Source organism: Sciurus vulgaris (genome assembly GCF_902686455.1).
Source record: "Sciurus vulgaris genome assembly, chromosome: 1".
Classification (NCBI taxonomy): Eukaryota; Metazoa; Chordata; class Mammalia; order Rodentia; family Sciuridae; genus Sciurus; species Sciurus vulgaris.
The window spans coordinates 117,924,620-117,995,506 of record NC_136461.1 but is presented as its reverse complement, the minus strand read 5'-3'; the positions used below and the strand labels follow the sequence as shown (position 1 = coordinate 117,995,506).

Below are 70,887 nucleotides of genomic sequence, written 5' to 3'. Positions count from 1 at the left end.
CTCCAAAGAACAAAGACAGCAGCAAACTCATTGTCCTGGAGAAGCCCCGGGTTACTGGGAAAGAAGCAGAAATCCCATAAGAGCAGGGTGTGAGGGCTACTCTGCAGGAAACGTTCATCTTCATAGGGAGAGGGTCCACGCAAAACCTAAATAAAAGAGGAGGGAGTCCTGGAAGAGGAGACAAGGGAGCTGCAGGTGGAAGGCAAAGCCACAGACCACCAGGAGGTGAGAGGGTTGCAGGGAAGGGAAGGGATGTAGCTGGGAGCCCTGAGGCCAGGCCTCTGCCCCTGATGGAGACTCTAGCAAATGCAGACTGGAGGAGGCTGAGCCCACCACTGAACCTGAGCATCCTGAGAGAGGGGTGAGGCTGGCCAGGACAATGACCTTGAAATTGATAAAGAGAAAAAGGGCAAATATGAGCTCCTTTTTGCTTAAAAAAAATTGCAAGACTATCTGATAGGGAGGACAAAGAGGAAGTCACTGAGCCCATGGCCACCTGGGATGTCACAGGTCCATCTTCATACAACTCCAGGGAGTCACACAAGGTTGGAGTCTCAGCACAGGGGAGGGAAAGAAGCAGGAATGTTGAGGGGACAACTGTCTCCCTCCACAGCCCCTCCATGTGTGGGATTCAGCATCCAGAGGGCTGATGGGACTGGGGAGGGATGAGGGACCTCATCCCAGGTGCTAAGGGGATGGGGTTTGCAGCAAGGCCTGATGGAAGCAGCAGCGTCCACCTGGAGCAGACACACAGCTAGGAGGAGGGTGTGCAAGAGGGAGGAGAGGCCAGGCCCCAGGGCACAGAATCACAGCCAAGCAGACTGGAGTGAAGGCCAGCGGACGCAAGATGGGATGGAAGCCCAGATCACAGGCCAGGTCAGTATGATGAGAACAGAAAAGCCACGACGAATCCTCCCTTCCCGAGCACTCTGGTTCAGGCCAGGCTGGAGGGGTCTGTGACCTGCACAGGAAACAGACCCCTGAGGCTGAGGCTTCCCACAGGTGCTTCAGGGGGTGGGTGACAAATACACTTATGCAGGCTGTGGGGACGATTCGGCCCCTGCATGCCTTTGGGTGGGAGGATGTGAAGTGAGACAAATGTCCTCTAGAGACCAAGCTCCCGAGAAGGACACAGCCCCTCAGATGGGCAGGGAATCCCTCCAGCAGGGCATCACTGCAGATGGAGGGCCCGAGGCTCTGGCTTGACTCTTCTGAAAAGATTCCGTGCTCCAGTCCATGCTCAGAGGCTCTTGTCCGCTTGGAACATTTGCTGCTCTGTATTCCAGCCACCTGGCTCACAGAGGCCCCAATTTCTGCTCAGCCTGAGACTTACAGAAGAGGCTCCTCCCACCAGCCCAGCCTAATCCTTCAGGACCTGCTCTGACCCCTGTCCCAACATGCCCAGACCAAGAAACGAGTCCAGGCTTATTATTGGACAGGGGCTGCTGGCCAATGTGCCATGGGTTTCTCTCAAACCTGAGGCCACAGACTCACCCAAAACTCAGTGAGCATGCTCCACCGTCTCCCAGGCCTCCCTAGGGCCCAAAAGCAGAACTGGACCCAGAAGGCCCTGGAGCTCATTCTAGGTTCCCTGGACATACCCCCATTGACATGAGGGTCCGGTCCTCCCACAGTCCACTGTGTGTCCAGTAAATCACACAAGCCCAGCCCTGCCTGTCTGTGGGGTGATAAGAGGACTTAGTCACAATCCTCTTCTCTTCTTGCCAAAATCTTCTGGTAAGTTTTCCTACTACAGCCTGCTCCCAATCTCATATGAATGTTTAGAACATATTGTGACCTGGGTCACAATGATTACCATCCCAAAAGACCCACCTTCCAAAATGGTGCAAAACAGTGGAACTGAGGACTGGGGACACAAAGGTGATTTTTGAAGGGACAGAGCATAGAAGAGGGGGATTAAGTCACCCAGGCTGTTTCTCCAGGCACCCCCTGTCCACCTCTCCCTTGCCCCTACCAGGCTGCTTCCCAGCCCCTCCCCCAGCACCACCTGGCCCTGGACCTCTCACCTGGGCTCCACTTTCCAGATTACGTTCTCTCACCCCAACTTCTCTGAAAAAACGCCCACAAAAATCTGAGTGTTTAATACAGATTGAGATACACCTAATGAACGCGCATTGTCTTTGCAGTGAGGACTCCTTGAAGGCTGGGGGGGCGGTAGAGGGGCTCAGCCTGGGACAGCTTTTCAGTGTTCTTGGAAGAAAACTCCAAGGAGCCCTCGCAGGAGCAGGGCCAGCCGGGTGGACAGGAGAGAGGATAAAACTCGGAGCCTGCACTCTGTCCTCGGTGGCCCAGGACATGGAGAATCCCTCGTCCATGCTGGTGGCAAGAAGCACTGGAGCGGGAAGGGCAGCTGGTCAGCGCTGGGAAGGGAGCGCGGAGAGTCCTGCTCCAGGAGTGGAGCTGGGTCCACATCCACAGGGAGGGGAAGAATGAAACCTGACCGGTGCCCACCTGGGGCTGCGCCCAGTGCCAGGGGCTTATGCTGGGCGTCTTATGTGATCCCTGTGACTCAGCCACTCTAGCCCCAACTACCTCAGCCGCAGGGAAGCACCTGTGCCCGGCACCCTTGGGAAAGGCTGCTGTGATGTCGAATGAAAGAACCAGAGACAGGGGCTGGGACTGGGGCTAGGGCTCCGTGGAAGAGCCTAGCACGTGTGAGGCTCTGGGTTGGATTCTCAGCACCACATCTAAATAACATAAAGGTCCATCAACAACTAAAAAAAAAAAAAAAAAAAAAAAAAAAAAGCCAGAGACAGGAACACAAATCTGGGACTAGGGCTGCAGCTCAGTGGTAGAACACTTGCCCACTTAAGGCCCTGGGTTCAATGCCCAGCACCACAAAAAATAATAAAATAAAACACACACAAATCTGTGATCACACGTGTGAATCCCAGACTCAGAAAAACCTAAGCCTTTGTGCTCACGGATGCATGCTGAGGGGTCAAACTGGAAAAAACGAGGAAATGTTATCTCCATGGGGTGGGGAGGCTCTTATTTGCTAGGGACACACAGAGTCCTAGGGAGATGGAAGTATTCTGTTTTGTGACACTGTGGTGATTTTGGATGGCTGGGTTTGCTTTATAATAATTCATGAAGCTGGAGTGGGGATGTAGCTCAGTGGTAGTGTACTGGCCTAATGTGCATAAGTCTCTGGGTTTGATCCCCAGCACCAACACAAAAAAATTTATTAATCTATACATCCATTTTTATGTACTTTACCATGTGCTCTTTTTCACAATAAAAAAAAGTCCTGCAAAAATACTGTAGATAATTTTTGAATGTGTTTCCAAGATTTTTATTTTTGTCCTTAAAATTTATTCATAGATTTAAGCATATAATATTTTTACAGTTCTTGATACACATTATAAGCACTGTTTAATTTGCATTTCAATAACTACTAGTAAGTTAGAATAGTTCCCCAAATGTTTGTTAGCTGGTTGTAGTTTCTATTTTGTTTATTATCTAGACATATCGAATATCCACTGGGGAAACCCAGTCATGTAAATAGGGTGCCTCCTCAGTGTTTTCAGGGAGCAGAAAGAGCCATGGAAAAGAAGATTTTTAAAGATACTGAGGAGGGCTGGGTGTAGTAAATGACCAGGGAGGCTGAGGCAGGAGGATGGCAAGCTGGAGGTCAGCCTCAGCAACTTAGTAATGCTCTAAGCAACTTAGTGAGACCCTATCTGTAAATAAAATATAAAAAGGGCTGGGGTGTGGCTCGGCAGTTAAGTGCCCCTGGGTTCAATCCTCAGTACCAAAAAGCAAACAAAACAAAAACCAAAAAACCCACAAAACAAAATCCAAACAAACCCAAGGAGGGCCAAGGGTAAGAGAAGGAAGCAGCCAGGCGCCCCTTTAGGAAATTGCGATTTGACCAGCTAGCGTCCCTTCCCTCTCTGCAGCCCCAGAGCTGTGCCAGTCTTCTCTGCCGGCCTCCATTCACTGGCCTGCGTGTGCTGCAGCAGCAGGAAGGGCCGGCCCTGGAGAGGCAGAGTGAGCCGACCTCAGCCTGCTGCGGGGAGCTGGTCCCGGCTGCTGCAGACACAGGGTGGGTATAGGAAGCACAGTGATGGTGCACACAGGGCACACAGGCTGGGCTGGGGAAGGGGCACTTCATCTGGAGCAAGAGGGAGGTTTGGAGAAGCGGGGGGAGGCGGGGAGCTGAAGGAAACGTGAGCAGACGGGAATTGCACGGGACGGATGAAACACCAGGCAGGTCTGACACTAGCCCTCAGGGACTGGAGGGGACCACAGAGGTCTTGAACAACCAGGAGGTAAGCCTTATCTTCAAAGTCGGCGTTTCCCAGATCTATGCTGATTCAGAACACTAATTTAGCAGGACCTCAGTGCAGCTCTTGGGTAAAAAGGGAGAAGGGGCATGGAGTCTCATGGTCATGGGTTGTGAAATACCAGAGCGCAGAATTCAAGCTGGTGTTCCTGCTGGCTGAGGGACTCTGAATAGTTCAGAGGGAATCTGGTCTGAAGCATTTCCCAGATGTAACCAACCTTTCCCCTGTCCTCCTTTTTTCAAGATGTCTCAGAATTGATATTCCTTGAATCATGCCAAGAGTTTCTGATGTAGGTTCTGATTAGGTGTTTGAGAATACAGTGAGTGACAAAAGCTAAGCCACGACTGCTTTATGTGCCCTCAACTTCCTCGCATCTGCCCACCTATGATAGGTCATCTGAAGAAATGCCTCTCTCAATGAAGCCCTATGTCAGTCACAAAGGCTCAGCCACATCTCCACAGTAAATATGAGCTACTAGGGTGAACCTGTTTGACCCCAGTCCAGACTCTGATCAATCATCCCTAAATAGTTAATGAACTCCTACTAGATGCCAGCCACTATTCCAGGTGCCTGGGACACACCCACAAAGGAAGCCCCTGCCCTCTTCATTCTATCAGATGGAGAAAGGCACATCAGAGTCATCATAGCAAAGAAGGAATGGTATGGCATATTAAAGGTGACAAGGGAAGGGAGCGGGAGGAGAAAATCAGCACCCAGGGCAAAGTGGGCTCCAGTTTTACAAGAGGCTCCATCAAGAATGAAACCTCACAGAAAAGAGAGAAGGAGGTGAGCGATGTCTAGGGAATGGCTTTTCAGGCAAAGGTACCAGCCCAGGTGGTGGCCCTCAGTTGGGATATGCCATGTGTGTTCCAGGAACACAGGCCAGTGTGGCTGGAGCAGATGTGAGCACAGAAAGAGGGAAGGAAATTCAGAGATCAGAGAGGAAATGGGAGCCAGAGCATCTCCATCCTGATCTAGAAGCTCAGATGTCAGAGCCAGGAGAAGCTTTGGAGAGAGTGCCCACCACCTGCTAGACAGACAAGCAAACTAGGTGGGCAGGATAGGGGCACTTCACCAAGGGATGCTAGAATAAAGCTTGCATCCTGGACAGTCCTTCTCGACTGTCACTTATGCTAGAGAGGACCTTTTAGGACTCAGGGTAGGACTGTGCTCTTTTTCCTCCTCAGGACTCCACTCCCATGTCCATTACTATCACCTCCACCACTACCTCCACAAACGCTATTACCTCCGCCACTTTCACCTCCTTCTCCTTCTCCTCCTCCACCACCGTCACCACCATGGAGTGTCCAAGAGAGGTGGGCAGCATGACCGTAACAGCAGGGCCAAGGACCAGTTCCTATGACTGCTGCTGCACTACAATCCACCAGGGGGCGATGGTGGCCCACGCACCTTCTTCCATCCCAGATGCTTCATGCTTCTGGCACTGGAGAGGTCCCCTTCACCGGGTCTCTCATCCTAACCCCAGCTAACTCAGGTTCTCCATCTCACCCATACTCACTCCCTTTACCTCGGATTCTCTTTCCCTCCCCCATGGATTAGTAGGGACAGGAGAGCCAAGTGCCCAAGAAAAACCCTGAAAAAAGGGTCCCCAGACTGTTTTAAGGGACAGGGGAGGAAGAGTGAGGGGAAACGATAGCCTGGCCAGGTGGGGCTGGTGTAGAATGTGCACAGTCACCAGTGTTGTCTGCCCTGTCCTCCCCAGGGCTGACTTTTGCTCTTTCTCTGTTGTGTTTACTACTGAGGGTCCCCAGGGGCTCATTTGGAGCCAGGGAACTGGGCAACTCGGGTAAGGGCAGAGGAGAGACTCAAAAGAGAGAGAGGAGCTGGTGTTCACTGGAAGAACTTTATCTCCCAGAAAAGGAGCCTTGGAAAAGGAGTCTGTTCTTCCCCAGCCTTTTCACAGGGTTTATCCCTTGCAACAGCAACAAAACCCCGGGAAGGGGAAGCTGAGGCACCAGGGGAAAGTACCAGCCTCTGGGTGCCCTCCTTCCTGTCTGATATCTCAGAATGTGACCTTGTGTGGACTGTGCCCACAAGCTGCTCTCCTCTAGGGTCACAGTTGGGGATCCTGTGAGGCAGGGAGGGCTGGGCCGCTGCAGTCCCCTTATCAGCCCCCAGGACACAGACACTATGTGCCCAACCCACACCCTCCTAGCACACAAGCTCAGGAGGGCAGAGACAGTTCAGGAGCTCAGGGACAGCAAAAGCCAGGCTGGTGATGCAGGCAGGGGTAGCAGCCTAGTATCTGTCACCCCCACTGCCCTCTAGCCCCCACACTTCTCCCCTTATTCCCCTGAACTTGACCTTGCTCTCCAGGCTCAGAGATTCAAACCCCCAAATCCTGATGAATCAAGGGCAGCGGGAGTCCCCAACTGACCAGGAAAACAGGCTCCTCCTCTGAACTTTGGTCTTACTTTAGCAGCTGGACAGCGGCCAAGAATAAGGTTTCCCCTCTCCAAGTCAGACTTCCTGCTGGCTGAAGACTGGGGAAATCCCAGAAGCTGAACTGCCCCTGCCCCCAGGGACTTGAGGCAGCCCAGGCCAAGGCAGGGAATGCAGCTGTGCCCTCCTGAAGTCAGTGGGGACTAAGGATGGAGGGCAGAGCTAAGGGGCTTTCAGAGGAAGGGCTGAACCTGTGGTATCCTGGGAGGAGTCACTGAGAGGTGTGGGAGGGTCTGAGAGGATCCCAGGGGACAGGGCAGGGAGGTCCAAGAGGAAGACAGAAAGGTGGTCTTGTTCATCCCTTCACTTCTTTCTGAATGTCAGGGTTTCAGCACTGTCAATCAGCTCAGGGGAGCCATGTTGAGGTGGGAGTGGAGGGAGGGAGGTGGGCAGAAGACAGGAGGGGTGCTGAGGTGTCTGGCAGGAGCAGAGTGGGGGCCCTGCCTACCCAGGAAGAGTCGTGATGGGGCTGAGGCCAGGGAGGAGACAGGTGGCCAGGCCCGCTCTCCTCTCACTCAGGGAGGGGGTGGTCCTCTCCTCCCCACTGCCTGCTGGGGAATGGAGGAATGAGGAGGGGAGTGGGGGGCGTCCACGTGGCAGAAAGCAAAGCCCCCGCAGGCAGAGAGGAAGGCAGCTGAGCTACTGAACCGTGCTGGGCATTAGAATGGTTATTCTTGTCCTCGTTGCCCTAGAGATCTCATTCTGGTCCCTCACAACAGCTGTGATCGGCTCTTCCTCCCGCGCTCCCCACTCCCGCAGATTATTGCTGGGTGCCCAGAATCCTGGGCAAGGACAACAAGCCTGGTCTTCCTGCAGTGCACAGCCCCTGCCCCATTCTCTTCCCTTCTTTGCAGATAACTGCTCCCTCCTGACCAAAGCTAGGTGTTGACATGGCCCTCCTCCTCCTCCTCCAAGAAACTCCCCAGCCTGACCCCTCCCCAGGTCACCACTCCAGGTCTCCTCATCCTCTCCTCCATCTCTCATGGCCTGTGCAAATATTCTAAGCACTGTGGTTTCTGGGTGTGTCCCAGGGCTCTCCCATTAGGAGCTAGACCAGGGCAGGGACCTCAATGTCAGGTCACAGTCAGTTCATTGGGAAAGGGAGAGGACTGAGGGGTGGACACTGCCAGATGAATTTTCTTTCTATCTTTTTTTTTTTTTTTTTTTTTTGTGCCAAGGGTTCTTAACCACTGAGCCACATCCCCAGTCCTTTTTATTTTGAGACAGGGTCTCACTGAGTTGCTTAGGACCTCACTTAGTTGCTGAGGCTGGTTTTGAACCAGTGATCCTCCCTGGTCGCTGAGATTACAGGTGTACACCAATGTGTCCAGCCAGATGGATTTTCATGGTGCAGATTTTTGTTTTGTTTTGTTTTCCAGTGCAGGGGAGTGAACCCAGAACCCTGTGCATGACTCTAACAGTGAGTTATATCCCGGGCCCTGTTCACAGCATGGAATTCTAATTAAATGGCCCCATCTGCATTGAAGCCTGTCTGAACCTGATCTTCACATCCTCCCTTCCCCCACTGTCTTCTCAAACCCCAGCCTCTCCCAACTTCCTGTTCTCTGCCCACCCACCCATCATTCTCCTGGGCACCCAGACTTGAGATCTCAGAGACATCTGTGATACCCCAGATACAGGCTCACAGCAAGCCCTCCTTAGTCGTCTCTGACCCCATTATGTTACAAGTCACCGAACATTCCCGAGCACCTTCTAGGGGCTACCCGATGTCAGGTGCTGGTTAACACAGGATGAGTAAGTCACCAGTCTTGCCCTGAGGGAGCCACCACAGCATAAGTCAGACTGTAATAAGTATTGTACTGGAAGCACAGAGGACTTTGCAAACCAGAGGGATAGACTTCTGCTTGGGGGCTGAGAAAAGCCGGCTGGGCTGTTTCCTTCATGGAAGGAATGAAACTCTGGCTCTTGGTTACCTGCTGGATGGCTTCAGACAAGTTCCTCAACCCATGAGCCTTTGTTTCCTCAACAAGAAGACAAGAATGATAAAAACCCTTGCAGGGTTTGGGAAGATTAGCTGTAACAATAGCTAACATTTATTAGCTCTTATTATGTACCAAGCCCTGTCCTAAGTGCTTTATATGTACTATATAATTTAATCCTTGCAAACCCCCTACAAGGGAGGTGACATCCTCATCCCAATTTCAGATGAAGAAACTGAGGCTTGGGGAGGTTAAGCATATTGTCCAAGCTGGCCCAATGAATAAGGTTTGAAGCCAGGATTTGACGCAAGACTGTCTTTCATAACTTGATCCTACTCACTCAGGCAACTTTATCTTCAAAATAATGTAACAACAGCAAACTTTTTTTTTTTTAGCACTATCTGCCAGACCCTCTATGTTAATATTACTTTACTTGCATTTAAGCCTTAGAACAACTCTGAATGATAGTTACTACTATATTAGCTTGAAATGGAAGCTCTGAAAGGTTCAGTCAAGCCCAAGGTCAGGCAGCTAGTTCCCCGCAGAGCCAGACTTAAATCTGATTCTGTCTGACACCAGAGTTCTCTCTTCTGCCTCCCACGGCTTTCTGGTCACCTCCCAGGCTCACACAATACCATGCTTGTTCTCCCTCCTTGCTTTGTTAAAATCCCCAACCACCCTGCTCACCACCTCTGAATTACCCCCTCCCCTTTCCCAATTCCTACCCACCATTCACTGCTCCACTAAAGCACCACTTCTTGCAAAGCCCTGTGTGCTAACTCCAATCAACCCTGGCTGCTTCTACTGACAGCACCTAGCAAGTAACATTGATAACATCTATTTTGACACTTGATCATATTTAATTGGCAAAAAAAAAAAAAAAAAATCATGTATGATTTGGGGCTTTGTCTTCTAATGATTTAATATTCAGAAATATTTTATTCCCCCATCCAGGGTGCAAAATTCCTCAAGGGTAAGAATCTTGACTTTCCCTTTGCTTATTCTGCCCCCTCCCCCCATCATTTAGCAGATTGCTAGCACACAGACACCTAACCCCTTTGAAATTCTCTCCAGCACATCATTAATTGAATAGAGATGTAAAGAGCTTTGGTGAGCCAGGAAGTCCCAGGTTATTAATGCTTATTCATATCTTATCACATGGATGCATATCTGTACAATATGTTACTCTGAATACAGTATAAACTTCATCTGAAGGCAGCTCTTGCCTGGGCTTCTGGGAGCTGGATCTTCAGGGACAGATCAGACAAGACCAGCTTTACTGTCCCTTCCACACTGACAGTGTCAACTCCGTGGCTTTACCCTTACCCCTTCTCATCCTCTCTCAATGAGAATGCTGAGGGATCTACTGACAGGGAGGAGAGGGTCAGGCATGGCACCCAGGGGCTGCTGGCAGGACTTAAGCCTAGTGTGCCTGAACTTCCTATGTGTCTGCGGTGGCCCACACAATCAGGCCCAGTTCTTGGGCCAGCAAACCATATATTTGTGCACTCAGACCTCACACTTGGCTGTCACCATATGGAAACTCTCAACAGTTTCTGAGCAAAGGACCCATGTTTTCATTTTGCACTGGGCTCCCCAAATTATGTAGCTGGTCCTGCATATAATCCTTTCCACAATTCCAAATCCCCTACAGAAGAGGGTGAAAAGGTAGCCTGGTATCCAATAGTCTGGGCTCCTTCCTGGCTGTACCATTGGTGAGTGATAAGGACTCATGGAGCAAGTTATCAAATCTCTCGTAACACACTCCCAGCTGTCTCACAGTTTCGCAGTTCTCTCATCTCTAAAGTACAGACTCTGTCTTAGTGTTCCCAGTGGGGATCAAAAGAGAAAACATATGTAAAGAGTATCCCCACAACCTGGTGCAGTCACAAGTGCCTGAATCCCAGTGGCTCCAGAGGCTGAGGCAGGAGGATCATGAATTTAAAGCCAGTCTCAGCAAATTAACAAGGCCCTAAGCAACTCAGCGAGACCCTGTCTCTACATAAAATATAAACAAGGGCTGAGGATGTGGCTCAGTGGTTGAGTGCCCCTGAGTTCAACCCCAGTACCAAAAAAAAAAAAGTTTCATGCAGTGTTTGGCACATTGTAAGCACTCAACAAATACTGGTTATTGTGATTATTGCTGAGGCAGGACATACAGATGAGTTATAAATGTAGATGGAACTGGGAGATGCCAGAGACCAGAGGACAAGTACGTCCACAGGAAGGGGAAAGTCCAGAGATTCAGAGAGGGAAACACCCTAAGAGTGCTGTCTCCCTCCATTATTAATTACCCTGTCTTTCGCTCCACCGTCCTAACCACACCTCCCCTGCCTCTTCAGGGAGAGACTGTGCTCTATCTCAGGCAAGTTTCTTATCATGTCTTAAACATGAACATTGCTTGTCTCTGCTTCTGAAACTTTTCACAAAACATTTCCTCCTAGAATGTTTGCTTTCACTTCTCTTTCCTGGCTCATGCCTATCACCTCCCCTAACTAGGAGGCCTTTTTGACCAGAGCCTTCTCTATTCCACCTCTCCTTGATTCTGAAGCAGCCTTATATTGTAAATGCTCGAAATTTGCTTAGTCATGGCTTCCTGACTTCCCCCACCCACTTAGAGGAAGCAGATGCCGTATCCCTATCTTGAATGTAAATGCCTGAGGTCAGACACCTGACCCTTTTGAAATTCTCCCCAGTACATCAAAATACCTCTTTCTCAGCTGTGAGCCTTTGCAAACCCACTTCTCTGAGCTCATTTCCATCTTTGTGAAAGAACATGCCAGCCCCTTCTCACCCTGTTGGAGTGATGGCTAGTAACCACTCAGAAAAGGTGGCCAAACCTTCAGAAATTAGGGTTCAAGAGAATTACAAGATAATTATTACTGAAATGTGCTCCATGGGTGAAGGAAACAACTTTGTCTTAGAAAAAGAGCCAGGAAAGTTCGCATCTGAATTCCAGGCCCCTACTGACATGGTAGGTGATCTGAGCAAGGAACTTCTCCATGACTTGGTTTCCTTGATTTGGGTTCTGAGCACTGGAGATAGTGTCAGTGCATCCCAGGTTGGGTATATGACTGCCCCACTAAGCTACATTGGGCAGAGCTTATTATTTTTCTACATATGATTAAGGAACATGGAGCTGGCTCTAAACAAAACTGTCAAGTTTTGGAAAATACTTTGCAGTCCTCTTTCCAGGTCTTTCAACCCAGGTCCCTTCCACCCTCTTCCAATATTCAGCAGAAGAGAGTAGGATCTCCCTTCCCAAATATTTCCCTACATTTTTTTTCATATACACATAAATTAATTTGAATACAGAGTCTACTCTGGCAGGAATTAGGTGAGTTTTGGTCAATGAATTGCCTTTCCCAGGTCAGTTGAACTTTGGGCCTTTAATCAGTAGCAATGAAGCAACTGACTATATTCCTTATTCTAATAACTATGTCTGAGAGGGCTTTGTTTTTTGTTTTTTGTTTTTTGGGTTTTTTTGGGGGGGTGGTGTTTGCTTAGGATTTTGTTTTGGTACCAGAGATTGAACCCAGGGGACACTTAACCACTGAGTCACATCCCTAGCCCTTTTTTATATATTATTTAGAGACAGGGTCTCATTGAGTTGCTTAGGACCTCACTAAGTTGCTGAGGCTGGTTTCGAACTCCAGATCCTCCTCCTCAGCCTCGAGTTGCTGGGATTACAGGTGTGCACCACAGAGCCTGACCTGAGAGTATTTTGTTAGAGATTATGAGGAGCTTTGTCCCTGAAGCTCTCTTGTGCCTATCCAAAATTATTGTAATTAAACCTTATTTTGTCCTTATTTTGTTCTGTTACCTATTGCTTTATGAGGCACCCCAAAATGTTGCTGCCTAAAACAAGAGAGTTTGTTATAAATCACGATTCTGTAAGTCAAGAATTGGGATTAGAAGAGCAATGTAGCTCAGTGGCAGAGCTCTGGCCTAGTATATGCAAGGTTCTGGGTTTAATCCCCAGCACTGAAGAAAAAAAAAGGAAGAGGAGGCAAAGAAGAAGAAGGGGGAAGGAGAGGGAAAGAAGGAGAGGACGAGCAGAAGAGAAAAAAGCTAGGAGATTTGATTGGGCTCAGTTAGATGATTCTACTGCTCCACACAGCAGTGACTAGAGCTTTGGCTGTTGGCTCAGCTGGCTGGACAGCCCGAGATGACTTTATTCACAAAGGTTTGCACCTTGCCTGAATCAGCAGAAAGCCTGAACTCAGCTTTGTACCTTTCCCTTCCCATGCAGTCTCAGGGTCTTTGCATGTGCTTTGCCTAGTAGGGAAACTGGATTTCTTAGATGTCAGCTCAGGGTTATAAGAAAGCAAGGTGGAAGCTGCAAAACCTCTTAAATCTGGGTCCAGGCCTCATGGCGTCCCTTCTGCTGGACTCTCTTGGTCAAAGCAACCAAAGGCTAGCCAAATTCAAATTGAGAAGGAGATCCCACATCTGAAGGGAACCATATCAAAGAATTCATGCCTTCATTGATCCATCACACAGGGTAACCTGATGGGGACTCAAAAGGAGATATGTTTGAGACAGGAAGAGGAATCCCTCAAATGAAGAAATCTAGAAAGAGCTTCTCAATATGAAGACTGAAGTTTCAGACTTAGCTGAGCTTCCTGAAGGTATTAAACACCTCATCCCCCCAGATCTCCCTACTCTATACCCTAAACCTAGGTCAGCTTGGTTAGATCACAGGAGTTGCTTTCACTGGATAATTCAAAATACAACCTGTGGTCTTGAACCCACTCTACCCAATACCTAACCCTCTTCTAGCATTCTCTATTACCCTTCTAACAATTCCTGTCTTCTCTGGTCCTGAGGGACTCAGACCCTTCTCCCTTTAACCTTATTATCTTCCAGGACTGGCTTCTCTAACAACATGGTCACCTTCCATTTAATGGTCACTTAATCACTTACTTTGTACAAGTGTCTGTGCTAAGTGCCTTATATGCATTACTACATTGACCCTTTACAAGGAAATATTCTTATCTTACAGATGAGGAAACAGAGGCTCAGGGGAATCAAACAACACACCCAAGCTCAAGTGGTCCAACTCAAAGGCCCTACGCCCTATGCTATACAACACACAGAATTTTCTACTACTTAAATGGGTTACTCTTAATCTTATGCCTGGGTCTAGGATCCCATAGTCTGTGTAGGGAACGGGAAGTCCCTCAACATGCTGTCAAGGGCCCCTTTAGAGGGTAGGCAAGAGGAGGAGGAAATTCAGGGACCATAAATCCTTAGAAGGGAATGCAAGAAATCTCCTCTGTTGAAAAGTTACAGGCAAGGTTTCTGTCTCATTTATGTCACAGGGTTGACAGTGAGGATCAATCAGCATATGATATCACTGAAGACTGGTTACAGAGAGATAAAAAACAGAACTAAGCAGGAAGCATGAACACGGAACAGCTTGTATGACAGCATAATAGCACCGTAGTGACACCTCATTTAACTGGAAGTTAGGCTCTAGCAACCTCAATTCTGTGGAATGCAGCACTAAATCTGGAAGTGAAAATGGCCTTTAAACACCAAAAATAGCTGACACGAATTGAACCAAAGCCAGGTCCTTTGGCTTCCACAAGGAGCCTTAATGGGTTACACTGGACAAAATATTTAAGAGTTTTGACCTCTGGCTTCCCAGTCCATGGCCCTCAAAGAGCAGGTCAGGTGTAGGTGTAAGTCCTCCAAGAGAGGGAAGCACTTGGGGACAGAAGGACAGCCAAAAACCTAGCAGCAAGAATAATATGACTCAAAAGTACGCAGGTAATGTGTTGTATGCCACTTGACTTTAAAAAAAGGATTATAATGCTTTATTGTCTGGTACCTAATGCTTTACCAAACCCTCACAAGCACATTACATCATTACACCTCCACAGGAAGCCTGGGAAATGGGCAGCCAAGGAGAAAACAAATACTCAGAGAGGCTTCGTGACTTTTCCATGACCATACAGATTAGTGAGTGATGGAGCTGGGAATAAACCTGACCTTTGCCATCCAACACAGGACACTTTCCTGCATACCATGACTTGGCCCTTTCCTCTATAACATGACATCTCCCTATCTCATAATGGTGACCATGAGTCATCAAGAAAAGGTTAGTTTGTGTATAGTAAACTCTGTTGAAGAAAACAGGGAAGTAGGTAGTATTTTAATTTTTTTTTTTCATGAAAAATGTAAAAATAGACAAAGTTTGGTTTCAGGATAAAGTTCAGCTTTCTGGTATAAGCTAATTTATAAATTACAAACATTTTCTTTTTATGCCTAATTGCAACATGGGACAGTAATGCTGATGTACAGCACCATCCAAGTGTACCTCTTGAATTTTCTGGCATCCGTCATTCCTCTCCATCTTTATTACCTTAATTCTGTTCTTTCCTCTCCCTCTCTCCCCCCCTCCTCCTAAATGCTCATAAAATTCCTAATTGGGATTTCTACCTCGTTTTGACCCCATAAATTTATCCTCCACTCACATTATTCTAACCAAGTCAACAAGTAAAAAGTCACAGTTCCTTTGCAGCAATCAAGTCCTTACTCTAGCTCAGCATGGTGGTACATGTCTGTAATCCCAGCAACCAGGGAGGCTAAGACAGGAGGATCACAATTTGGAGGCCAGCCTCAGCAACTTAGTGAGTGTAGGATTGGATGCTGGCCAAAAAGGGATCAGACCAAAAGCAACTAAACAAAGCTTTATTGGGATCAGCTCTTGAGCAAGATTCACTGGTCCACCAAGGTTAAGGGCCAGGGAAGTCGCATTTTTGTAGTCCAGAATAGGTGGGGGAAGGCTTGAGGGTTTAGTGTCCTCCTGGAGTTGACTGGAGATCCTGCAGGGACTTGTGCCCTCTGGGATTGGCTGGGGACTCCATTGATTGCCAGGTGGTTGTAAGACGCCACTAGGTTTTCTCTGTTGGCATCTAATTGGTTGTTCTTTGCCCTGCCCCCATCCAGCCACCTCAGGCCTCTAACAGTGAGACCTTGTCTCAAAAAAATAAAAGGGCTGGGGATATGGCTCAGTGGTTAAGCAGCTCTGGGTTCAATACCTGTCACCATTAAAAAAAAAAAAAAAAAAAAAAAGAACCTCACTCCACCATCCAGCTCCTGCCACCCCCACCCCGTACTCTCTTGTGTCTCGACACTTCAGGCTCCATGCTTGGATTCCTACAATGCCAAAGCCTTTTAACTACTAAGTTTCTCCCACATATCTGAAGCGCCTGCTCTTATTATTCTCTCTGCCTGAAACACCCTTTGTTCAGTCCTTTGATTAATTTCTGCACCTCTTTAAAGACCCAAGCTTAGTTGTCATCTTGTCACCTCTTCTTGGTGCCTCTGTGGTCTCACAATGCCTCTGTCCTTGCATGTATCAATTAAGATGTCTGTGGTTGTAACAGAACTCCCACACCTAAAGCAGCTGAAACAATAAGGGTTTATTGTCCCTTCACAAGAAGTCTAGAGGTAGATGGTTCCAGGGTTGGCTTAGTGATGTCAGGGTTCTAAATTAGCCTTGCCAGGATTTTCTTGGCCCTTCTGCAAGATGGCTGTAGCAGCTCCAAACTCACATGACAACATTCAAAACCAGGGAAAGTAGACTAAAGATAGTCTAAGCTTGCTAAGTACTGAAGACTGGGTGACTTAAGCAATAGGAAGTTTATTTTCTCACAATTCTGGAGGTTAGAAGTTCAATATCGAGGTGTTTGCAGTGTTGGTTCTGAGGCATCTCTCTTTGACTTACAAATGAACCATCCTCTCCCTATGTCTGCCCTATGTCTCCCTATGTCTTCACATCTTCTTTCCTCTGCATGTGCTGTATCTAAATGTCCTTTTCTTCTTCTTTTGTTGTTTTGTGTGTGTGGTACTGCGAATTGAACCCAGGGGTACTCTACCACTAAACTACATCCCCACCCTTCTTATTTTTTTTATTTTGAGACTTGCTAAGTTGCTTAGGACCTTGCTAAATAGCCTCAGTCATTGGCTGGCCTCCAACTTGCAGTCCTCCTGCCTCAGTCTCCAAAGTCACTGGGATTATAGGCATGTGCCACCATGCTGGGGTAAATAGCCTCTTTTTATGAAAACACCAATCATATTGGATTAGGGACTACCCTTAAGACTTCATTTTAACCTAATTACCTCTTTAGACATCCTATCTCCAAATAGTCACATTCTGAAGTCCTTGGAGTTAGGACTTGAACATATGAATTTGGGGGGTATACAATTCTAATCATAGCAGGAGATTGTGGTATAGGAATCCACTCTGGGAATCACTCTTTACAGGTGAAAATCATTCTTGGAATCCTTCCAGTAGACTTACAGACTGGGATTTGCTAATCTGCCCCTATCCTGGTTTTAAGGGAGGTTGGGAAAACATTTTCACTTTTATAATGGAAAGAGAGTTCTGGAAACCAGAAAAAGGGGGTGAGAATAACTACTGTGTAGGTTACCAAACCATATATCAGACCTGCTGCCACACTGTATCACAGTTATCTGTTTATGTATACCTCTCCTGGTAATTTTTTGAAGCAAATATCAGTGTGTCAATAATCTGTGTACCCCTAGTACCTGATTGATACTAGGTGTTCAATCACTATCTATGGAAGGAATAGACTAATAGAATTTAATGAACTAGATGAACCTGTTGGTGTTACAGTTGATTACAACATTTAAACTTTGTTCATGTTTGGCTTGCACTGCCTATGGTTCACACCTGTAAATAATTGTAGGGGATATTGCTAATGGAACTGTTATTACAATCAAAGGAGACCAAGCTCTATGAGTTTTGTCTCCCCCAAGTCTGGCAGAATGCATATAGTAGGTGCTACTTGAATTTCTGTGGAATGAATAATGGAATAATGAATCATTAAAATGTCAAAAATACATATGTTGAAAAATGTTTATACAGCTCCAAGGAATTATTATGTTTTCTAGTTTTTTGCTTCCAAAACTGAGCATGTATTCTGTTCTGCTAGTACCTGCAAAGATGGTATATCAGCAAGTATATTACCGGGTCATTTCTATTCTGATAAATAGCGATCCTAGCCAGGTGCAGTAGCACATGTCCATAATCCCAGCTACTCAGGAGTCTGAGGTAGGAAGATCACAGCCTGGGAAACTTAGAGAGACCCTATCTCAAAATAAAAATTAAAATAATGAGTTCAATTGTAGAATGCCCCTGGGCTCAATACCCTGTACAAAAAAAAAAAAAAAAAAAAAAAAAAATTCAGATGAATTTTTTCATTTTCATTTTCAGATCCATAATGCTCTGTTATGCTAAGAGCAATTTCAACCAAGAAGTAAAGATAAACTAATAAGATTGAGCTATTTGGGGGCTGGGGAGATCACTCAGTCAGTAGAGTGCTTGCCTTGTAAGCACAAGGCCCTGGGTTCTATCCCCAGCACCCCAAAGAAAAAAAAGATTGAGCTATTTGAAGTGGTATCTGATTTTGGTTCTGTGGAGATGCAGGATGCATGTCACAATCCACACAAAGTACTGCTGGATTCTAGCACTTTTACATACAAAAACCCCACACATCTGACCCTCTATGTTCTACAGAATAGGGAAGAACCAAGAGCCTAAATAATGAGCAGCAATGGTTGTGGCTGTAAGTGACGATTTAGTGGTGATTCCCTGAATTCAGGCCACTCTCCCCGTGATTTCCATCAAATTCCTACCTCTTCCTCTGCATCAAGGTGAGAGGACCCAGGTAAGTGAGGTACAAAATACATGAAGTAAATGAGGAACAGTGGAAGCACAAAATCAAAGTTGCCACAAGTAACTGGGTTCCCAGAGGCGTGTATTTTGGCACCATGAGACAAACTGTAACTGAGAGTTAAGTCTCCTCTCGCCCTATTTCAGACCCAAGGGACTTCTGCCTCCCTCACATGGTTCAAGTAATGAGGTTCAATTAAAATGTTCAGGTTCAATTAGTGTTTCAGGCTTCAGGGGCAGTTTCAGGGCAAAATATTTTCTACGAGAAACTTAAGAGAAACCAGCACTGTTCTGAACCAGATTGGCATGCAGGGGCAGGAGAGGACTTGGTCTGCAACCAACATCTGCATAATAGAGAAGCTGGACAAGATGGCACTTGTGTGTGTTTGTGCATCTGCAGCGCCTGCTCTCTGTGCCTCGGGTGCTTTCCTAACAGCCAGGAGAAAGAGTTGCATACTAGGCTGTTTTCCTTGCAAGTCCTGATTTTTTTCTTCTTTCTTTAAAATATTGGCAGCCCAGATTTTTACTTTAAAATCAAAACCTGTAACTATAATGATGGTGATTTTTTTTAATTGTGCCAATGAACCTGGTTTTAACACATTATTGCAAGCATATCAGCCAAGCCCATTACAATAATCTATTGTTGAGAGAAATATTCTGGGCAACACAAGTACCTAGAAGTTCTACCTTCTGAATTGATGCCAAAGTACAAAAGATTCCTAGTTCCTTATGATGTCCAACTAACTGTACATAACCCCCTCCCCCTGCTGCCAACATAATGACTAGGTTTGCTTTGATATTCTCTGCTTTCTACAGTGACTTTAACTCTTTGGCAGAGTCTCATACACTAAGTACTTTGCTATTTGCAATCCCATTACCTGCAGTGCTACTAACTGGCATTCCACAGATCAAAGGTAGAGTGACTGATGAGACACTGCAGGATCCTGCAGTGATGTCTGAGCCATGTAGTAAATATGTGATGGTATTTAGAATAGTTTAACATTTAACAATGTATTCTGTAGAAGTTGTTTCCATGTTTGCCCCAAGTAGAGTCTGTCAATCAATAAATTAAACAATAATACATTCTAATAAATAAAGATGATGCCAATAATTTGGAATAAAAGACTAAAATCAAAGAAAATAAAATTGACAGGAATGAATGTAACTGACATAAAGTCTGGCACTTAGGTTTAAAAAGTACTTAACAGAAGAGATCTGGGTTAACAGCCCCTATAAGAAAGTCACAGGGATTTTGACTATCAACTCAGCCTCTGAAACTGTCCATCTTATCTAGAGCCATCTTTGAAGAAAAGGTAGCACTTTCCTGTAATCCCAGTGACTGGGGAGGTTAAAGCAAAAGGATTGCAAGTTCAAGGCCAGCCTGGGCAACTCAGCAAGACCCTATCTCAAAATAAAAAATAAAATAAAAAGGGCTGGGGATATAGTTCAGTGGTAATGCATCTCTGGGTTCAATTCCTACTAAAAAAAGAAAAGAAAAGGAAAGGAAAGGGAAAAGAAAAAGAAAGAAACAAATAGTGTCCCAATCAAGGAAGGAACAGTTTCCCTCTATGCCTAATTAGTCAGGTTGGGTCTGTGTAGGACTGTGTTTGGTTACGGATGCCACATTTGAAAAGGAAAGGAAATAAGGATGTTTCTTTTGGCAACTCTAATATAATTTCTGCCTTCAAATAAATGATGGATGTCATATGGAAGAAACACTAATCTCACAGCCTCAGCATCCAGAAACTAGGAGTCATGGCTAGAAGTATCCACAGAACTCATTTCAGCTCTATGTAAGGAAGAATTTTCTACAATCAGGAGAATCTGAACACCGAGGTTGAAGACCTCTAGGAGAGACAAAAAAAGACTTCTGGGGTATGGTAGTTTCTAATTTTTGCCTGGTGATAGGTACTTGAGTGTTTTATTAGTGTTCTTCAACTGACTCACACACATTTACATTTGTAAGTATGATATACTTTACTAGGAAGAAGCATTGATTGTGTTGTCAGGCAAAATTGTGAACTCCTCATCATTGTGAGGACTCAAGGAGAGATTACAGCACTGGATGAGAAGATGGATAGATGGCCTCTGATGTTCATTCCATGTCTAAGATTTTACAAGTCTGAAAATACATGGCAGTTAATATAGCAAAGCTCTTCCAAAGTGTTCTTAAGGCGATGTCCTTTCAATTAACTTGATGTGAGTCCTTGATCCTTTCCTCACCACAACCATTACTGGCATTTGTTAAGACTATGATCCCCATGTCTCTATTACAGTGATTACCACTTTTATTGGTCATTATATAATGAGAAGCAGATAGACACAGTCACTGCCCTCTTAGGATGACAAATGATATGGACAGTCATAAAGAGAACACAGTGAGAGCCGGATATGAACAGTGAATAAATACAAAAGAAAGTTAAAAGGTTTATGTGGTAAGCAAGTCAAGGTTTCAGATATTATAAGAGTACAGAACAAATGTCAGGCCTTGGAAAACACATCCTAAATAGATTAAGACCAAAAAAAAAAAAAAATAGATTAAGACCAGAACTTAACCCTCTGCTCCAATTAATTTCAGCAGGCTTCCTGGAAGAAACGAGCCTTCAAAATTATATAGATTCTGGCAATCAAACATTTGGTTAGGGGAATCATTCTTCCGGGCTGCCAGGAAGAAAAAAAAAAGCCAAAATAGCTGAAGTGGTCATTTCCTCCTGTTAATCCTAGTCTTCCATTCTGTTCCTTCATGATCTTTACCCTCTCCACTGTACTGATCTGAGATGGGGGAACCAAGACCCAAAAAAGGGAAATGAGAGGAAGGGGTATTTGTGGACTGTGATGGATGTGGAATCCGGGAGAGTCCTTGAGTTCTCAAGTCACTGCTAAACAAACAGCCCTGCTCTCTGCTTCTTCTGGGAGCTGCAGCTTTGGGCAAAGTTACTTCTGCTTTGGACTCACTTAACCTTTAATCCGGGGATCCCCAATCATGTTACTGACATTAATTCCTCTATCCACACAAAAACTTAGGTTGATGGGAAAAATAAACCCAAACACAAGGTTTTACAAGCTACTCAAGTCCAGTGTGGTAATATCCAAAAAATCTTTAGTCAAAGTTTATTATTTTATAATTTCATCTTTACTGAAAGAGAAACCAAAAAGGGTATAAATAAGTCAATTTTATGTATACCCTTCGGTCTTTGACTTCATCAAAATCAATAATGTTTTAATGTTATAGCACTTTCTTCCTGGAAATTCTTATCATGGTCATTTTATAAATGAAGAAACTGAGACAGAGTGATTAAAATACACCACCTCAAGCTAACCTCATAAAATACTGCCTAGGTGAGATATCCAAGAGCCCTGAGTCTCAGGACAAAATTCTTTTCTTGTTAGATCCCTACCCAGGTTTGAAACATTGAATCCATTCAAAGTTTCTGAAATTATGCAGTAACAACTGTCAAATTTGAGTTCTTGATACAAGAACAGAGTGGAGTCTGGAATGGCAGGAAGAGTAATCATGATCCTTGACCTTTGTAAAGGGTTTCATAGTTTACAAGCGTTCCACAGCCACTATTACACTCTGTCCTCATCAAGGACATCAGTAGTGTCCCCTTGTAGATATGAGGACACTGCAACTCAGAGGTTAGTGACTTGTCAGAAAACAGAGTTATCAAAGGATAGAATGGGGACTCAAACTCGGGCCTTCTGAGGCTTCTTCAATGACAACAAATTTGGGAGGGAAAGCATAGCCTACCTTTTACTGGGATACTTAGAGGAGATTGAGGTAGGGGGGACAAAGACACTGTCAGCCCTCAGCACACGTGATAGCAGAGAAGGAAATTATCATCATTAGGCACTTCAAAAGGTGGCATGGAACTGCTCTGGGCACTGTGGGGACTGTGGCAGTAGCCTCTGGGGGCCTGCAATTTAAGACAAACACACTGGGAGGAACAAATATGTACATGACATACAGATGATAGAAGAAGAACAGTAAACGACTACAAGAGTAGACAGGAAAGCATTTATAACATATACATACATGTCCAGTTAGGTTTGGGGTGTGGAGAACACAAGCACATAAATAAAAATGGGAACAATAAAGAAGCACAAATCAGGGAAGAGTAAGGGAGGGAAGGAGGGAGACACACACACACCAACCCACTAAGAATTTTTGGAAAATCGGTTGCAGGAGTTTGTTTTTGTTTTTGAGGCAGGGACTTGCTACTTTGCTGAGGCTGGCCTCAAACTTGTGATCCTCCTGTCTTAGACTCCTGAGTTGTTGAATTAAAGGAATGAACCACTGAATACGGCTTTTTTTTTTTTTTTTTTTAAATTTAAGAAGCAGTTGGGTAGATGTGTTGCAATGACAGTGGGGTTGAGTGTGAAAGCTTTAGAACAAAAACTTACCCTAAATACATGGAACAATTATAAAGTTGGGTGGGAAGGGATAGGAGGCAGGGTCATTGGACAAAGAGGGCTTTGAGTAAGTGGAAATTCAAGAGAGATTACAACCTGTCTTGACTCCTAGGCTTTTTTTCACTCCCATGCTTTCAGAAGGCACAGGCTCTTCCTGGTTCAGGAACACAGAGACACTCCAAGTTGTGAAAGCCTGTTTGCAGCAGATGAAGAAGGCAACAACCTGCGGTGAAGGAGACAGTGGATAGGGACCTTGTGTATGCTAGGCAAGAAGTCCCCAGACATCCCAATCTCCCCAGATTCCACCACCACAGGAGAGCTTCCCAGCACGCAGCTCATTTAACCAGACCCACTCATTGTTAGGAAAGTTACAGTTTGCTTTACCAAACCTAAATTCACCTGTTCGAGTTTAGGCCAGTAATTAGATTATTTTTGTAAAAATTCTGTTGAGTTCTGCTGGGATCTAAACATTTCTCAATATCTCAATTCAGACTCCAGCCAAGTAGAGAGAGACCTGTTTATCTCTGTTAATTGTGTTTACTCAAGTCATCCTCTGTGACCCTAATTAGCCAGAGAAGCAGCAGCAGAGAACCACTAGGAGTCTAGGGTAAGTCAAAATATAAGCAGAAAGAGTTCTTACACTCTAGTCCCAGGGCCTTAGCAGAACACAGGGTCTTTGCAGTTGATAATGCTGGCTCTAACTATGACTATTTGAGTTATGAGCCAAAAGGTTAGCAATTTCAAACTTTCCGAAGAAGCTGCTCATGACCCTGACTGACACAATTACTAAGATTTAAGTGGGTGGTATGAGAATTTGAGGATTCTTGTGATAATGATTATGATTATTTTTGCCGACATTTATTTATCTGCCATATTAACAAGGGGCCATTCTCTATCCTGAACACACTGCATGTATTAACACATCTAATACAATGAGATACTTGTAATATCTACTATATTACAATGAGATACCTGTATATACCTGCGGGTGTCCACATAAGTAGACTCCATACGTATTATGTTCATACAGATGAGCAACTGACACAGAGAAGTTAAGTACCTTAACTAAGGTAACAAAGTTAGTAGTTGGAGACATGAGATCCTAAATTTAATCTCCAACATTTAGCAAAACCCAATAGTTTGGTCTGTTCCACCAAACGTCTGACATTTACATGTAAAACACTGTTCTAGGTAATATACAGAAGATGGAGGATAGATTATTTCTACACTCAAAGAGCTCACCGGCTACTTTCGGATATTGGGAATCATATCTGTGGCACTTAAATTTTGTTCCTTTTCTTCACCTATGTAGAATTTCCTAACTAGAAATGCTATTATCCCTTCTGTTGTATGGGAACTTTAGGCCAGAGGGAACCAACTTTTTAATCAATTTAATCACACCTACGGAATGGTTGGGGACAAGTCAAAACTGGGATCCAGTTTTTATAACAACTAATGTTGATATTACCACGGTCCATGTAGCAGATGGGTTTGAAAGCTTGTTAGGTCAATGCTACAAAACAAAGTTTTGATATGTTTGATCAAAATTGATCTTCAACCCCATCTCTCATCTTCACCTCTCCCACATCCTAATTTTTTATTCTAAATGTATTTAACCTTCACTGATCCCCACTCTATGTCCCTGGAGTGAAACAAGGACTGGACACCATTTGAATTTATGAGGGTAGGGGTTAGAGATAAAGTTGAACTACCTGGGTTGGGGCTGTAACTCAGTGGTAAAGTGCTTGCCTAGCGCATGTGAGGCACTGGGTTGGATCCCCAGCACCGCATAAAAATAAATAAAGGGATTGTGTAAAGGTATTGTGTTAATCTAAAACTAAAAAAAAAAAAAAAAATTTAAAGTTGAACTTCTTGAGATCTTTTCCGGTTAAACTTCTTAAAGGAAAAAATATATATGCTTTGGACAAGATGTTTGTAATTGCTGGCAAAAAAATAAAGGCAAAGGAAAGAGATGTGTTTAAATGATAGGGGAAAGACTTGCAAGCTGCTTGGATCGGAAAAAGAAAAAAAAAAAAAAAAAGACTAAATGCAGAGTGATGGGAACAAGGAGGGCAGCGGTCACTCTCGCGTCTTTACAGGGAAGAAATGCTAAAGAAGTGCTTCAGAGGTTTCAAGGCTTCGTTTCCTACGTGCTGTCAACGGCCCCTTTCTTAGCCTGGGTACAGAAACGCGTCTGAGTCTGCGGGTCCTACTTTCCACATTGAGGGCGCTCCTCTCTGGGAGGTCGCAGAGCCCTTTTCTGGGGAAAAAGGGACCTCTCTTCGGTGTGCCTGAAGCCCTACGCCGCAGCCCAAGCCCTTCCTGTGGGGTCGCGAGGTGCCCGCAGGTGGCCCCGGGACGCGGCGCCCAGCGGCACAGCGCCGCTACCGCCCGCGCTGCCCCTCATCACCCCGCGGATTCCCGCCGACCGGCTCCAGCCGCCGGTCCGGACCAGGTAGGGCCAGAGTGCCAGCCGCGAGCGTGCTTAACGTGCCCCCGACAACGTGACGCACGCACCGCACCGGGCGGAGGCGCGGGACGCGCGGCGGGAGCAGCGCGCAGGGCGGAGTGCGGGCGGAAGTCGGCGTCTGCAGAAAGGAGAAAGGAAAGGGAGACGCGGCTGGGTGCGGCGCGGCGAGGCCGGGAGCCGGCGGGAAGGCACCGCCTCCTCCCCCGCCTTCGCTCCGAAGATGGAAGTGACGAAAGCAGCCAAGGAGGTCACTTCCTGCTGGGGTGGATGAGGAGGAGCTGGAGACGCCGCGGAGGAGACCGGACCGAAGACGGACCGTGCTGGAGAGAGGTGAGGCCCCGCTTCGCCGCCGCCGCCGAGCCCCTCGGGGCCAGCGCCCTGGGACCCCCACAGGGACAGCGTCTCTGGAGTCCCGGGTGCCCGACAGGCCGTACCATCCTAGCCGGGCCTCACCCAGCGCGGGGGGCGGGGGAGGAAGGGGCCCGTGTCTGAGAGGCAACCCCGGATCCCGGGCAGCGTTCGCGAACACCCGGCCAGGGAGATGAGGGACACGGAGGCTCTGGAGACTGCGGAAGCTGGGACTGGGAGTTGCCGCGGGGGTCCGCAGGGCCAGTCTGCTTGTCTCACTTCGGAGAATGGTCGCGATCTGAGGAAGGGCAGGGGGCCGAGGTTCGGAGTTGAGTCGAGTGGTCCTTCTTGGACAGTCTTGGAGTCAATTTGTGAAAAGCTTGCAGAGGCGCCTCCAGGCTGTTGGAAGAGGGCCTTTATGGGCAAAATCGGAGAACTGGAGTATCAAGAAAGGACTTCCAGATCAGGTCATCGTTGCAACGGGGTTTGGACCCCACAGTCGTGCCGGTTCAAGGGTATTGCTGTGGGCAGCGTAAAGGCCCCGCCATCCGACAGAGCAACCCAGGGCAGCTTCCCTGGAACCGTGGAGAAATTACTGTTTTCCTCCCTCATTGTCACGGAAATGGGAGAGGAAGCTTCTGCCTCAGCCCTTGTGCCTTGTTATTGTATATCGTGTGTGTGTGTGTGTGTGTGCGCGCGCGCGCGCGCGTGTGTGTGTGTCTGTGTGTTTTCTCCTTTCTTTGGGTTATTTATCTCCCCCTTGGCCTCTGGTAGTTTCATGGGCTGAAACTGATCTTCATGTGTATGGTGAGGAAAAAAATTAAAAGGATCTAGAGGAATCCTAGGTTAGATGAAATTTCCAAGATTAGGAATTTGTCCCCACCCCACCCTGGGGCCACTGAGGCACCTGCATTCCCTCTAGACTCCTGTAATATGGGTGCTGAGGGCCTGTCATCCACCCAGGAGAACAATGAGGGTAAATCTGTCCTCTCCTGCCCCCATCTCCCTCTGGCAGTTTCACCCCTCCCTCCTTTTTGCTGAAGGGACTGACACAAAGCTGCTTGCTGCTTGGAACAGGAAATTTATTGAGGAACTGTAAATCTGGACAGAATGAATTCAGATCTTCGGAGCAGGACTCCCTCCACTCATTGGCTTGACGGACCCCAGAAATGCCTGCTTTTTTCCCCCTCCTTCCTTCCTGTTAAAGGATAACATAAATTCTTTCTCGGAAAACTTTGGGAGTGTGTGTGTGTGTCTGTGTATGTGTGTGTCTGTGTTTCTCATATACAGTGAATATACATATGGTGTGTTTACTTCCTGTATCCAGAGTATTTTCCAAGGGGAAGGGGACAGTTTCTGAAGGGAAGTTTTTCTTCTTCCATCTCACATAATTCAGTAAAATAAATCAAAATCAGATGTTCATTCTTGAGAGGGAATCAGATGGATTTGGATTTTTTTTTTTTATCCTTTTTTAAACTGGTACATCTGGGTGAACTCAGGCTTGTGTATCTTGGCATCTGAGCCTGTCTAGTAATAGAAGACAAACTGTTTGACTTGTTTTGGCTGCCTTTTTGGACCCATTTCACTGTACCCTTCCTTATTTATTTATTTATTTATTTATTTTTTTACATTTGAAGGATTGGTCAGGAGGAAGAAAGCAAATATTAAGGACGGTGTTTACACTATGTGGTTTAAGTCAGGTGAGAGATAATTATGGCTTTTGAAGCTGATGACCTGAGGACCATCATTTGATGACTTGCGGATTAGCAGTTTGGAGGTGACATGTTTGAAAGACAGGGTTGCATAAGGAAGGAAAGACAGGGAAAAGGAAGTTTGGGAAAAGAATGTGCCAAAAAAACTTAGGAGGATAATAAATAAGTAGAATCTTAAAGTAATCCTATGGCTTATATCTCTCAGCAGGAGGGCGAAAATGAAAGCAGGCTGTAGCATCGTGGAAAAGCCAGAAGGAGGTGGAGGTGAGCAGAAGTTAATCATCTCTGATGCACCTGGAATGTCCCTCGTTGGTTCCTGTTCTGTGCACTTGCGTTTTGTTCACAAATGCAACTCCATGACTGACAGCCTCCTGACTGGGTGGATCTTGCTAGGACAGTTGTAGGCTTATTTCCTATGAATATGTATTTAACACATCTGGTCAGCACACCTTTATCCCAAGTTTTGGAGTCTCTTTCCTGTTAGAAACATAATTCCAACCTTGCAGATAAGAAGTTTTCAGCTGTATTTTCCTAAAATGTTAGTTTATCTTTCCCATTTGTTCCTTTGGGAACTTTCATGCCTTCATGGAAAGTAGGTGTGAGATTTAATAATGTCTAGAAAGGTAAATGATTAGAGCACCTGAGTTCTGCTGCCAGCCTCTGTCAGATTCAGTGATTGCCACAGGATAAGTAATTTCTGTGTCCTTTTCTCTCCTCTGTTGCGGTTAGCCCCAGATGACTAAAGAGTGTGTGTGGCATGTTTGCAAAGCACTCTAGAGATTCTGAGCAGTGGAATGTGGAGTTGGGGGTGCTGGTATGTATGCACCTAGCTCCTGACTACTTTGATCTTGCTGTTTTCACACTAAAGGATATCAGTTTCCTGACTGGGCCTACAAAACTGAGTCGTCCCCTGGCTCCCGGCAGATCCAGCTGTGGCACTTCATCCTGGAGCTACTACAGAAGGAAGAGTTCCGCCATGTCATCGCCTGGCAGCAGGGAGAGTATGGGGAGTTTGTCATCAAGGATCCAGATGAAGTGGCCCGCCTCTGGGGCCGCAGGAAATGCAAACCACAGATGAATTATGACAAGCTGAGCCGGGCCCTCAGGTAAAAGAAAGGACTCTCAAATCTGTGGTGTTAACAGATTGGAAGAAGACTAGGCAGTTTGGTGAATGTTAGATAAAAAGGGTATCAGGTGATAAGAGACAACACTCTCTCAGTGAATAATGTGTAGCTTTTAAAGTGGGAATCAAAGAGCTGTTAAATCCTAGTAGCGCAGGCACAGAAGGAGAAAAGACACATCTTTGGTTATATGTAGGAGGGAATTCCAACGTGGCTGGCACTGGATTCTGACAGACAGCCGCTTCTGCTCTGTAGTGGGCGAGAGTGTATGGTGAAACATGGTTTGGAGCTCATTTATAATCATTTAGATTTCCCTGTTGGGAGTTTATTAGAATTTCTCTTATTTGGGCTCCCCTAGGAGAAGCCAGGAAAGGGTAAAGCTAGCACAAGAGGAGGGCTCACTGAATGGCGCTGACCCAGCTACTCAGGAACTGAATCTGTGGGCTCATTTGTCAGTGCATAGGTTGCTCCAAAGTATCCAAAGATTGATTGCTATAAGTTCTCTCAGGCTCTCTTTTCCCCTTGTCAGTCTTAAAATTTCATAACCCTTTAGCCCTCAAGGGGCCAGAAGGCAATTTATGACCTGTGCTATTAAGTAGAAGCCAGGCTAAAGGTTTCATGTACGTCAAAGTTCCCCTGCCTTTCTTCATTCTTAGTGACCCTGAACGTAAAAATCTGTGTAGCACTTTTCTGGAGCCTCCCCCATCCCTTTGAGTCTTTAAAGGTGAAGCAGGCCAAGCTGGCTATTTTTCAGATCAGGGTATGCCATTGTCTCACTGGCCACCATAAAACAGTTCTACATTCCTTTGTGCCTTGAGCATCAGATCTCCTAGGAGACTGTCTGCCCCCACCTGGGCCAGAGAGAACCTAGGCAGTTAGTGACATAGAATGGAACTGAAAGGAAGTAGACTATAAAAATGAAATTGTAGAGAGATGGAGGAGAAAGGTGGTCAGAGCTAGGGTAGTGTTTAAGGTCCCAAAGTGAAAATGTCTATGTAAAGCTCTAGCCACAGATTAGAGCTAGTTGAAAACTGAATGAGAAAAGTGAGCTCTTAGGTCTGTCTCCCAACTCTAACCTGGCGGCCAGGCTGCAAAAGAATGATGACAATGTTTGTAAGTAATACTTAGAGCAAAAATTATTGTTCTTGGTGATTATTTGAAGTATATCAAAAGCCATCAATAGCAGAAGATAAATTGACGTGTATTCCTGTTCTTTACAGATACTATTACAACAAGAGGATCCTTCATAAAACAAAAGGGAAAAGGTTTACTTACAAATTTAACTTCAACAAACTGGTGATGCCCAATTACCCATTCATCAACATTCGATCAAGTGGTAAGATCCAGACTCCTTTGGTTGGGAGTGAATTTTGAGTTAAAATTTTTAGAAAACCAGTTCTAATCTGGGTGTGGTGGCACATACCTATAATCCAAGAGGTTTGGGAGGCTGAGGCAGAAGGATTACAAGTTCAAAGTCAACCTCAGCAACTTAGCAAGGCCCTAAGCAATTCAATGAGACCCTGTCTCTAAAAAAATATATCTAAAAAAAAAAAGGGCTGGGGGATGTGACTCAGTGGTTAAGTTTCCCTGGGTTCAAGTCCCAGTACCCACCCCACCCCCCCCCACACACACACACAAAGGAAAACCAATTCTGAGACATGACACATTTAAGGGGATTTCAGAAACACTAAAGTAATGTGACCCCTAGGATGGATTACCTCTGTGTTCTTCCTCAAGTCTCCCCATTCACCCCCCCCCTTTTTTCTTTTTTTTTTTTGGTGGTAGTGCTGGGGATCAAACCCAGGACCTTGTACAGCACCCCCAGTTCATGTAATAGGCAATACCAAGATAAATTTGTTTGTTTACTTGATTACCTTTAGGTATATTATTTATAGTCTCCTAGATATAGTGTCCTATTTGGGAATGATGCTTCATCAGTTTGCATTGATTTTTTTTTTTAAAGTTTACACACTCAGTTTTAACACCCTACCCAATGATTCTTTCATAGATGAGAACCTGTTTCTACAAACACTTCCGATTTTCTATGAAACTACCAAGTGCTCCCTTATCATGTGAATAATCATCAAAACCACAGCATCCTTGATCAGAGAAGGAGAGGTTCACATGTTTGCAGTGAAAAGCAGTGTCTTTGATCTGCACCAGCAACTCCTCAGAGAAGACTCTGGGGTTACTTAGCCTTCTTTCCTTTTAAGTGCAGCAGGGCTTCCCCTCAGTCTCTCCAGGTTACAGCTTTCCACCACAGCTTCTCACAGAGGCTTCAGATCTGTCTCTGTCTTGGTCCAGAGGCAGTCACTTATAAAGTGTTGTTTATAATTGGTTGTTGGGTTTTTTTAAAGATACTATTTGTCCCCCTACTTAAGAAAATAGATTGTATTTATTTTTTCAACCAGTTCATCATTGCTCTGTCTTTGTATGTCCTGTATGTCAAGACAAAGAAAGCTGATCTTGATTCTGTAGTAATACAACTTCTCAGAGAAAAGTTGGAAGAAACCTGAAAAATTAGAGCGGGGGTGTGGCTGAGAATATAAGTCTAAAATCCATTGCAGATATGTAATTACTACACACAACAAGTTAGGGCAGTTTTAGCTTCACTCTGCTATCATTACAGTTTCATCTCTCTTTCTGTAACCACTCCCTCCTGTCCCTGGGGCATGCATTTAAAAAAAAAAAAAAAAAAAGTGGTATTGGAATGCATCTAATTACAACCTGTTTTCTTTCCTTGTGCCTGAGGGAGCGGCATTAGGAAATCAGATCTGTTCCAGCCACTGGAATCTTGTTTCCTCTATTTCTCACTCTTGCCCCTTCCCTATGTGCCTAGAGGTACTGGGACTTTAGATGGGCTCACCAGTAATTTTTAAGAATGTATTGGTATTCATACCCATCTGTCCCACCCCCGACAGAAGGCTTCATTGGTAATTTTCTTCTTTGATTTTTTTTTTTTTTAATTCAAAACCCAGGCAACCAGCACTTGGACCAACTGAAATGGTGTGTCTGTCCATCAGCCCCTGGGAGAAATACGAGTTTTTACAGGGCAAGGAAATCTAGACTGTTGCTCTGTGAAGACAGGTCTGGAAATCTTAACAGTAGTGGCCTGGCACACATGGTCTGCCTGAAAGCAATCAAAGTTGACCCTTAACAGCCTCAAGATCCTAATCAGAAATTCACAGGGAAAGTAAAACAGCATACATTTTGTTTAAGAATACATTGTCATTGCTCACATCCTCAGATGTAGACAATTCCAAAGAACTGGAGCTGTTGTTTTTTTGTTGTTGTTGTTGTTGTTTCTTTCTTTTTTTTTTTTTTTTTTTTTTTGGGGGTTGAACTCAGGGGCATTTAACCACTAAGCCACATGCCTTTTGTGGGGAGGGGGAAACAGGGTCTCACTAAGTTGCTTAAGGCCTTGCTAAGTTGCTGAGGCTGGCTTTGAATTTGTGATCATCCTGCCTCAGCTTCCTGAGTCACTGGAATTATAGGCATGCACCATAGCACTCAGCTTTGGAATTGATTTTTTATTAGAGAACTTTTGCCCACATAGGCCAAGTGTGTTTTGTTTTGTATTATGGTGCTAGGGATCCAACTCCACGGCCTTGTACATGTGAGGCAAGCACTCTTCCAACTGAGCTATATCCCCAGCCCCGCAAGTGTTGTTTAAGTAATGTTAATATGAATTAATATGATGACAAAGGGACATAATCTTTATTGAACATCCACTTAATTGAGGTACTTTTGCTTAGTGGTTTGGCAAATTATCTCATTTAACCCTTCTAGTCCATTAAAGTGTATGCCTCAGTATTCACATTCTATAAATGGTAAAGTTAAGGATGAGGACAGCAAAGTGAGACATTGATCAGAGTAGATTGAATAGTTATCTGTTGAACAGTTTCTCAGTAAACAGTTTCTAAGAGATTGCACTGTTGAGATCTAGCTCTTATTTAATAAATCATACATTCCAAACTCTCAAATGGGACTTATTCATTTGTTAACAGTGTGTTAAGCCTGAAAGACAAAAAAAAAAAAAAGATGAGGAAAAAGATGAGGGAGTTGTTTCCTTCAAGAACTTGAGAAATTAACAGGGAAAAATAAGATATACTAGGTTTAATACTATGTGAAATACAAGTACTTTAAGAAGTATCCTATAAAATAAATTATTAAATGTATTTTAGTATTTACTTGTACCTGCATAAAAACATTGAAACTGAGCGTGGTAGCACATGCCTGTAATCCCAGCAGCCCAGGAGGCTGAGGCAGGAGGACCACAAATACAAAGCCAGCCTCAGCAATTTAGTGAGTCCCTGCCTCAAAATTTAAAAAAAGGCCGGGGGGTGGGGGGTGGGCTGCTGGGGATGTGGCTCAGTGGTTAAGTACCCCTGGGTTCAATCACTGGTATCAAAAAATAAAAATAAAAAAACATTGAAAAGATACTAGTAAAAATAGTTACCTCTCAGAGGATAAAGGCAGGACAGACTTGTTCAGGGGTAGACTTAAGATGGCTCAGGCTATCCTCCCTGTTCCCACCCCACCCCAGTTTTTGATTTTTATTTTTGGAAAACTTCAAATCTCAGAAAAATTGTATTAATAACAGCAAACACCCACATGTCCTTTATCTAGATTCACTAATGGTTAACATTGTTGCCACATTTGCTTTATCTCTTTCTATTTATATATACTTTTTAAATCTTTTGAGATTAAATTGCAGACATCATGGCACTTCACCCCATGTACTTCAGCATGTATCTCCCAGGAACAAGGACATTCTTTTCCATAACCACAATAACATTACCACACCCAGGAAGTTTAACAGTGTTTTAATACTGTTACCTAACATATGGTTCATAGTTGAATGATACACCCAATTCTAAGTTTTGATTTTTGAATAGTTGTTATTATCTAATAAAAAATTATTTTAATAATTACATGCAATTTGCTATGTGCTAGTACTATTCCAAGGGCTTTACAGATATTAACTTTTCTTATTTCTCATAGCATTAGGATTAGTCCTATTGCTACCTGTTTTATAGGTAAGAAAACTGAGGCACAAAAAGGTGAATTGTCCATCTAGAACCAGGGTTTGAACATAGGCAAAGATCTTATTATTCCACTGTTGCCAGAGGGTAGTCAAAATCTCCAGTTTGTTATTTGTACCGACCACAAGGTAGAAGGTACCAGAAGTGAGATTCAGACCTCAGTTTTCCAACCACACTACTCGAATCTTGTGGTGGTTTTGTGAAGGCAGTCTTCTTTCAGAGCAATAATAGTATTCATACTTTTTTTTGTTTTTTTGTTTTGTTTTGTTTTGTTTTTGGCAGTGAACTTTTTTCCCCTAGCAAAATCTTGGATTTTATGGCTCAACATTTACTGTATAAAAGTAGGGCAACTCTACTTAATCAGAAGGAAGGACCAGATTTCTACCTTCCCATCATGGCTCTAGTTTCACATCTTTCCTCCTCCTTCCCTCCCCCGAGCATTTGGAAAATGCTATGTATTATTTCTCCTTACAGATTTACAACATGCCTTAGTATATGTAAAGACTGAGATATTCTCCATTTAAAAAAAAAAACACTAGCCCATCACTGAGCTATATTCCCAGCCCTGATTTAACCAGTTTTTTAAATTGCTTAGGAAACAGAACTTCCCCTTCCTTTCACATTATAATTTATTTTTTCCTTTAGAATATATACAAGTGGGGTTTTTGCTTTTGACTGAATGTCCTCTTAATAAAAAAACAAGAATTGAAAGACTCAATAAGGTTGGAATTTTGTCACTGTGATGGACTGAGAAAAGATAGACTTATGTCCTGAGACTCTTTTGGCACTATTCAAATCATATTCAGGGCCATCTATTTTTCCTAAATTAAGATTAAGAGGGCTTTAGAAAAAAAAAAAAAAAAAAAAAAAATCCTGCATAACAGTTTTCTGTGAAATATCACTTTGGGAAATGCTGCTCTGGCAGTGTTAGTCACATGTGCCTAGAAAACTCGTCTTACACATACCAGCCTACTCCAGAGTCATATCTGAGAATGATTTTGTAATAGCAAGAATTGAAGACTTGAGCTAATTGGGAATAGTTCTAACCACACTGTATCTTGTCCCCTTTTCTCTCCTAGACCCATAGACTTGTACTAGTCTTCATTTTTCTTATTTTTTTTTTTTCCTTTCTTCTTCTCTCATGTCTGCCTCAGAGTATCAAGAACCCTTATTACATCTTCCATCATCATGATGGAAGCCACTGGCACCTCCCAGGAACCTTCAGGGTCCCTGAGGCCTCAGGTGGCATTTCTTTCTCATGCCTTAGAGGAATTTTCAGGGGAAGTTGAGAACTTACGTGCCTCTCAAATTGATGTGGTTAATAGTGTTAGCTTCCACTTAGAACCACACATTTTAACACTTGAACTTGGGAGAGGGAGTAAATTTTCTGGATTTTCTTCCAGCTTCCTCAGTGCTTGAAAGCAGAATAGGAATGAAGATCATTTTGTAAAATTTATTAGATATATAAATTTATAGATTTATAGAGATTAAAAAAATACTTAAATCTCTGAGGTAATGATTATATATCAAAAGTGATAAACACCACAAGAACTTACCTTAAGAACCAGAATTCTTAGCCGGGCACCATAGCCTGTAATCCCAGTGGCTCAGGAGACTGAGGCAAGAGGATCTCAAGTTCAAAGCCTGCCTCAGCAAAAGCGAGGTCCTAAGTAACTCAGTGAGACCCTGTCTCTAAATAAAATACAAAACAGGACTGAGGATGTAGCTCAGTGGTCAAGGGTCCCTGAGTTCAATCCCCAAAGGGGTAGTAAAAATTCTTTTTTTGGTAATCTGTTTTCATTAAAATATGGTCTTGTTCATGTCCATATATATATATATATATATATATATGTAATTTGCAGTTTTGTTTGGTTAGGTTTGCTTGCTATATATATATAGTCAGAATTATGCTAACAAGAAAAGGTTATTTGCAAAGCTACAAATTGAGGTAGGGAACATATACACAATATTTAGAGTTGCAGAGAATGTGACTGTTGTACTCCATTCTTCATTCACCTAATATTTATTGAGCACCTACTTATTGTTAAGCCCTGAATTGCTGGGAATACAGTTGTGAACTATTAGAAATCCCTGCGTGGTGAATTTGTGTTTTAAAATATTAATATCAACAAATAAATGATATTGCAGATAGTAAGGAGTAGTGCGAAGACAACAAAAGGGACTGGAGAAAGGTGATAACTAAATTGAATGGAAGAAACTGAGTAGAAGTTACCAGGAAGATAAGGAAGTGAGAATTGGTCCAGTTGAAATGTTTGTTTCCTATTGCCACCAAACATTGTGTACTTGGTTAGCCCAAATAAAAGTGGTAGCAGCAGTGAGCAAACAGACCTCCAACAGAGCCTTCTGTCTTTTCCATCGCCGTAGGTGTGGTTCCTCAGAGTGCGCCTCCAGTGCCAACAGCCTCTTCCCGCTTCCATTTCTCACCTCTGGACACCCATTCTCCAACTGGTGATGTGCAGCCAGGGCGGTTCTCTGCTAGCTCCCTAACTGCTTCTGGCCAGGAGTCAAGTAATGGCACTGATAGAAAGGTGGAGCTTTCAGAGCTAGAGGATGGCTCAGCTGCTGACTGGCGCCGGGGTGTGGATCTCATGTCTTCCCGGAATGCTGTCAGTGGAGGAGGAATTGGCCACCAGAAACGCAAGCCTGACATAATGCTTCCTCTGTTCACTAGGCCAGGGATGTACTCTGACCCCCACAGTCCCTTCGCTGTCTCTCCGATTCCTGGCCGCGGAGGTGTCCTCAATGTCCCCATTTCACCAGCCCTCTCCCTGACTCCCACCATCTTTTCCTATAGCCCCTCCCCAGGTCTGAGCCCCTTCACCAGCAGTAGTTGCTTCTCTTTCAACCCAGAAGAAATGAAACACTACCTTCATTCTCAAGCCTGTTCCGTATTCAACTACCATCTGAGCCCTCGGACTTTTCCCCGTTATCCAGGGCTCATGGTTCCACCACTGCAATGCCAAATGCATCCTGAGGAGTCCACTCCGTTTTCTATCAAGTTGCAGCCCCCACCAGCTGGGCGGAAGAATCGGGAGAGGGTAGAGAGCAGCGAGGAGTCCACACCTATTGCTGCACCCACCATGGCTCCTATCCCCCCACGAATTAAGGTGGAGCCAACAGCTGAGAAGGATCCCGAGAGCCTCAGGCAGTCAGCCAGGGAGAAGGAGGAGCACCCTCGAGAAGAGGGCACTATGCCAGGCAGGACCACAGAAGAAGAGAAAGGTGCCGTCTTTGCTCGCCCTGCTGCCCCTCCCACCTGGCCCCCTGGCCCCACTGGCACCATGAGCGAAGAACCCCTAGAGGTGACTGAAGACAGTGAGGACAGGTCTGGCAAAGAGCCCAGTGCACCTGAGAAGAAAGAAGACGCCTTGATGCCCCCCAAACTTCGGTTAAAGCGGCGCTGGAATGATGACCCTGAAGCCCGGGAGCTGAGTAAGAAGGGCAAGTTCCTCTGGAACGGGTCAGGACCCCGGGGCTTGGCAACAGCAGCTGCAGATGCGTAGAACTGCAAGTGGGCTGGGAGCTGTTTATATTATAATCAGATACATACATGTATTTATGTAGCAAGATCTGGGGGGAGGGGGGCGGGAGTTAGGCTGGTTTGATCATTCTGGGGCATAGACTCGTACTTTTCTGTTGGGGATGGAATGGGTGTCTTCTGTTGTAAATTGGGTCAGATGTGAACACACTTTTTTTTCCTGGTGAGCAGTAGGACACAGAGGGTATATGAACTGAAAGGGGAAGGAGCCTGTTTTCCGTTTGAGGCTTACGCTTCCTGACACGGAAACTCCTAAAGGGCCCAGGTACTTTTTGGTCCTGTGGTAGTTCAGGTTCCAGACTTCTTTCTTTTCTTTTGTATTTATATATGAAAAGCCATTAATGAGTTTATTTTGCTCTGAGAGAGATACTTAAAAGGGAAAGGTCATGGCTGGGAGTTGTGCAGTGAGAGACCATTAATGCTAAGCATTTTGTCTGAAATGTTACTTTATAATTATTTCAAGGGAGGAATAAGAAAATTTCAGTCTTAAGGGTGGGGAGGGATGTTCAGATATCAGTCTGTCTTTTTTCCTTGTTCTCTCTCTCTTTTCTCTTCTTGTTGTTTGCCATTTCTCTTTTCCTTTTTATAAAACTGTTTTCAGGACACATGAGTATACTGCCAGTTAGAGTGGAGCTGAGGCGCAGGAGCTGGCCACCTCTCAGGGGCAGGGTGGAGGCAGGAAACCTTGCTACGAGCTCCTTGGACTTTTTACCTACTTCACCCATTAAGAAGCCATGAGGAGTTGCAAACTCTTGTTCAGGGAAGAAAGAAGAGGGCAGGAGGAAGTAACCCAATGCCTTTAAAAACAAAACAATGAAAAACATGATCCTCATTGTTCTTTTCCATTGTGGGTTTGGGAAACCAAACCAAAGTGTGACTGTGAGCAAGTTCACTGAGAAGGCATGACAGCATTGCTGAAGATGTCTTTCCATTGTGTCTGGTCCTCTTATCATTTTTTGAAGTCGAGCCTTAACTATGAACATACTTCAAGAGATACGGGTCTGTCAACATAAACCTGTAAAGGGCATGGACAGCTTTTCAGATAATCCAGGAATGTTGAGACATGCTTAAATTCCTAGCTGATATTTAGTCATTCCTCTTGATGTTGTTGGAATGGGTAGCTTAAAGGCAGGATTGTGGGAGCTAAGGGCAGATGGTACCTGGAAACACAGAAAGTAGCTGGGGGAACAAGCGGATGTTTGTTAAGAGCAAAGGAAAAGGTAGAAAGAAGACAGAAGACAGCCAGAGGCCACAAGGCCTGGTGTGAATGAAAGTTGGTGTCTGTCCTATGATGGTGCCATTCTTGGCCATCCCATTTACCCAGATTGTTCTGAGTCTCCTGATCAACTATCTTTCTTGAGACTCCAGTTTACAGACAGGAATTATCTCTGTGGGAAAGTCTTTTCCAACAACTTCAAAGGAATGGGAAAGTATTGATCTTATGTAAAGCAAAAAGACTAGGGCTGGGATGTGGCTCTCTAGTACAGCACTTGCCTAGCGTGCACGGGGCCCTGGGTTTGATCCCTAGCACCAAAATAAGAAGAAAAGAAAAAACTAGGGGCAGAGAGAAAGAAACAGCAGCCAACCTTCTGTGTGTGTGCACATGTACCTCAGTGTACATGGACATAAACTCCTGACTGTGGCTCAGATCCACCTAGCAGCCAAGCAGAGGGAGAGAATCAATGGCATGTCTATTGAGGGTAAGGAGTGGTGTCTAGGAATTGGAGAAAATCCTGACTTCCCCTTGGCCTGAGAGACTTTACTAGGGAAGCTTTGAGAGTTGTCTTTTAACAGTGGGATGCTTTCCCTTTTTAAAACTGGAGTGTGTGCACAAGACAGGGACTCAGGAAAGGTTAGAGCAGGTGAGAGATACATGAGATGGCCTGGGATGACTTGAGTCTGGCGTGCTATTTCTTGGCAACCGAACTTGATCCAAATTCCATGAGTGACTCATCTTTGCCCAGGAAAGGAACTGAGAGAGTGGTCCCTAACAACTCAGGCTTTGGTCAGGCTGCAAATGGCTCCCCAGTCAGGCTGCCTTTGGTGGTTGTGTTTTTGTCAGCTTCCTTCTCCTCCTCGACTTACCTCTGAATCAGAAAGCAGGTGGATGAGGGCTCTCTGCTTGGCATTGCCCGATCTAACCAGGGAGGCGCTGGCCACCCACTGTCCACTACAGGGGAGGGCCAGCAGGTGTCGGTATGAACTCAGGAATAGAAACACGAGGCCTTTAAAATAAGAGAGGGGAAAAAAAATCAATGATGCATACCTGTAACCCCCTAGAACCCAAGTGCCAGAATTAATTCCTAGATGCTGCTTCTGTTTGAACAAAAAGTCACTGCTTTTACACTTGAAAAATTATACTCAAAATGTTCAACTCCATGAAAAATGTTTTTTGGCTTTAAGAAGTTGTTTGGTGTTTAACTGTTTTCTTTGATTGCCATTCCACCAGTAACTGTTGATTGATTTGCACTGCACACTGGGGTTGAGGGTGGGGGGAGGGTCCTTATATAGAGCCGAACTTGGGCTTGCTCAGGAAGTGGACCAGGGAATGTGGAGATTGTTGATATTTCCTGGGGCAAAGGAGTGAGAGTTTTTTTCTCCTCCCCAGCCCACTCCTAGCAGCACCTGTCACACGCCTGGTACAAAACCAGGCCTTTCTCTTCCATGAGCATCTATCTCATCACTGTCCGACAGCAGGTGGAAGAAAGGGGGACAAAAGCCAGACCTACTTCGTCTCTCCCCTGTTTTTTCCAAGTTTTGCTGTGCCAAATGTTTAAAACTACAAACGTAAATCTATTGAAATTTCATTAAGAACTTATTCATGTAAACAAATTGCTTTTGTAGCTATAGAAAACAGTAGAGATCTCTTAAGGGCATCCGGCCTTGCTGAGCTCACCTTTTTTAACCTGAAGAATGGGTCGGGGTGAAATATAAACCATTCACCAAGTCCCTCCACCCTAATTATCCAGCTGCGCTGCATTAAACCCAGCTCATTAACATAAGGAATTACTGCACCCTAGTGACCCAAGGGCCAAGAAACTTTCAGAAGCATTAAAAGAATAGTTGAAGTATATAACTTCTCACCAAGTGGTTAGAGTCAGTAGGCTGTTTATCTCTTGTCGTTTATTTATTCCATAATTACATTTGTGCTTTTTGTTTTGTAAACAGTAATGGAACATACATATTTCTGTGTTTTGTAAGAAAACCTTGATGCAGTCTTTCAGGAACTGTTCCATTTTTAGTTTCTTCTTGGGGGTGGGGGAGAAGTTACCAGTTAATTTGTTTGAAATATTTAGGCATTCTTTGAGTTATAAAATTGTGATGCAGGGATTTGTGGATGAGACATTCACGTGTGAAAGATGACTTCACTAGTTATCCGCTTAAGCAGAATAAAATGTGTATATGTACATAAAATGTAAGTAATCTTAACTCCATTGTGCAGTGCCTTTTAGATGTTCCGCTTTCTATAAAGTCTTCAAATTTTTGCATATATATTATATATATATGATGTAATGTTATAGAAATATATGTATAATATACATATTTTTTTTCCAGGGGTATCTGATAGCTCTGTATTTTGTTATGGAAGTTGAAAGAAAAAAGTATTTTACCTCAGAAATTAAAAGTAAAATAAAAAAAAAAAGTACTTTTAAGTAATGTTTGCAGAGTGTTGATTTTGTTGTTCATCATACTCTGTGGTCATGCCAGAGGATTTGCAAAGTTTGTGCCAGCTCGCCCAGACCACACTTTTTTATTCTATTGCATGTGAACCAACATAATGAGGAGGACTCTTCACCATTATGGAGCTTGTCATTTTCCCTGAGCGAGCAGCTGCTGCCTGATAAAGGAAACTGAAGCCAGGGGCACTGAGGGAAATTTCTATCTTTTGAGATTGTTTTTAGGATTTATTCAGAGTATGTGGCAAAGGCAGGTACAAAAGGCCACATGCTGCATGATGACATTTATATGAAATTTCTAGGAGAGGCAAATCCAGAAGGACCAAATGGATTAGTGGTGGTCAGGGTCACGTTTTCTTTTGGGGGGTACTGAAAACATTCTGGACTTAAATAGAAATGGTAGTTATATAATTTGAATGTAACAAAACACTGAGCTAAAATCACTCTGAAAGGGTGAATGTTATGGTATGTGGATCTCTATAAACATGGTTGGGTTTTCTTGTTTTTAAGTACATGACATGCCTGTACCAGGGAAACTTAGTATTTCCCAGTAGAGGACAAGAGTCCAGAGGAGAAGAAGGGAGTCTTGGTGGCTTTTGAATATCACATAACATTTCAAGGGAAAATGTGCCAACAGTAATCTCATTTTACCCATAGGAGATAGGCAAAGTGACTTTGTGGTTCCCAATATGCCAGGTATTAGACTGGACTTCTACTAAAGAATAGGAGTTCAGGAAGGGTGTGATCGAATTGTAAGGTGTGTGGGTGAAGAGGCAAATGGATCAGGAGGGATCTTAGGAAAAGGTTCCACACGTTTGCACTTTTTTCTGTTTTACAAGAGTTTGGGCCAGGCCAATGAAGCATGCGTGCATGGAAGGCCATAACTCTGAGAAACTACTCTTCAGAGTAACAATCTGCTCAGGGCCCATTACATGTGGGAGTGGGGGGAACAAAGTGACAGGCTCCCTGGTGGACTGCCTTCAGTAACAGGTCAGGAAGCTGAAATGGGTTTGGATAAGTCCCTTTTGCTTCTCTCTGTCATTGTCAAAGCAGAGAAAGGCTTGTCTTAGGAACATGCTTGGACACACTTTTGAAATCTGGATTCCAAGCAATGGGCTCTGCCAGCCTAAGTTGACCATTCAGTGCTCAGAATTAGAGGGTTAGTACTGGAATTTCTAACAAAGAAGAGGGAGTGAGGAAAGAGACAGGGCCTGGGAGGTGAGGACACTGGGGTCGGGGGCAAGAGTGGGAGCGCTGAGAAGGAGGAGGGAGAAAGAAGCCTGCCAGCCCTTAGTAGTGAGTTGGTAGGTAATAAAGCCTTCCATGGCTCCCAATAGCTTTTTCTGATGCAGTCTCGTATAACTTGGAAGGTCTCTCCTAACCTGGCCCTTGCAGTCTCATCCTTCACTACAGAGGCCTGCCCACGCTTCTCTACCCTACCCAAAGCCTTAGCTACAACCATAACGGCCAAGGCATTCAGAGCACTTACTATGTGCCAGTGTTTTTTGTTGTTTGGGTTTTTTCTTAGATGTTGATAGACCTTTATTTTATTCACTTATTTATATGTGGTGCTGAGGATGGAACCCAGTGCCTCACACATGCTAGGCAAGTGCTCTACCACTAAGCCACAACCCCAGCACTGTGCCAGTATTTTTAAGGTGTGCTTAGTTGTATGAACTCAGTCCTAACGACAACCCTCTGAGGTAGGTGCTGATCATCCCTGCTTTATTGAGGGGAACCTGAGTCTAAGAAAAGTGAACTGGTGTGACCCAGGTGCCCAGTATCTGTGTTTCTAACCACACTGCTACAAAGCCTCAGCCATGCTGGACCACTGGTGGGGTCTGTCCCACCCTAGCTTAACACTCCTCTACTTCTGATCAATTGTATCTTCTCCAGAATTCAACTCATATGTCACCGCCTTCAAAGTCCTTTTCCTGGCAGGACAGGGACACTCTGTGTCCTATTGCAGCCCTTTCCACACCTCTTGTCATTGCTTACTGGTCTGGCTTCTTACCCAACAGTCACAAAGCCAAGGGCCAGCACAGGGCTCAGTTCATCTCCCTTTCTCCACTGCCTGCCACATTGCCTAGAGTTGAAGGATGCTTGATAAATGTACGAAAACATAGGAAGGATGCCTAAATACTGGAGCGGAAAATACAGGTTTGGCACATGAGGACAGGCAAAGGGATAAGGGGAGAGTGATATGGGGATGGTCTAACTTGCAGGCCCCAGTGTAGGGCCACCTAAGAAGCTGAGCCTTGTGGGGGAGGAAGGGGTCTCTCTGAGCACAGCCTTCTCCCACCCTTCCCCTACTCCTGCAATTACTTCTCGTCTCCAGGCACTCTCCTTCCCCTTTGCAACTGAAGTCCCTTCCTCCTTCAAACTTGCCTCTCCTCAAGCAATACACAGGACATGTTTGTTGAGTTTATATTTACTCAAGAAAAATATGGGCAAGAAAAATAGAAATTGAAATCATAGAAAGCCCTGGCCCTGGGGATGCTCCCTGTCTCCCAGTTTCCAAGACACTTAGAGTTCTGAACAGTCCCACCAGAGCTTTTCCCTTCCAGTGCCCCCTCTAGGATTCAGACTCTTAGCTCCAGCTTCACACTTCTACCCCTTCTCCTGAAAAAAAAAAAAAAAAAAAAAAAAAAAAAAGTGGGCAGGATCCCCCAGGAAAGCCTATGATCTCAGACAAGCCCCTCCTGTCAGGTTCTGGTTTCCCCGCCTTCTGTTGACTCCCTGAGAAAGATCAGGAGATAATTACTCCCAGGTTCCACCCCTGCCAGTGTACTGACTCCAAGACCTTGGGCAATTTAAGGAACTTCTCTGTGCTTCAATTTCCCTATTTGATAGGGTTATTGTGATGATTAAATGAATGCACATAAAGCAGTATTTCAAATCCTTCTTTAATGGATGGGGCCAAGATGCTTATGTGAGATCCCACGCTATCATCATGGTTCCTGTCCTCTCCGTGACTCCATCCATGTCTTGCACAATTTTTTACTGCCCTCTCAAGAGGAGGTAGATATTACTAGAGCTGTTTTACAAAAGCGAGGCCCAGAGAGGGTGACAACCCAGAGATTCCAACCAAGGCCTCCTGACTCCAGATGGCAAATTTTCCTCACCGAAGACATGCTTTCCTCTCGGGTCTGATTCTGACCCAAGAATCAGACATACAAAATGGGGGTTGAGGGGAGGCCAACCTGAAGTGTTTTCCCAGGTGTCATGCCACAATGTGGAGACCTTGGCAAGAACCAAGCAGAAGCGGGAAGCAAGCACCTGTGGGGGAGCCCTTAGCTCTGGTCCAACAGGCTCCAAAGGCTGGGCTGCATGAGAAAGATCAAAGATCAAAGCATTCCCAGAAAGCAGATGAGCTTCCCTCAGGCCAGCCACCCCACCCTGGCTGAGGCTGTGGGGGGCAGGATCGATGGGAGGTGGAGGGGAGCCCTACCCTGTTATCTGTTATCTCCCTCCCAGATCCAGGATCTGTGGATCAGGTTTGGCAGACAATGGAGAGGGAGCCATAACTCCAGAGAATGCAGCCCCAATAAGGAGACGCAAAGGTCTGAGGCTAAGCAGTAACAGGTCTCTGTTCCTCATCCACCTTCAGCCCCAAAGACTAGTCTAGAAGAGTGGGCAAGGTCCATGAAGGAGGAAGTATCTCCCCTAGAGTCCTGCAGGGCATCACTAGGAAAGGGAGAGCAAGAGGATTCTCTGCAGGGGAAGAGGTCAACCTTGGCCAGATTCTAGCTGCAGGAGAGGGACCCTTTGTTCCAGTGTGTCATCAAGACTTCTGACTTGGTATGGTGGCACATGCCTGTAATTCCAGTAACTCGGGAGGTGAGGCAGGAGTACTGCTAAGTTAGCAACTTGGCAAGAACTTGTCTCAAAAAATTAAAAGCTCTGGGGATGTAGCTCAGTGATACAGTGCTCCTTGGCTGAATTCCCTGGTACCCCCACCTGCAAAAAAAGACCATCTTCTGCTTTTTCCCAGGAATCCTGGAGAGAAGCACAAACAGGTGAGGGGAGAGGGGGCCCAGTCACAATCCCGAAAGTGTTTTGAGATTTACATATCTTCTTTGTATTACTTCTGCCTCCTTAGTAACCAACTTGGCAAGGAAAGGGAGGGGGAAATAAGTATGGAGTTGTCCATCTAGCTACAGAACATTACAGACAGAGGAAGCTTGTTCATATTTTCCCATTCGTGGCCCAGCTGAAAGAAATCTTCATCTGCCCCTCTGCTGACCAGTCTCTCCTACTCCCATGCTAAAAAGAAAAAGAATTTTTGTAGCTTCTTCTCACATAACTTGCATTAACTTCCTTGATTCACACGTCATCCTCTGCAGAAGGTGCTATTATTATCCCCATTTTGCAGATGAAGAAAACAGAGGTCAGTGAAGTTAAGTGAATTGCCCAAGGTCAACACAGTGAGAAACCCAGTCAGAACTCACCCTGAGCTTCTGATTCCAAAGTCCATGTTTTTCCTCAAATACCTCCCTGCCTCTCTGGTGACGCATATGGCCTGGAAAGGAAGGGTGGAGATTCAGTTGCTTTTAAAGAGACCCCAGATTTCTCAAAGGGAAACTTGTGGGTTCGTTGCCAGTTTGAGCTCCCTTGGAACAACCTCAGGGCCAGAGAAGAACAGACATCCATTCAGTCAGCTGGTCATGAAACAGACATTGACTGATGTGGACCATGTACTGGGAGACCCTGTTGTTCAAGGGCTCAGTTTTATGGGGAACAAACTGACATAATGAACTGAAATACAAGGTGACAATAGCTGCACTTTTATTCAACCAGGCCCTGCCTTGTAATTACAAAGTCAAATGAACATTCTTGACTAGTCAGGCACTTCCAGCGCAGCAGACAGGGCAAACCAGGAGGCTCTGACTCCTGACTCCCAGTCCGGTGCTTCCTTTTTTTTGTCCTGGGGATTGAACCCAGGGGCACTTAACCACTGAGCCACTTCCCCAGCCCTTTGTTAATATCTTATCTAGAGACAGGGTCTCACTGAGTTGCTAAGTGCCTTGCTAAATTGCTGAGGCTGGCTTTGAACTCATGATCCTCCTGCCTTGGCCTCAGGATCCGCTGGGATTATAGGCGTGCGCCATTTCACCCAGCCCAGTGCTCTTTCCACAGTGCCATTCCTTCTTTCTATCCCCAAGGAGGCTGTAACTTTTCAGGGTGCCATAGAATTTTCAGTGTTAGCCAGGCAGTGGCACACATCTGAAGTCCCAGCGACTAGGGAGGTTAAGGCAGGAGGATGGCAAGTTTGAGACCAGCCTGGGCAGTTCAACAAGTCCCATTTCAAAATAAAAACAGGGCTGAGGCTGTAGCTTAGTGGTAGAGTGCCTTTGGGTTCAATTCCCAGTACAGAAAAGAACTGTCAATGCTGACTTGGGCCTTGGGCCTGCAGGAACTCAGGGTTTCCCACACACCTGAGGAAGTTCTCCTCAGTTGCTCCCTTCTAAAAAAAAAATACAACCCTCAGGTCATCTCCAACATGCAGGCAGTGCCCAGATGGACTATGCCCTTCACCCTGGCACCAGCACCTCATGGCCACCTCTGGATCAGCAGGAATCAGGAGCCTCCTCCCACCTCTCTGTCCTCAGACCTCAGGTTAGCCAGTGCTCACATTGACCAGTGCACCATAAATGGAATAATTGTTGTATTATCAATTAGAGAGGGACATGTGGGGTGCAGCTCCCCCTCCAGTAAGTCCTGTCTGATAGGAGCAGACTAGATCCCTGCAAACCTAGTTCTTGCTACCCAGCTGGGTTGAGCTGTACCCCTAGTATGATGGACATGGGGGACTCAAGGGGCGGAGGATCAACCCAGAAGGGTGGTTGAGAGTAGGATCAGTCTGCAAAGAAAGGAGAGAGAGTGAGTGGGGTAGAAGAGGTGGACAGGAAGACTGGGTGGGGTGGCCCCATAAGCACAGGTTGGGGCCTGGCAGGGACAGGAGGGATACTTTTCGGGGCCAGAGTGCACAGGCTGAAGTGGGAGGCAGACTCTGAGATGTATCCCCAAGGGAGGGGTGTGAGCAGTTGGAGGGGGAGCTGGGTGGCAGGGGAGCAGGGCTGAGCAGGGAGCACCCCCCCAGCCTCCTGCCCATGGTATTGATCTGCTAGATTACTCAATTTCACCCGTATTGATCAGGTAATTGCTTTATCTCGGTTCTCATTTGAGCTCTGCATTCTTCTGGTTTCCCCTTCTCTCTCCCTCTTGTTTTTTCCTGTCAACCCGACACAGGCCTCCTTAACACAGAATCTGTATATAAAGTTTGGTTAGACTGCCCTGGGTGTTTGGGGCAGAGGAAGGGATGGAATGGAGGGAGAGGGCCACTAACCTTAACTGGGAGCCTCTGAATTCTCCTCTTCTGAGAAATCCTTCCTGGCTCCAGGTGGTGGAAATGCCCGCCCATTCCAGATTCTCAAAGGTAAAAAATAAATAAATAAAAGGAGGGGTACAAAAGCCTCTGGGTGACCCCAAACTCCAGAGATCTAGAGCCTCTGCCTCAGTCTGCCTCTGCGCACCATCTCACCCATCCTGCTTCCTGCTGCAAGCCTTGGGTCCCCCAGTTCCTACACCAGGCTCTGGATGTCCCTCCTTTTTTTGTTTTTTTTGTTTTTTTTTTTTTGGGTTTTTATTTTTGTTTTTCCTCCCTCCTTCCTTCCTTCCTTTCCACCCTTCCTTCCTTCCTTCCTTCCCTCTTTCTTACCAGGGATTAAATCCAGGAGTACTTAACCACTGACCACATCCCCAGCCCTTTCTTGTTTGAGACAGGGTCTCACTGAGTTGCTCAGGGCCTCACTAAGTTGCTGAGACTGGCTTTGAATTTGCGATCCTCCTGCCTCATCCTCCTGAGCCCTTGGGATTACAGGCATACACCACTGCTCCTGGCCTGGATGTCCCTCTTTTAGGCCTTCAGAGTCTTGCGATGCTTCCTCTTACTGCTCTTTTCAGTGCAAGGCCAGTTGGCCTGCTCTAGCTCCTTGTATGTGTGTCCTTCCTGCCCACCTTCCTCATGTTCCCCCTTTCCTGCCACTCCTCACAAGTCCTAGTGGCTGAATTCTCACCCCTGGTGCTGAGGCAGCACACCTGGGCTCCAGGTAGAGAAATGGGAACTAAGGAAGGAGACTCAGCCCCTCCCAAGACAGCCCCCAGTTCAAAGGAACCCCTAATCTGAGAAGTAACAGCTCCTGGCTCCCTGAAGCCCCCAGCGTGAGGGAAAAGACTCATCTGAGGATCACACAAAACAAGAACCTCACACAAACGACAAAAAAGATGCCAGTCACAGTGGTGTGTGCTTATAAACCCAGTGACTCAGGAGGCTAAGGCAGGAAGATGGCAAGTTTGAGGCCAGCCTCAGCAACTTAGTGAGACTGTGTCTCAAAATATATTTTTTTTTTTTTAAAGGGCTAGCACTGGGGTAAAGCACCTTCAAGTTCCATCTGCAGTACCCAGGCAAACAAAAGACAAACAGCCCAAGCCCAAAGGGAAAGTGAGCAGCAGGGATCCTGGACATCTTCAAGATCCACTTTCCATCTTCAAGAGCTCAGCCCTGGGAGAGCTCACTGTCCATAGCTCTGAAGGCTAGAGGATACATTCTGAAATGGTAATTCCCAGAGAGAACCACCCTGACACCAGGATAACCAGGGCCCAGCCCAGGTGGGGTGAAGAGCACATACCCACCGAGAGCCATGACCTTCCTTCTAGCCCACACTCTGGGACCCTGGTACCCTATCATCCCCTGCCCAAACAAAGGGGTCCCTGCCAAGCTGAGCCACAAGAGTGGCTGTCAGTCTGTACTCTCGCCCCAGCATCTGCAAATGTCAAGAGTAGGCCAGGATGCAAAGATTTTTAGCATTGGAGCTCTATTTTCTTTTCTTTTTCCCCCACTCCCCCTGTACTGGGGATGAACCCAGTGAAGATTTACCACTGAGCCACATTCCCCAGTCCTGTCTAGTTTTTGAGACACTAAGTTGCCCAGGCTGGCCTCAAACTTGTGATTCTCCTGCCTCAGCCTCCCAAGTAGCTGGGATTACAGATGCAGGCCACTGAGCCTGGCCTCCTCTAGGGGAGGCACACTCCAGGAGATTATAACCCAGCTCTCCCTTCCCAACGCCTCCTGACCCGCCCCAACCCTATGCTCATTACCCAGGAGCATCCAGGCTTGGCCCTGTCTCCCTTAAGGAATGGAGTCTACCAGGTGAGAGAGGGAAGGACCTAAAGCCAGCATCACACAGTTGGTACTAAAGGAGTCCCCATCCTGAAAGGAGGCATAGGGTGAGCAGGAGAGTGACAGCCCCTTCTGCATCCTCTATGTGCGTGCACCCATCAGTCATGAGCAAACAGGCATCATCTCTCTCTACCCTTGTTCCCAACAGGACCCAGCAGAAGTCTCTAGGATTTTCCAGAACAGAGAACAAACCATTCCTTTTTCTTTCTGTATTAGCTTCCAGAGTCCTCCCTCCGTGCTCTAGGTGAATTCCTCCTCTAATTTAACTGGCATCCCTCCTGCTGCTCCCTTGGTCTGACCCGATCCCCAGGTCCTCTTCCATTCAAATGCCTTGACCTTTCCATCTTCTTCAACTCCCCTCCCCATCTTTTTCCATCATTTCTTCCCTGACGCTTAGACTGCCTGTTCACTTTGGCCCTTGTGTCCAGGCCAGGAAGCAGCACGTCCAACTGTCCCATTTTCCTGAGACTGTCCCAATTTTAGTACTGAAAATTCTGCATCTGGGGAATCTCTCAGTTCCAGCAAACAGAACCATGGAGCACCCTACCTGTGAGGTAGGACACCACGGGCCAGGTCTGGGCAGGGTTTGTATTAAGAAGCCAGCAGCGCTCTCTCACGTGAAGAGGGAGACAAGGTCAGGCACAATCACACACACAGACACACCCACAAGCACTCTCCCAAAAAAAGCACAGCCCACACACCCAGAGCAGACACCCACAGAAACGTGGACCCTCACACTCACATTCACACCTAGGCTCACACACCCACGTCCCCAGAGATAGGTACACGTGGACAGATAGGCACACACAGTATGCTAACATCACGCGCTGGCACTGGAAACACAAAAACTGACACAAACTCCTACACAGAAAAACAGTCACAGGCACAGAAAAATGTGCACTGGCTTCACGAATCCAGAGATGATCAGATGCACACCTACAAGCGGAGACAGACACACATTCAGACACCCACACAGAGACACAAACACAGCAATGTTATCCTAAAGGCCAGGAGGACAAAGATGCTTTCTCCCGCACCCAGGTGTGAGTTGGTCAAAACTCCAGGGCTTTTCCCTGTTGCGACTTGGGACTTGAAAACACCCTTAGTGTTTGGGGAGAGGACAAAGGGTTGAAGATCTCAGACCACAGGCAGCAGACTCTGGTCGCTGGCTTCAGAGAGCCAGAGGGGAGACCCTCCACCCACCCTGCTGGTTGCTCCTCCCACACACGGGGCGACTACCCAGGTGCCGGTGCCTGGGACTGTCCTGAGAGCGGCCTCCCAGGAGAGGCGGTCGGGGCGGGAGGCCCTCGCTCCCAGTCGTGGGTCGGGTGGGCGGGGGTGGAGAAGTGTGAGCGAAATGGGTTTATTACTAGGAGTCTGTTGCCTCGATTGGTATCGATCCCCGCATGTCACCTTCCATTGCCGCTAATGGGACATGAAGAGTCTCCACCGACACCACAGCCACGGGCTCCACAAGCACATAGCCTCCCCTCCCCCAGCCACCCCCGACCTGCTTCCGGAGGCGGCATTCCAGGGCGGCCTTGGCCATGGCTGCGCATCCTCCCCATCCTCCTCCTCTCTGGGTGGCCTCCTCAACTCCTTCTCCCTGTTCTTTGTCTCAAGTTAGATTTCCTCTTCCTCCCAATGTTTGCCTGGCACCTCCTTCCCATTTTCCCCTCAGGCCACCTAATGACCTTATTCCTCTATTCAGGAGCACCCCTTCTGCCTGTCCCTCTGAATCCAGTAGGGCCATCTCCACTCCCCTCCTCACTCCAAAGGGGAAGCATTGCATCAAGTCCCATCCTGTCTTGGATACAAGGGTCGCTTTTTGTCTAGCAGCTGGTGAGGAGTGGTCTTTTGGTCAGGCCCAGTGATATACAGCTGTAATCCCAGGAATTCAGGAGGCTGAGGCAGGAGGATCAGAAGTTTGAGGCCAGATTCATCAACTTAGTGAGGCCCTATCTCAACATGAAAAATAAAAAGGGTTGGGGATGTAGCTCAGTGGCAAAGTGCCCCTGGGTTCAATTCCCAGTACAGCAAAAAAAAAAAAAAAAAAAAAAAATTAAATAAATAAACAGGTCTTCTGTCACAATTGGACTGGCCAGACAGGCCTTCCTGGAACCAGTCAGGTCCCCAAAACTGGTTGCCATGACCCCTGGCCAGCTAGAGAAGGAGAGATGAGCCTCGTTTTCCTGGTTCCTTTCTATTCTATATACCTCAGGGGAAAAGATGGCATCACCACTCATCTCTACCCACCCCCCATGCAGCCCTCCCTAAGACCTGAGTCCACCCTAAACTTCAAGTCCTACCGCGTGTGTACAGAGGATTCAATGTCCAGTTTCGTTTTTTAGTTGCATGGGGGGCAGGCAGGGTCTCACTAAGTTGCTGAGGCTGGCCTTGAACTTGCCCTCTTCCTGCCTCAGCCTCCTGAGTCTCTGGGATTACAGGTGTTTGCTCCCATGCCCTTCGGGTCCTGCCCATTTTAATGTCGGCCACTATAAGTGAATCCTGAGAGGACCCATTCAGGGTGGTGAGGCCTCCATGCAAAGCCAGTAAGCTCCAACTAGCCTCTCCTGCTCTTCCCTCAAGTATGGGAAAAGTCACTAACTGGATACTAGCGAGGCTCAAATAGAGCACGCTTTGGTTTCTCCTGTGAAAAGCCCTCTGCTTGCCTTGGCCTCTTGTTTCCTAAGCCCTGGGGACCATAGCAGAGCTGATAAGAAGAGGCTGTTCCCAATCTTCTGGTCCCTCCTTGACCCAAGTGGGTGCTGGAAAACATCCCCAAAGTAGTGAAGACTGGCTGCTGCTCGGACAAAAATGGGGTCTCCATTGCCGCCTCTCTTGGCCTGATCCCATTCTTGTGCTACTGTGTTAGAGCAGTTAAGGAACCTTCACTGGGGCAGATAGTGGGAATGAGGTCAAGTTTTGTTCATTTGTTTTGTCCTGTTTTTGCAGTACCAACTTGCAATCCTCCTGCCTCTGCCTCCCACGTTGCTGGGATTATAGCATGAACCACCATGCCTGGCTTCACTGGGGTTTTGAAGGCAGTTTGAGTCTGCCCGTGCTGAGCTGAATTGGCTGGGGCATAGGAGCTGTCTGAGGCTAGGGGACCTTCTGGTTTCCTTACTTAGAGATGGTGGTGGGCACCCTGTAAGTTGGGGAGCACACAGAGCTGCTTCTCATTTGGAAGGGGTCTGTAGATCCCATCCCCCACCACCCCAGGGGTGCTAGGGCATTTGCTATTTATTTATTTATTTATTTATTATTCTTTTATTTATTGTCTTTTGCAGTGCTGGGGATCAAACCCAGGACTTTGTGCATGATAGTCAAGTGCTTTACCACTGAGCCACATCCACAGCTTTTTGCTTTTATTTTGTTTTGCTTTTGGTATCCAGAATTGAACCTAGAGGGGCTTTACCACTAAGCCACAGCCCTTTTTACTTTTTATTTTGAGACAGGGTCTCGCTAAGTTGCTTAGGGCTTCACTTAGTTGCTGAGGCTGGCTTTGAACTTGTGATCCTCCTTTCTCAGCCTCCACAGTTGCTGGGATTACAGACACAAACCACCATGCCTGGCAATTTTGCTTTTATCTTATAGAAGAAACAGAAGGTTAGCTGGCCATCCCAATGTCTGAGCCAAGTGTCTGACTTCCTCATCTCACACCCAGCTTAGTCAACAAGCGCCAGTAACTGAAGTGTGAGTTGGGCCTCTGGGAAGACTAACAGCTTTTGTCAGGTTTCCCTGAAAGATAAGAGGAAGTAGGTCGGACCATGTGTAGCCCCAGAAAGAAGGTGAAAGCTCTAGCCAGAAGCAGTTCCTCTCCTCCTCCCAGGACTCAGAGGGAGTCACACAAGGGACTCCATGGAGCCAGGAGGGTGGCAGGAGGTGGGACAGCAGAGCCAGAGCCTTCTTATCTGGAGGTCTTTCTGAATATGGTGCTCCCAAGAAAGCCTGGAGGTAGGAGGTGTTCTGGAGGACCCCAGGGAGACCAGGGCCTACAGACCCCTCCTGTCAATAGACCCTCTCAACCAAGGGGCCCTTCATGAAGAGGAGGGAGAGCACAATTCTTCCTGAGTCTTCCCTAACCCTGGCACCCTCCTGCTCCTAACCCAATGGTCCTGAAACTCTTTTTTTTTTTTTTTTTTTTTTTTTTTTGGTTCCAAGGACTGAACCCAGGGGCACTTAACTACTGAGCCACATCCCCAGCCCTTTTATTTTTTTTTATATAGAGGCAGGGTCTCACTAGGTTGCTTACAGCCTCGCTAAATTGCTGAGGCTGGCTTCGAACCTGCAATCCTCCTGCCTTAGCTTCCCGAGTCACTGGAAGGCTGGGCACCTTGGCAACAGCTCTGAAACTCTTAAATGAACAAGATGGAACAGAATGACAGTGAGCAAGTGGCAGGACAAGCTCCCCAGATGAGGAAATACCAAGGCACCTAAGAGAAGCACCTGGATACTGCAATCTGGCCTCTCATCTTGGATTCTCTTGCTGCACTTGGCTTTCCTCTGTGGAAACCAGGTCTGCCTAGTCCTTGCTAACATCCCCTCTCCCTGCATCCAGCTCCCTGGCACTGTGTTCCGTGCCAACCCTCCATTTGCAGCCCCTTTCCTCTTTGCCCACAGAGCCCCAGCCCCCACACCCCCCTGCCGCAAGGACCCTCTCCGTGGCCCCCAGCTTCTGTCTCTTCCATCAATCAGCCTCTCTCTCACCTTTCCATCATGTTAGCTTCGGTTGATTTAACCAGAAAACAACCCCCAGAATTTAATTCCATGGCCCTCCATTCCCATCTCGATCAGCTCAGGGCTGGGAGGGGCTGTGTAATGAGGCAGGAGGGGGGAGCCCTGGGAAACTTGGCCTCTCAGAGTCAGGGCGAAAAAAAAGAAAATCATATTGATTCCCCCAATGACATCCATCAATCTTCTCCTCCCTGCTAGTGGTTGGAAGATTGGACAGAGGCCTGGCAGGCTCCAGGGTGACTTGGTCCCCAGGACTTTAAAGAGAGAGGCTCTGTCTTTGGCATCCACCCTCCTCCAGCTACTCCCGAAAAACCTGTCCTGAGTTCAGTTACTTAAGTCCTCCATTCCCTGTCCAGGATATCCCGGAATCCTACCCCTTATCTTGCTCTTTAGCAGACTATCTGATGCCCCTGTAGCCACATTTTCCTAGCTGGCTTATCCCTTAGTTGGAAGTTCTTCCTGCTGTCTAACTTCAAGTTGAATTAATAAGAAAAATGAAAGCATACCTAGCGTGGTGACACACACCTGTAATCCCAGCAACTCAACAGGCTGAGGCAGGAGGATGGCAAGTTCGAGGCCAGCCAGCCCCAGCAATTTTAGCAAAACAAAAATTTAAAAAGGGTTGGTGTGTAGCTTAGTGGAGGACTTGCCTAGCATGTGCAAGGCCCAGGATTCAATTCCCAGTACCACTAAGGAAAAAAAAAAAAAGAAAGAAAAAGGAAAATTATTTCCTAGAATGCTAAGAGAATAGACATAATAAGTGCATAAAAAATCCTCAGAAAAAGAGATTGAATAAACTGTTGGTATTATTTTGTTTAAAATAAGAATAAAAGTTATAAATTGTAAAGATCCAGAACCAGTATGGGAACAGAGCATAGGGTGTGGGACTCAGAGGGAGAAACAAGAATGTGGTGGGCTGAAGTCAGAGGTTGTGAAGGCTAATTGTTTTCCAGGTCTGGTCTCTATCTCCACAGAAAGCTCCATGAGAGAAGGGCTGACAGAGTGAAAGGTAGACAGCTGGAAGGACTTCCCAGTAGGTCGGTATCCTACAGAGTTGAAGAAGAGGTGTCTCCCTTACCAGTCTCCCTCTTGGTCAAACATTTTAGGAGCCATCTGCTCTGGATGCAAAGGATCCAGAGGAAGAGGCTCCTCCCACCCCACCCCCACAGGGGTGAGGGCACGTGGGAGGGGGCGCAGGACTGTGGTGCCGCTGGCCCCCGAAGGGTTAATGCTATTGTCTGAAAACCACAGCAGCTCCCCTGGGAGCTTGGAGATCCCGCTCTCATTTTAAGTAACCCTAACGCTTGTGATGAGCGAAGGGTCGTCGCTGGGCGAGGAGTGCGCCAGAAGGAGCTGGACTGAGCGCGGGGACTTGGCTGCTGCACCTCGGTAAGGGACTCTGTTAGGTCTGCGGCAAGGGACTGGCACAGAGGGACAGGCTCTTCCCTGCTCCCACCTCCTCCTCCACTGTGGAGCCAGTTGTGGGGCCACTGGGAAAGGGAAACGTCAGGAGGTCTGGAGTCACGTTGAAGCCCCCTGAGAGGAAGCAGGGATTTTCCCATCCAGGTGCAGGACAGTCACAGTGCCAGGTAGCACCTTGGCACCTGCAGGAGAATATCTTTAGGAGAGCAGATCCAGCAGGCTCTTCTTCCCAGATGGGGCACAGCTCTCTGGGACAGATCCAACTCCTGGTCCGAATGGTCGAGTTGGATTCTGGGGGCTGAATGAATGATGCTCTTGGCCATTTCCCTGCTCTGGTCTGTGCGCGACGGGACTCTGCGCCTCAGCATGCAGCGCTGCTACCCCAGTAACTGAGTCTGAAGAACAGGGCTGACAATCAGTTGGTGGTTTCTACTGGGCAGAGGGAAGCAGGTGAATCTGTGGACATCACAACGTGGGGACCTGAGAAGCAGGGATAGGCAGAGCGCTGCGAGGATGAGGGCTTTAGGGTTATGTTTCTTCCTGAGCCAGACAGGGGTAGATCAGGTGAAAACCTCAGATGGGGTGAGGGCGTGCTCCCCTCCACTGCCTCCCTCCCTTCCTCAGACTCCTGGATTCTTCCCCAAGAACTAGGACCACGAAGCCTGAAGTCCGAGAGCGTGAGTCCTCCCTTGTCCCAAGAGCTCCTGAGGTGGCGAGCGCAGAGGCAGGTTGGGAGGCCCTGGGAGAGGATGCTTTGATGGCAGAGGGAAGTCCTGCCATCTCCCCACCTGTTTCCCAACAGAAACGAGAGGGTGATTGATGGTGGCAAGACTGTGGGTGCCACTGCCGCTCCCTTTTCTGGCCCTGCCCACGGGCAGTGGGGCACCAGAGGGCACAGGGACCAGGACATGTGGATGGAGCCATGGTTAGGCCTGGTGTGTGGGGAGAGTCTGGGGGTTGAGGATTAGGGATTGAGTCAGAGGTGTCAGAGGCTCCCAGCTAGCCAGGCCACCTCTGCTGCCCACTGCTGACTTGCCGCCCTGTTTTCCTGGTCCCTGACTCTCAGCCCCAGGCCAGTGGGCCAGCTCACCCAGCCCCTATTTGCTAGGCACTTTCACTTCCTCTCCTTCTGGCCTGGTTCCTTGCCACCTCAACTCCTGCTGCAGGGGATTTCTTGTCCTTGGGTGGGGCAACTAGAGGGAGGGTTTATCCAGGGGGCTCCCCCAGGCAGGCTAACAGGAAAGCTATGAAGGGAACCCATGCCTAGGTGCCCCTGGGGAAGGGATGGGACCCTGGAGGGATTTGGGGAGGAAGGAGGGAAGTGGGGAGGTGAGGCTATAGGAGTCAAGGGCCCACAAGCTGGGGGCCTGCACTTCAGCTTCTAGTTCTGAAGCCTAGGTGAGAGTCAGGGGGCAGGAGAGGAAAGACAGAGAGGTGAGAAAACAGAAAGTGAGAGGCCCTGACAGAGGCAGGGAAGCAGGGCTGAGTGAGACGTGGTACGACAGAGATCACATTGGAGAAGAGGGAAACAGTCATCCCAGGGGAGGTCAGACCGAGAAGGCAACCAAGGAAGAGAGAAAAAAGACCACAGGGAAGAGAGAAAAGAGGGGGAAAGAGGCAGCATGTCAGTTATAGTGGCAGACTCCAATCCCAGTGATTTTTCTGGGAGGCTGAGGCAGGAGGATTGCAAGTTTGAGGCCAGCCTCAGCAACTTAGCAAGACCCTGTCCCAAAATAAAAAAATAAAAAGGGCTGGGGATGTAGCTCAGTGGTAGTGTCTCTGGTTCGATCACCCGTACTGGGAGGAGAGAACATGCCACAAAATGAATGGTGGCAGGGGAGAAAGACCAAGGAAGGCTGGAGGATGGGAAATAGAAAGAAGGAAGAAGAGAGAGGAGTCATGTGGGAGCAAATGAACAGAAGACAAAAGACCAGAGTGAAACAGACCGGCAGGGTGAGACAAGGGATGTGTCCCACCCAACCTGGAAGCCTGTTGCTGGAAACCCCATGTCCCGTTCCCCCAAAGCCGAGGTTCTTGTGGTGTGTGTGCCGGCAGTGGCACTCCCCCTGACCTTCGACCACCTGTGCGACTGCTCTGAAGGTTGGGCTGGGGGGGCATCTGGGTTTGGATTTCTCTTCCGGGAGTTACACAGACCTTTTAAATCCCACGGCCCCAGGGACACCAGGGACAAGAGCAGCAAGGGACAGGTTGGGAGGAGGGACTGCACAGAGATCTGAGTCTAGGCAAGGGGCTGCAGGGCAGGAGGTGGCTCAGGGCTGGGAAGGGAAAGGAGGAGCTGAGGCTGCAGGAGTGAGCTGGGTTCCCAACATCGGCATCCAGAGCATCGCCCTAGGCACAGAGATTCAAGATGGGGTCTCTGCCTGCATGTCCTGTGGTCAGGGGAAAAGGGAAAGGAGACTGAGAGGCGACAAAAAGAAGGGCATCTAACCTGCCCCTTCCCTAAACTCCCCAAGAGAAAAGGTGGCTGGCTTTGCCCTTCCCCAGCCCCTGTTCCTTCTTGCTCTCCTACCTAAGCAGCTTTACTTAATAGCATTAAGCAGGTCTCAGGACTAACCACCCTCCACTTGGGGCTGAGATCAAGGGGAGAGACCAGAGGCTCCTAATCAGATTGGGGATTTGGTGGACGGGAGGGGGTTGTGCAGTTTGTTCAAAGCTAACAAGCATAAAATATCCCCTGGAGACTGCCATTGCTGTCTCTGAGGGGTTTCTCTCCCGCTGTTGCTCCCCGGGGCTGGCTTTCCACTCTGATCTTTCACCCACCCGCCCACCATCTGGGCCAGACTCGACCTCATCTGTGCCAGGACTTTGATTTCTGTATCACTATTTGTCTCCTCTCTGATTCACTGTCCTTCTCACTGATTCTCACAGCCTGCCTTTGTATTTATAAACAGTTCCATTTTCCCACTGAATCAATCAAGCAGTCCCTGGAAAGACTTGGTTTTGTCCAATCGATCAGATTATCCAGTCGATTCACTCCAGCTGCTTAGAAGGCCCCTACCACAAAATGACTTTCCATGCAAGTTTTTATTTTGCATACGTTAGCATTGGACTTAAACACTCTGGCTTTTTAGACATATGTATTTGTGTGTGTTCCTGTCTTCTCTGTATTACTCTCCATTCACCTGGTTGGCTGTTCTGACTTCTTCGGACCGCTGTGAAATATTTTTCAGGCAAGGAAAAAAAAATCAGCATTCAGGAAACGGGGAGATTCCACTTCACCTACTCACACCACTTTGATTTTGTAAACTTACATCTTAGGTTTAGACTGGAGTGCCTCCTTAGGGGCCCAGGGCCTCCTGCCAGCCTCGCCGCTCTGCTCCCAAAGTTTCATCCTCAACTTTTCAACCTTGATTGACTGATTACAGCTCAGCTCAGAGTCAGACAGACCTGTTCCCATCCAGCTCCACCACTTAGCCAGGATCTTATGCAAGTCTTTTAATCTTTTTGAGCCTTAATTTCCTCAGCTTGCAAAATGTAGCTAATATCCACCTCCAAGGGTTATTGTGAAGAATCAATGAAGTTACATATGAAAAAAAAAGGTCAAGCCCAAAGCAAAGCTAAGTGCATGATAGAGGCACGATTCATATTAATGACAAGCTGGAAAAGGTAAAATCTGCTTTGGATGTTTCCTTTTGCTCTAAACTTAAGACTTAGTCTCCAATTTTATCTTCATTATTTATATTGTTTTATTAAATAATGACCTAAAACTTACATGTGTTGTAATGAACATTTATATTAGCCAAGAGGATTAACCTTATTGTTAGTAATCAGAATGATGATGATGATGATATGACAATAATTGCTTGCTTCTATAACCCTTCCAGGAACATAAAGTGCTTTAGACAAACCACACTGGTCATTCAAGATTGGGTTATGGTCCTTTTTGATTTATAGTTCTTAATACTCGTCCTCCTCTCAGGCATTGCACTGATCTTGCCGTGGGGGTTACAGGGACTGAAGAAGCTGTGCAGAGTTAGTGGTCAAAGGATCACCAAGCTTTGTGTGATTAACCCACAGCACAAGGGGGAAGGAGGCCAAGGGCCTAAAGGACCAGGAGGAGGGGACAGAATGGGACCACCTCCCCAGCCTTTGTGAGTGAATTAAAGGACTGGATGCAGTAGCACACACTTGTAATCCCAGAGACTAAGGAGGTTGATTCAGAAGGCTCACAAGTTTGAGGCCAGCCTCAGCAACTTAAGGAGACCCTGTCTCACAATTTAAAATAAATAAATGAATAAATTAATTAATTAAAGTGCTGGGAAGTAACTCAGCGTTAGAGCTCCCCTGGGTGGTTCAATCCCCAGTATCACACACACACATACACACACAAAAAATATATATATAAAACATATAAAAATATATATAAAACACTTTCTACACACAGAACTGGAGGGTTAAGGATCCACTAGTGAGTCTCACAACACAGGAGAGGCTGGAGAGAAGGGTGCAGCATCAAGAAATTAGATTCGACCTCAACTACTATTACTACTTCATTTTTTGTTTGGCTGGTGTTTCGTTTTATTTTTTCATACCAGAGATTGAACCCAGCAGTGCTTAAGCACTGAGCCACGTCCCTAGCCCCCCACCCCATTTTTTTTAATGGACAGGATCTCACTAAGTTGTTTAGGGCCTCACTAAATTGCTGAGACTGACCTTGAACTTGAGATGCTCCTGCCTCAGCCTCCCAAGGTCCTGGGATTATAGGCTAGTGTCATTGCACGCACCAGGCTATCACCTTGTGTTTTTTGTTTATGTTTTTGTTGTTGTTCCTTTCTGAGGGCAGGGAGAAAGCATTGCAAGGCTACCTAGCCGGCTGAATCTTTTAAATCTTGATTCAGTCTTGCTTCCCACTCTTTCACTTAGCTGTATGGCCTTAGGGAAAGTATGTGTCTGCCCCGACCCCAGCCTATACCTTGTGTGAGGTCCAGCCTATGTAATTTCAATCCCTTATTCAGGGCACAGTGAGGGTCTGTAGGTGGTGGGTTTTATCATACTCTGCTTGTCAGATCAAAAATCTACCCTGAGGTCTCAGATCCTCCAGACCTGGAAACACCATCAGATCCAGCAGACATCAGAGCAAGCAGTGGGAATTCTATCTGCTTCCTCCAGGGAACAGTCTTCCCTTGGAACCTCTAACCTTTGCATAAACACACCCCATTTCCAGCTGATGTTCCTAAAGTGAAGCAGAAGTGCTCCCAATTTGATTAAGGTTAGACAAAAGTGGAATCCCTCCACCCCCAGTACCAGATATTGAACCTTGGGTGCTCTATTCATCTACCTACCCAGCCCTTTTATTTATTTATTTTGAGGCGGGGTCTCGCTCAGTTCCCCAGGTCTTGAACTTGCCATCCTCCTGCCTCAGCCTCCAGAGTAGCGGTATGCAACACCATGCCCAGCTTCTTGAAAGTCTTAAGGCAACTTCGTGTATTAGAAAGTGCTATGGAGTGTGGCAACTAATTCGTCATGTGTCTTTGGTCAACTCACTTTCCTTCACTAAGCCTCTTCTAGAATGTGAGAAGGCTGCTCCAAGACAAACCATCACATGTCCTCCAGACCTGAGAGCCTGATAAATTCTAGTTGAGAATAATGCCTCCCCTGTACTAACATCATCAGAGAGGAAATCCCAGAGTCCAGGTTGTGTAATCCAGTCCCAAACTCCCAGGCATCTCTTCTGCCCTGACCCACCTCCGGAAGCAGTCCCCACAGCTCCACGCAGCCTCTCCCATTCCTTTCCAGTCCTCTTGCACATTGTCTCACGTTCCACTAGGGACAGCAGAAACCAGTCTTTTGTACCGACATCCTCTGTTCCATGTGGAAGGCTTTACTTCAACATTTTCTTTTATTATTATTAGGTACTGGGGGTTGAACCCAGAGACACTCTCCCACTGAGCTATATCCCCAGTCCTTTTCATTTATTTACTTATTTTAAGATAGGGTCTTGCTAAATTGCCCAGGTTGGCCTTGAACTTGTGGCTTCCTGCCTCCTGAGTCACTGGGATTACGGGCATGTGCCCCTGTGCCCTGCTTCCTTCAACATTTAGTCTCCTCCCTTTATCTACAAGTCTCTCACTGGGACTCATTCCAAAATCCCCTCAACAGTTGAGAACCAACAATCCCCTCTTTCATGCCCATGGTTATTTACTAATTTATTTATTTGTTTATTTACTTATTTATTTATGGTACTGGGGTTTGAATCCAAAGGTGCTCTACCACTGAGCTACAAACCCAGCCCTTTTATTTTTTATTTTGAGATAGGATCTCACTAAGTGGCCCAAACTGGCCTCCATCTTGCAATCCTCCTGCCCCTGCCTTCCCAGCTGCTAGAATTACAGGCCACTGCAGCCAGCTCTCCCTTGGTTCATCAATTCAATAAATATCCTCAAAGCACTTGTGGTACAAGGTCCAGTGCCAGGATGGGACCTAGGGTGCCAGCAGTGAGCAAGACAGACAAGGTTCTCTACCTTTTATAATCAACACTCGGAAGGAAAGCACAAACATCAAAAAATGATAGTTTGTTTATTCTATTAGTGATCATTTGTTATACATCTATTGTGCATCAGGCCCCTGGGACTCACTGGTGACAATAACAAGCAAAACTCCCTGCTCATCTCAAATTTAAAATTGTTCCAAGTACTATAAAGGTACAGGCAGATATGTATATATTCTGCCTCTTTCCTGTTCAAGGTTTAGAAAGAGTTAGCAATTAATTATATTTTCTCTTATCTTCTCTTGGAGAAAACTCCAATCCTGTTAAGTCCTAAGAAGAGATCTCATTCTTTGTCTAAATCCCCCAGCGGGGACAGAATGTAGGAACCTTTGCATTCCCCTTCCTCTGTATCAGTGGTTCAGCCCCAAGTCCCAGTCCTGGGTCAGTCTCTGGGCAGTGAAGAGGTCCCCAGAGGAGGTAGGGCCCTGCCCTGGGTATGGGGATATTTCCTGCCTCTGCCTCCCTTTTATCTCCTGGATTCTTCTTTCTTTCCTTCCTGATCTTCTCCATTCCTTCCTTTTTTCCCCATCCTCTTAAGTGGTGATCCTTTCCCCCGAGGTCCAGGCTCAGTCCGCTGACGTCTGGAGTGGACCATGCACTGTGGCTGCTTGACCGAGGGCATTCCAGCCACCCCGGGCAACTACTGGATCTCAGGTGAGCTGCTCGGAAACCTCTTTGAGATCTTGGGTGGGGCCTCTGGAGAAGCAAGGTGGCCCTCACTCTACTTCCCCACCCCAGGTGTGGCCTTCCCTGACTGGGCCTACAAAGCTGAGTCCTCCCCGGGCTCCCGGCAGATCCAGCTGTGGCACTTCATCCTGGAGCTCCTGCAGAAGGAAGAGTTCCGCCATGTCATCGCCTGGCAGCAGGGAGAGTATGGGGAGTTTGTCATCAAGGATCCAGATGAAGTGGCCCGCCTCTGGGGCCGCAGGAAATGCAAACCACAGATGAATTATGACAAGCTGAGCCGGGCCCTCAGGTGAGAGGAGGTGGCCGGTGCAACTGGAATGTACAGAGTTCAAAAAAAGGGCTGAGATTCCTGACACCCCTGTCCTAGTCCCACTCCCCTCAGGCTTAGGAAGTGTCCTTTCATGTGGGAAGAGGCCTAGTGTCCTCAAGGAAGAGCTTGGTCAACTTTGCTGGCCGGGGGAGGGGGACTCTGACTCTGTACCCTTCCCACTGAGCCAACTCTCATTCTTGACCTCCCTTCTCCAGGTATTATTACAATAAGAGGATCCTGCACAAGACCAAAGGAAAAAGGTTCACTTACAAGTTCAACTTCAGCAAACTTATCATAGTCAACTATCCTTTGTGGGAAGTGCGGGCACCATCCTCCCCGCACCTGCTGCTGGGGGCTCCTCCCTTGGGTCGGCCAGCCCTGGTGCCCATGAGTGTGCAGAGTGAGGTAGGTATGAAGGTGGCACCTGTCCCCAGAGCCCTACCAGGATGTACCCCTCTGCCCAGGAAGCCCCCATCCCTGCTCTCTTCCTTTTGGGGACTCATTAGCCTCTGATGCTCTTCTTTTCCTGCATCCTAGTCCCTGAGGACCCCAGGGGCAGGGGTATTTAACAATCGGTATCGTATAGCACCACCTGTGAGAAAGGGTGACTTCTGTGGTAGGCATCACTCATTTAGTTGTGGGTCAGAGAGAAGTGAGTGGTTGCTTAACAACCATATGAGAGTATTTCATTTTTTGAACAACTGGGCGATGGTGGTACAGGTATGAGCTGGAGGAACAGATGCCAGGGCAAGACTGTCCCACCCCTCCCTGCCTTCTCCTCACTCCTCAGCTCCTGCACAATATGCTGTTCACCCACTGGGCCATGGCAGAGCAGCTGACTGGACAGCGGATGACCCAGGGGCCACCAGAGGCTACTGGGGAGAAGAAGGGGAGCAGCAGCAGCATCCACCGTGAGTACAGAGAATGTGTCGGGCAGGAAATCTTACCCAGAGAAGGGGAGGGCCCTCCTGGCTGAGTCCATGGCCAAGCAGGTATGAGACCAGGAATAGTATGCAAGTCATTCGTTCAGCCAACATTGGTTGAGCACCAGCTATTTACTAGGTGTGGGGACTCAGATATGAAAGATGACCCTCAAAAGACTCAGACCTGCCAGTCGCAGTGAAGCATGCCTGAAATCCTAGCAGTTCTGGAGGCTGAGGCAGGAGGATGGCAAGTTCAAAGCCAGCCTTAGCAACTCAGCAAGGCACTAAGCAACTCATTGAGACCCTGTCTCTAAATAAACTACTACAAAGGGCTGGGGATGTGGCTCAGTGGTTCAATCCCTGGACAGAAAACAAGAAAGAAAGAAACTCAGAGCCTAATGGGGAGCAGAAAGGTGAGGACTACCAGGGACCAGTACTGAGATTCAGGCAAGCACAAGGTTTTGGGAAGATGCAGAGGACGAGATAGGGCTTTCTGGACAAGGCCACGCCTAGGCAGGTGAAGAAAGATGACCTCACAGAAGGAATAGAATTTGTAAAATAAAAATCAGTTGGCAAGCATAGCAAAACTGGCAAACTGCTAGTAGCTTGCTGTGGTCAGAGAGTAAGCAGTGCGATGGGGTAGGAACAAGCAGGAACAACAAAAGATGGACTTGGCAAGACAAACAGGTGTCCTGTCCCAGAAGGCCTCAGAAACTATTCTAAGGTAGCTGGACTTTATCCTATGGGCAGGCGGGTACCCAGGAAGGAGAGAGGCATGTTCGGATACTGGGGAAGGGTACTCGGGATTGGACCCATGGGTGCTCTACCACTAAACTGCACCTCCAGTCCCTTTATTTATTTTTTTTATTTTGAGACAGGGTCTCTCTAAGTTGCTGAGGCTGGACTCAAACTTGCAGTCCTCCTTCCTCGGCCTCCAGAGTTGCTGGAATTGCAGGCATGTCCCACCATGGCCTGGCTCAGATTTTCATTTAATAAGCATTACAAAAGTTTCCCAACTTATAATGGTGTGACTTCAAACAGTACGAAAAGCAATATGCTATTCAGTATACACAATACTTGGAATTTGGGGTTTTGATCTTTTCCTGAGATAGTAATACGGGACACCCTGGGAGCCACAGCTGCTGATCATCTATATGTCATGAGGGAAAACAACCAATACTCTACAGTGCTGTGTGTTGCCATGCTATGATATTCTGCAGGTTAGGTATATTAGATGCATTTTTAAAAAATATTTTTATTAGTGGTCAATGGACCTTTATTTTATTTACTTATTTATATGTGATGCTGAGAATTCAAGCCAGTGTCTCACACATGCTAGGCAAGTGCTCTACCACTGAGCTACAACCCCAGCCTTTGACTTACGATATTTTCAGTTGATGATGGATTTACAATTTTTTCACTAACCCTATCGTTAGTGAAGAAATGTCTCTACTCTGTATGTAGTTGGGATTGGAGGAGGTGCAAGACCGGCACTGGGAGGCTTCTGAAGATAATCTAGGCAGGAGACAATGAGACCAAGACAAGGGCCATGGGGTGAAGGAGGCCCTTGCAGATGTTCAATTACTAAGAGGTTTGCAATTGTAACTGCTATGTGCTACAGAGGGGCAAGTTGAGGGTGCCGAGGGTGTCATCAAAGACTTCCCCAACAAAGTGACATTTGAATTGAGACCCAAAGTGCACATAGGTGTCAGCTGAGCTCAGAGGGAACAGGCAGAGCATGGCAAGCAGAGTGTGCAAAGGCTCTTGAACAGAAAGAGGAACTGGGAGATGGCCAATGTAGTGACACTGGGGATGGACTGGGAGAAGGTGAAAATGTAGAAGACAGAGGTCAGTTAGGTTTTTTTCTTTTTTTCTGGTACTAAGGTTAAATCTAAGGGTGCTCTACCCCTGAGCTACATTCCCCATTCCCAGTCCTTTTTTATTTTCTACTTTGAGACAGAGTCCTGCTAGGTTGCTGAAGCTGGCCTCAAACTTGCAAATCTCCTGCCACAGTCTCCCAGGCCAGTTAGCTCTTACAGCAACAAAATTAAAATTTTTTTTATGGAAAACATCACAGAAACATTCTACCAATCCAAAGTTCTTGTGCAGAGACCAGAGAACTATCCCTCCACTCCAGCCAGTTTCATGGAATAAGCATCCTCAGTCTTTGCCCTGCTCCGGGTGCAGCTGGGGACCCAGACTCTGTGCCCCTGAGAGTACAGCTGAAGCTGCAGGTGTGGGGCAGCCCTGGGCAGGCTGGGACTCGCTAGGCCACCAGTCTGGCAGCCTGGAACTGAATAGCACCTGAAGAGCCCTCCCTGTCCCTTCACCCCGACCCACCCTTCCCAGCTCTGAAAGTGTCCTCCTTGGAAAACAATGAGGGAAAGAAAAGGTATTCTTTCCTGAGCCCCAGCTTGGAGGGCACTTTTTCACATCTTTGCACTCTTGGAGTACATATGTCCTACTCCAGGCTTGACCCTGAAGGACACAACAGGTTTAGGTCACCAGAAGGTTAGTAGCAGCAACATGCTCCAGTTCTGAATTGGGATTCCCAAACCTGTGCCAGCCAGGCACACAGGCTCATATCTGTAGTCCCAGTGACTTGGGAGGCCGAGGCAGGAAGATGGCAAGTTGCCAGGCCAGCCTAGGCAACTTAGCAAGACTCTGTCTCAACATAAAATAAAAAAGACCGGGGATGTGGCCCAGTGGTAGAGCACTTGCCTAGTGTGTACAAAGCCCTGGGTTTGATTCCCAGCACAGAACAACCAAAATCCTTGTGCCAATCTCACCTCCACCCTCACTCAAAGCATGCGATGACAAGAGAGGAAGCTGCTTCTGGTCAGAAGATACGGGACTCAGGCTGGGGCCAGGAAGCTGCAGAGCTGGGTGGTGTAGTAGCACACACCCATAATCCCAGTGGCTCAGGAGGCTGAGGCAGGAAGATTGCAAGTTCAAAATCAACCTAAGTAACCTAGTGAGACCCTGTATCAAATAAATAAAATAAAAGGACTGGGGATATAGTTCAGTGGTAAAATGCACCTGGGTTCAATCCCAATATCAAAAACAAAAACAAAACTCTCCCTGCCTGCTTAGGTGGAGCATCCAAAGGACACAAACTTCCTGGGAAACAAGGCCCCACACCATCTAAGAACCCAAGACAAAGAACACTCACCTACAGAGTATACGCTGACAGAGGTCCCCACACATTTTTTCATGGAGGATCATTAATGCTTCACTGATCTGATTTGAGAAATATTGTTCCTGGCCAATAAATTGGATGTCTTAAGTATTAATGAATTTGTTTTCCCAGGTTTTATTCCTTATGCCCCCCTGCCAATGTAGCCACACTGGGTTGATACCCTTTAGGTTAAACAATGTGGTATCACCAAGAAAAATGTGGAATTGCAGTTAGGCTACTTGAAATACACAAAGTGGTTTGGAGGTCTAGCTAATCAGTTCCAGGCAGGGTATCCCTACTGTAGGTTCCTGGCAGGTGGCAAAGGAAAAGAGGGCAGATTCGGAAGGAAAGGTGAGATTCTTGGAGGAGGAGAACTATGGGGTTCAGAACCAGAGAAGAGGAAGGCTGGGATTCATCCCTCATCTGCCCTGGGATCACAGCTATGAACTCTGCAGTTCCCTTATTACCCATGATGCTGCCTGATCTTAGCCAGGAGAGGGGACTTTGCAGATGAAAAAAGAGGCTTTCAAATTTAAGCAACAAGCCCATGGCCATGCAACAGATTCTTCACCAAGCTAGAACTTGAGATCTTCACTGCAGGGACAGAGAGAGCAAAGAATGGATTCACTGGGTTGTATCAAAAACATCCTCTGCTCCTCTCAATGTATTTTGTTTTGCTTTTGTGATACTGGGTCAGAACCCAGGGGTGCTCTACCAGTGACCTACCTCCCCAGCCCTTTTTATATTTTATTTTGAAACAGGGTCTCACTAAGTTTGCCCAGGCTGGGCTCCCAAGTAGCTGGGATTATGGGCCTGGGCCACCACACCTGGCTCTCAACATGGTTTTACTGAGCACTTGATGTGTGCTAGGCTGGGCTGGATTCAGGAGAGAAATAAATACCGTTCTTGCCTCCACAGAGCTGGGGCACAGACATTAGATAAATAAGTACACAAAAGACAAACATATTCTAATTGAGCTAAGTGCCTGAGGAGAGGTACAGAGAGTGAGGACAGTGGGCAGCAAATGCTCCCACAGGAGTCTTGGGAAGCTTCCCCAAAGTAAAGTCATTTATGATGAACCTGAAGAAAAGCAAACACGGGAGAAGGGACGAGGGGTGGAGATGGGGAAAGACTTTCAAATGAGAGGTAGAAAGGAATGGGAAACAGGAGGGGTGAGTGGCATCTCTCAGAGGAAGGTGCCTTTTGACCCTTTCTCTTTCTTTCTCTAGGACTTGGTTCTGTCCTGGGCCCTTGCCGGCTGGGCCCTTGCTGCCACTTTGGGACGCCCCAAGGCGAGCTGTCCAGCTTTGCCACCTTCTCCCCTGCTCTACCGCCTCTTTTCCCTTCCAACTGGACTACCCTCTCAGGGCCCTTCTTGCCTCCTCTCTCCTCAGAGCAGCCGCTCCCAGGGGCCCCCAAGCTAGACACCCTGCTCCCAGGACCTAGTTTCTCCCCAGGGGCCTGGCACTTTCCAGGGCTCCCCCTGTTGGCCGGGTTGGGACAGGGCCCAGGTGAGCGGCTTCAACTCCTGTCACTCAAGCCTGAGGGGCTGGAGGTAAAACCTGACCCACAGCAGAGCCAAGGGATGCCTGGATCCCAGGGAGGGCTACCCCTCAGAGACCCACAGACTCAAACCTGGGGAGGAAAACTCTGAGTCCTCAAATTTGGAAAACCTCAAAGTAGTGTGGCCCTTGGATCCTCCTTAATTGTGGAGGAAGATGTGAAGGGGAGCGGTCTTTCAACGCCTTCTCTCCTCTTGCCCGCCTTCCTCCTGCAGAGGAATTGAACTTGGACCAAGACAGGGGGCATGGCAGGAAGATACCAATGTGGGGGTGGGGAAAACAAGGCAGGGCCCCCTCTTCTCCCACCAAGCTGCTCATCAGACTAAGGAGACATTTTTTTTTTATTGCCCCAGAGGATTTTGTCTTTTATTTTTCTATTCTGTTGCATACATTCATTGATATCTTGTATCTCTTGACTTTCAAGGAGATTTCTAATTCCAATGAAAGCCAAGTCATTTGTGTTACTTCCCAAATAAAATCCTCTACTTATTTAAACAATAACAGCATCATTATGGCTTAAATATCTAATATTAGTTGGTGAAATCTAGGAGTTATGTGACTCTCATAGAACATCAACAATGCACGCATGACTCTTAGATGCGAGAGGGAACATTAAGGAACTATAGGATAAGGTCCTTAGCCACATGGAGCTTAAAGTTCAATATAATTATCTCAGTAAAGTCATTTCTCCTATTTTGTCTTTCCTAACAAGTATTCCTCACTTGTTGAGAGTTTGTATGGTTTCTGTCCAAAATGCTTTGCTACTTAATCAGTGTAAATATTTTTTTCTTCTGAAGAGGATCTCTACATGCCCCCTGTAATAGCTCCAGGACATACAGATCAACAGTTTCTTGCTGTTTGTGCCCTTGGAGAAATACTCCAGTCCTTGTCATTCATTTGATATCTGCCATAGGGTGAAAGGAGAAGTCTGTGATAGAATATTGTCTTGTACAGAAAGTAGAGTCTTCTATCTTAGAGGTCTTAGTCCATAGAAGACTGGCTCCATTCCCAGGGGCTCCAGGTGAGGCTGAACATAATGGCATGAGAATGTGACAGAGAGAAGCAGCTTACATCACGATCAGAAAGCAGAGAGAGCCTAAGGACACATTCTTTTTTCTTTCCTTTTTTTAAATTAAAATCTTTTTTTATTTTTAAGACTGCATTTTGATTCACTGTACACAAATGGGGTACAACTTTTCATCTCTATGGCTGCACACAATATAGATTCACACCATTCATGTAATCATACATAGACATAGGGTAATACTGTTTTATTCTACTTTCTGTCCTCCACACCCTCCAGCCCCATTTTCCTCTGTACCTTCCAAAGTTCCTTCATTCTTCTCTCCCCCCCGCCCGTCACCCCCATCGTTATATATTGTCATGCACTTATCAGAGAAAACATTTGGCTTTTGGTTTTTTGGGCTTGGCCTATTTCACTTAGCATGATATTTTCCAACTTCATCCATTTACCAGCAAATGCCATAATTTCATTCTTCTTTATGACTGAGTAATATTCCTTTGTGTACATATATTACAAACCACAGTTTCTTTATCCATTTGTCAAATCGAAGAGCATCTAGGTTGGTTCCACAATCTAGCGATTGTGAATTGAGCTGCTATGAACATTGATATGGCTGCATCTCTGTAGTATGCTGATTTTAAGTCCTTTGGGTATAAACCGAGGAGTGGGACAGCTGGGTCAAATGGTGGGTCCATTCCAAGTTTTCTGAGGAATCTCCACACTGCTTTCCAGAGTGGCTGCACCAATTCACAACTCCACCAGCAATGTATGAGTGTGCCTTTTTCCCTACATCCACACCAACACTTACTATTGCTTGTGTTCTTGATAATAGCTATTCTAATTGGAGTTAGATGAAATCTTAGAGTGGCTCTAATTTGCATTTTTCTAATTTCTAGGGATGAGGAGCACTTTTTCATATATTTGTTGATCACCTGTATATCTTCTGTGAAGTGTCTGCCCATTTCCTTAGCTCATTTATTGAGTGGGTTCTTTGTATTTTGGGTGTAAAGTTTTTTTTTTGTTTGTTTGTTTGTTTGTTTTTTTGGGGTGCTGGGGATTGAACCCAGGGCCTTGTGCTTACAAGGCAAGTACTCTACCGACTGAGCTATCTCCCCAGCCCAGGGTGTAAAGTTTTTTAAGTTCTTTATAAACTTTGGAGATGAGTGCTCTGTCTGAAGTGTGTGTGAAGATTTTTCTCCCACTCTGTAGGCTCTCTTTTCACATTATTGTTTCCTGTGCTGAGAAAAAACGTATTAGTTTGAATCTATTCCATTTATTGATTCTTGCTTTTATTTCTTGTGTTATGGGGGTCTTGTTAAGGAAGTCTGGTCCTAAGCCAACGTGATAGAGATTCGGGCCTACTTTTTCTTCTATTCGGTGAAGGGTCTCAGGTTTAACTCCTAGATTAAGGACACATTCTTAATCTCAATTTTCTTTGAGAGAAATGAGATGAAGATTTCCATGATTTCAGTCACCCCATACCTGCCCCTGTGAGGAAGGAAATTAAGAATCTATGCTGGTCTTTAT

At 46.5% G+C, this 70,887-nt stretch overlaps 2 protein-coding genes across 5 annotated transcripts; both read left to right on the top strand.

The window, feature by feature from the left end:
• Positions 1-25,426: 25,426 nt before the first annotated feature.
• ETV3 (ETS variant transcription factor 3) lies at positions 25,427-40,733 on the top strand. 4 transcript variants are annotated; one of them, XM_079138957.1, is made up of 5 exons: positions 25,427-25,635; positions 27,571-27,629; positions 28,234-28,471; positions 29,707-29,822; positions 30,495-32,538. In XM_079138957.1, exons 2-5 carry the CDS (start codon positions 27,584-27,586, stop codon positions 30,560-30,562), a joined length of 468 nt encoding a protein of 155 aa, XP_078995083.1. In that variant the 5' UTR covers positions 25,427-25,635; positions 27,571-27,583; the 3' UTR covers positions 30,563-32,538. The 4 variants fall into 4 exon arrangements, with proteins under 4 accessions (XP_078995083.1, XP_078995082.1, XP_078995081.1 ...); XM_079138956.1 differs by lacking the exon at positions 30,495-32,538 and adding an exon at positions 35,917-40,733 and having other exon boundaries at positions 25,428-25,635; positions 27,574-27,629; XM_079138955.1 differs by lacking the exon at positions 30,495-32,538 and adding an exon at positions 35,917-40,733 and having other exon boundaries at positions 25,429-25,635.
• Positions 40,734-48,351: 7,618 nt separating this feature from the next.
• ETV3L (ETS variant transcription factor 3 like) lies at positions 48,352-68,542 on the top strand. Its single transcript, XM_079132437.1, is given in 7 exon segments — positions 48,352-48,385; positions 62,215-62,330; positions 62,415-62,652; positions 62,889-63,078; positions 63,464-63,584; positions 68,004-68,346; positions 68,348-68,542. Coding segments are annotated over 6 exon segments (1,086 nt in total). The 5' UTR covers positions 48,352-48,385; positions 62,215-62,269; the 3' UTR covers positions 68,481-68,542.
• The last annotated feature ends 2,345 nt before the right edge of the window (positions 68,543-70,887 follow it).

Bases quoted from the DNA above. Each gene is read 5' to 3' on its own strand.
- ETV3 (XM_079138956.1), top strand. From the start codon at position 27,584: ATGAAAGCAGGCTGTAGCATCGTGGAAAAGCCAGAAGGAGGTGGAG. The intron at 27,630-28,233 runs GTGAGCAGAAGT...TTCACACTAAAG, and splicing joins AAAGCCAGAAGGAGGTGGAG to GATATCAGTTTCCTGACTGG. The intron at 29,823-35,916 runs GTAAGATCCAGA...CCATCGCCGTAG, and splicing joins CATCAACATTCGATCAAGTG to GTGTGGTTCCTCAGAGTGCG.